Source organism: Oryctolagus cuniculus, chromosome 1 (genome assembly GCF_051225735.1).
Source record: "Oryctolagus cuniculus isolate XC-2025 breed Fujian yellow rabbit chromosome 1, ASM5122573v1, whole genome shotgun sequence".
NCBI lineage: Eukaryota > Metazoa > Chordata > Mammalia > Lagomorpha > Leporidae > Oryctolagus > Oryctolagus cuniculus.
The window spans coordinates 92158536-92230624 of record NC_142867.1 but is presented as its reverse complement, the minus strand read 5'-3'; the positions used below and the strand labels follow the sequence as shown (position 1 = coordinate 92230624).

At 40.9% G+C, this 72089-nt stretch overlaps 2 pseudogenes; one reads left to right on the top strand and one right to left on the bottom strand.

Moving 5' to 3' along the window:
• Positions 1-14223: 14223 nt before the first annotated feature.
• On the bottom strand, positions 14224-15285 carry LOC149128517 (kynurenine/alpha-aminoadipate aminotransferase, mitochondrial pseudogene; annotated as a pseudogene).
• A 10042-nt stretch (positions 15286-25327) lies between these two features.
• On the top strand, positions 25328-46070 carry LOC103350694 (protein kintoun pseudogene; annotated as a pseudogene).
• The last annotated feature ends 26019 nt before the right edge of the window (positions 46071-72089 follow it).

Here is a 72089-nt window from a genome sequence, read left to right as displayed (position 1 = left end):
CTGTGATGTTCTGAGGACAAAATTCACACCGTATCGGATATTTTCATGTCCTGACTCATTTGTCTCAACTCTCTCACAGCGTATTCCCCCACTGTCCAGATAGACTCTACCCGTGATCGTCTTCAGTAGTATGCTTTTTCTCACGTAGTTGCTTCTCTGTCATGGCTTTTCTTCATTCTGTTTTCCTTGTAACCACCTGCCTGTCTGCACAACCGCAGTAATTTCTTCTTTGGAAGGCACATTGTTCACTTCATTTGAGATTGTTGAGCGATCTGCTCCTGCATCTGTTATTTACCACTTGTTATATTCTACTTATCTCTCCGGAAGATTGTGATCCCCTCAAGAGCAGGTAGCAGTGTTTGGTACACAGGAAATGCTTGCTAGATGTTTCTTTCTTGGAGAAATGAAGATATCTATCTATAGGTAATTGTAATTGTAGCTACATTTTAAAGATAACTGAGCATTTTTCAAAGATGTCTTCTGTCTGCATTGTGTTTGATGAGAAATCAGCAGTACTTTTTACACTTGTTCCTCTTAACCCAATGCTTCTTTTCCCCCAGGGTACTCTTAGGATTTTCTCTTTATGGCTGACTTTAATATACCTTGTTAGGATATTCCTTTGAGTAGTTTTCATTGTGTTGCTTAGGACCATTCAGTTTCTTGGATATATGGATCCTTTGTTTTGTTATTTATTTATTTATTTAGTTTGAAAGGCAGAGTTACACAGAGAAGGAGAAGGACAGGCAGAGACAGATCTTCCATCTGCTGGTTAACTCTCCAGATGGCTGCAGCTGCCAGGGCTGGGCCAGGCTGAAGCCAGGAGCCAGGAGCCAGGAGCTTCTTCCAGGTCTCCCATGTGGAGGCAGGGGCTCCAGGACTTGGGCCATCATCTGCTGATTGCCCAGTCATGTTAGCAGGGAGCAGGAGCCCAAGTGAAGTGGCCAGACTCAAACCAGTACCCATACAGGATGCTGGCACCGCAGGTGGAGGCTTTAGCTCATTGAGTCACAGTGCCAGGCCCAGATACATGGATTCTTGGTTTTCATCAAATTAGGAAAAATTTCAGCCATTATTTCTTCACTTATTTTTTTCCTCCTCCTTTTTTTTTTTTTTTTTTTGCTCTCCTTATGAGTCTCCAAGCAAATACATGGTAGACTCACTGGTCACTGAAGGGTTTTTTCAGTGTTTATTATCTGTGCTTCAGCTCAGATAAATTCTGCTATTAGAACCTGATTTTTTCCCCTTTCAATGTCTGTACTGCTATTAATCACATCCCATGAATTTTAAATTGCAGACACTGAATATTTTCAGCCTTAGAAATTCTATTTGAATCTTTTTTCCATCTTTAATTTTTCTTTTTATTATGTTTACTTCTGTTTATAATCACTATTTAGAATTCTTACATGATAATTCCATCATTCCTATCATTTCTAGATAAATTATAGTTTCTTTTTTGAATATCTGGTAAGTTTTTATTGAATGGATACGTGTTAGATATGTGATTTTAGAATTAGATTTGGATTTTGGAATCTCTTTAAGGAGTGTTGGGATTTATTATGAAGGTAGTTAAATTACTTGATGATCAGATAGATGATTTTGAGGTTTGTTTGGAAGATTTGTAAAGGCAGGTGTATGGTGGTCTTTATTCTAGACTTTGGTTTTGCCCTAAAAATATTACCCTTATATCTCAAAAGAATATTACAATATTTCAGTGAAATATCTGTACTGTGACTAGTTGTGGCTTAACAATTATTGTTCCTTCGTAAACTCTAGAAATTGCTCAGCTTTCCCTATCTTGATCTTTCCCAGGCCTTGCGGATGGTAGTATGCCAGGCCTTGCTAATACTATGCATGCAAATCTCATTCAATAGTAGACTCAAGGAGGACCAATGAAGGTTTTTAGCACTCATTTTCTGTGTGGTGCCTTTAGTTCTGATGCAAAACTCTACAAATTTCATCCATTTCAGTTCCCTCAGTGTTCCCACCTTTTTTTGTTGTTTCTTCAACTCAGAAAAGCTATTGTTCTCTGTTTAGGTCCTCCTTGCTGGTGCTAAAGTTGCCTGCAGGTGGACAGTTGGATTGATCACAATTCACATTATTTACTTCCATTCTGTTAGCAATCTCATTCTTGTGCTGTTATCCATGACCTGGAAACATTTTTTTCCTCTCTAAATTTTATCAAGTTTTCTAGTTGAATATGGTGAGAGGATACATCTACATTTTTCACTCCATTATGGTTTAAGGAAGGTACTAACTTTTTTATTGCATTAACACAATTCCTTTTTTGTTTAACTGCTTTGATTTTGTAAATAGGTATAAAAATTTCTGACCATTACTGTTTAAAAATTCATGAAAATACTATAAAAATGTAGGCAGAATTAACTGAAGATCAATTAGATTTTTAAAAATAATTTGAAATAATTTTTAACTTAAAGTTTCAAAAAGGGAAAACTTATTTATTTTTTAAGCCATTGTAAATCAATGCTGACAGGATGGTCCAACATCCTTGAGTGCTCCAGTGTATATTTTCTACAAACAAGGTTATTTTCCTACATAATTAAATTGCAATCATCAAATTAACTTTAGTACATTACTGGCATCTAAACCTCACATCCCATTCAAATTCCACTAATTGTTCCAATAATGCTCTTTGTGGCAAAACAATCCAGTTCATTGCACCATGCTTCCTTGCTCTTTGCCTGGAAGTTCCTCAGTCTTTTCTTCACTCTCTTGATTTGATAATTTTGAGGATAATGAGCCATTCAGTTATTTTGGAGAATGTCCTGCAATTTCAATTTATGTTTCCTTATAATTGTATTTGATTATGTAGTTTTGGCAGGAATATGACAAAAATGATGCTGAGCAATTACTATGTTGGGTGGTACATAATTTCAATTTGTCCCATTTATGGTTTTGTTAACTTTGATAATTTAATTAAATGTTTTTCCTGCTATAAAGTTACTTTTTGATTTATTGATTGAATTTTAAATATATATTTTAAATATTTATTTGAAATGCAGAGTTACAGAGAGAAAGGGAGAGAGACAGAGAGAGAGAGAGAGAGAGAGAACACTTCTACCAGCTGGTTCACTCCCCAAATGGTCACAATGGCCAGGGCTGGGCTCAGCTGCAGTTAGGAGCCAGGACCTTCATCTGGGTCTCCCACATGGGTACAGGGGCCCAAGTTCTTGGGCTATCTTCCGCTCTTTTCCAGGTGCATTAGCAGGTAGCTGGATCAGAAGTGGAGCAGCTAAGTTTGGAACCAGTACCCAAATGAGATGCCAGCATCATAGTAGGTGGCTTTACCCTCCATACCACAATATTGGACCCTGATCTTATGGGGAATTATTCTGTAAGTCTTTTGCTTGTATGTATCTCATTACTCATCAATTGTTCATTCATATGCTAATTTATTAAGTTGTTATTATGATACCAAATAATTTCCTCATCTCATAATTTCTTCTATCCTTCTTAGTTAGCTTTTTATTACAAGAAAAAAACTTTCTCTTTTTCAGACTCATTTATTCTTTTGTATATATAGGTACTCAAGATGCTTGTTTTAATTCATAGGTGGTATCTGTTTCTATAATTATTTATTTGGTATAAAAATTGTCCCCAATTTGACTTATTCCTAGTAGGTTATTAATTTCTCTTAATCAATTGCACTTTAGGGGTATAGAAACTGAGATATAGAAAAATTAAGTAATTTTCCTAATTGCACACAACTATCATCTTAATAGAGTTTCGTTAGAATCGGATCCTGAGACACAGATTCAAAACAAAACAACTCAATAGGAAGTGTAGAAAATTCTGTGCATTTCTGGTCAGGAAGTGAGATAAATATTAGAAGGAAACTAGCAAAGAGTGAATTATTAAATTAGTCCCATTGTAGATAATTAGAATTTAATGTTTCTGGGGAAACTCAGTGAACCAACATAGAAACAGACCTGAGGGGAATGGAGTTAGAGTATTCATATACCAACACTTGTCAGTCGTATATTGAGGGATAATATCTTGGGGAATTATTTTTCTGGGATTTGTAGCATCTGGATGAGTAGTTAAAGTAGAGTTTGACAAGAGAAAACCCTCAGGCAAAGAAATGAAATGGCAACAGGGAACATTGCTCCTAATAATGATTAGGAACTGTATAGATGTCTCTTATCCAATGCCTTAGCTTTGAGCCAATCTTGTGTTGTGTCCAAATGCTTATGGCTCTATAGATTTTGCCACTATTATAGCTGGTATTCCTAAGCCAACACAACCAATGAAGATTACACATGATATCTATAAAAAAGAAAGCAGGGATTTTATTTTCACAGCTAACATTGTGAAGAAACAGACTATTTAAACAAACAAATCAAGTTTCTATCTTTCTGTATTCTAAGTTCACTGTAGGAAAAACTAAATTGAAACACACCTCTTGAATTTTGCAGAAGTAAACATCCATTCTTCGTCACACAGAACAATTCAGCTCAACAAATATTTGTTGCACAACAATCATTTTAAGCACATCTTAATCCCGAGAGAATACATTGAAAGGTAGCTGTTCTTCTAGTTTATGAAAATCCCAAATAAGAAGAGAATAAATTATACCAATGGAAAACTTTTAAAGTGTTTTCTTTGAAAATGTAGGGAAGGAATGTGTATTTGTTAAAATGCAGAGAGTTTGGAGCCAAGTGTTTGGTTGCCAATTCCTGGCTGCCTCACCTCCCGTGGAGTCATGTGTTTAACTGTGTTCCTCAAAATATGTTAAAATCAGACCAGCATTCCCACTTCTGCAAATTTACCCTGGAGACAGGCATAGACATATTTTATTTTTGTGTAGCATTTTATTTCAACTTCATTTCATTAGTTTTAGATTTATAAAACAAACCATGACAGCACCCTGATCTTGAACTTTTGCCACTAGAACTGTGAGACAATAAATTTCTATTTAAGATGCCCCGTTTGGTACTTTGTTATGGAAACTCCTAGCAAATTAATAAACAGGCTTTTTTGTAACCCCTTTGTGCTACAGTTTCTTCATATACAAAGTGACAGCAACACTAATATTTACCTTCTAGGTTATTGTGAAGGTTAAATGAGTTAATACATATCAAATGCATAAAATTATGCTTGTTACTTAGAGACATAATGCAGACATTTCTGATTGCCTGATTCAATGACTATTTCCAATTCCTTCTGTTTTACTACACATTAGGTAGCATTGAGTTTTCTGTTTCTTTGCAGGTCAATAGTTGCCTACCAATACAAGGGAACAAAAAGTAGACATTTTGGCTTTGCATGGTGGAAATCACTAGTTATAAGAAAGAAGATTAGGTAAATCAAAGTAGCTGTATCAGAAGGCTTGAGTTTTTGTTTTATCCCAGGAGGTTAGTGTTTTAAAAGAAAGAAAAATGGTTCTAAAGATCTGAGTCCTATGTCAATGTTTTTAGAAAAACAGAGATGATTTGTTAGGTACATATGTTGTGTGATAAAATACTTTAAGTCATTCTCCTGGATCAAGATGTTGGTCTTCATAAAGTTGTTTTAAATGAAAATGTTATGCAACTGGGTGTTAGCTATTTATGCATTAGCATATCAGTTTATCTTATTAAAAGTAAATTGAGAAGAGCTTGGAAGTGAAGTACTACTTAGTTTCATTTGATAGGGTGGGAATTAGTGGTTGAGATCACAGATTATAGGGGTCTGGTATGGATTACACAACCTAAGGAAGATTGGATAGTTGGTGATTGGAGGTTGAGTTGGGTATAAGGGTTGGAGGAAATTAAAAAGATAAAACATTATGTAACATTGTCTATGTTACTTACACATTCTGTTATTTAGTACACGTTGTTTATCTGTAGACTTCCTAAATCTGCTGAAACAAATCACCACAAACTGGGTGACTTACAACAGCAGAGTTTTTTCTGTCAAAGTTTTCGAGGCGAGAAGTCCAAATTCAAGGTGTTGGCAGAAAAATGCTCTCTCTGAATGTGCTGGGGAGGATACTTCATTGCCTTTTCCTGGGTTCTGGTGCTTGCTTGGTAGGCACTTGATTCCAGTCCTTGCCTTGGTTTTCTACATGGCATATCTCTCTGTGTCCAAATTTCCCTCTTAAGTGGATCCCATTAATTAAATTAGGGCCTGCTCTGATCCAAGATGGTCTTATTTTCAGTCTACTTAATATGCAAAAAGCTTGTTCCCCAAATAAGGTCACATTCACAAGTTGTAGGTGGGTATAAAATTTGGAGTGGGGGGACAGTGTTCAATCTGGTACTTTTTTTTTTTGTGCTTCAATTTCTCATTATAAAATGGGGACAATAATCGTTTCAACACCAAAGGTAACCATGGAAGGTGTTGATTATTCTTTGACTTCCCATTTTATGTTCCTTGCAATATGCTATTTTTTTTTCAGGGGAATCAATCCATCAGTGGATTTATGACCCTTCCCATTCCTTAGGTGATGTGTATATATGTGACTCCATGAATAGAGAGGGCCCTTAGAGCTTTGCTTTTGATCGCAGGAATAGAGGGTTTGAGGGAGTATATTGTAGACATGGGCCTTATCTTTTTGAATCTTGACTGCACCAACTGTGTAGTGTTGGGAATTGTTTAGCCTACCTTTGCTTTAGTTTCCTCACTTGTAAAAGGGGAGTGATAATGGTACTCACCTCTACCTATTCACCAGCTACTATAAATGGTCTTCTTTTGGGCATAAAGGACTACAAAAGGAACACGAATAAAGAAAGACAGAGTCATTTATTTGACACCATTCCATGTATACTCATTATTCTGAGGTACAAATGTACACTTTAAATCCAAGAGGAAAGGTAATATTGTGCTGATGGATGTAATATAATAAATATACACGTGCATATTCATGTATTGCCAAATGTCTTTTGAAGCTGTGTAAATTATTGATTTGAAAACTAAGAACTGAAAACAAGATACGTATGAAACCCTTCAGCATCCTGAGATGAAAATGGAGTGAAAAAGATCATGACTAGAAAAGTTCTTGTCTTGTTAAATTTCCTCTGTTTAGTTGCTAATCACAGAATCCTGCTCAGTCCCTTTAACAGCTCCCATAACCCCATTATCCTTTAAGAATCAAGAAGCAGAAAGTACTCCAACCTTTATTTGGTCTGAGTGACAAATCTAAGCTCGGTTTTTGAAGATGAGCTCCTGTTCTGATTGAAGCACTGAACTTTAGTGTCGTCCAACACTTTTCACCATGCCATCAGATAATCCACATTATTGATGAAATCTATGGTAGTTTTATTAGATACAAATCTTGACATTGGGGATTTCTAGTGAATGCATTAAATTGTTGTGATATGGAGTTCTCAAACAGGGAGGAAGACTGACCATAAAAAGGGAGCAGAGGGATGTGTGTGTGTGTGTATATATATATATATATATACACACATTTTTTTAAAGATTTATTTTATTTATTTGAAAGAGTTACAGAGAGAGGTAGAGATAGAGAGAGAGGTCTTCCATCCACTGGTTCACTCCCCAGATGGCCGCAACAGCCAGAGCTATGCCCATCCGAAGCCAGGAGCTTCTTCTGGGTCTCCCACATGGGTGCAGGGGCCCAAGGACTTAGGCCATCTTCCACTGCTATCCAAGGCCATGGCAGAGCGCAGCCGGGACTAGAACCGGCGCCCATGTGGGATGCCAGCGCCTCAGGCCAGGGCTTTAACCCACTGCGCCACAGCACCGGACCCAGAAGGATGTATATTTTTAAGTTGTGGTGGATGCCATGAAGAAAATGCACAGGAGATGAGTGCCAAGGGCTGGAGTGGTCTGAGGATGGGGGGCTGACTCAGACAGGATCTAGCAGGTGATGAGGCCTTCTCTGAAAGACAGGGATGCATACGTGGATTAAAACGGGCCCAAGACCTCAGGGAGGTTGTTCTGCAGAGTCAAAAAGGCGGTTAGGATGCCTGTGGCTCCTGCTCTGAGGTCAGAGTATCTGTTTGTGTGTGGCTATCCTTTGAAAAACAATTTTTATTTATTTAATTTATTTGGAAGGCATAGAGAGGTGGCAGGAGGAGAGAGAGAGGAGAAGAGAAAGAGAAAAAGAAAAAGAGACACAGAGTAGATCTCCCATTTGCTAGTTCACTTCCCAAAGGCCTGCAAAGGCTGGAGCTGGGCCCAGGTTGAATCCAGACACCAGGAACTCAACTTGTGTCTCCAACGTGAGTGAAAGAGACCCAATTACCATGTGTTATCACCTGCTGCCTCCAAGGGTGTACATTAACAGGAAGCTGGGATGGAGAGCAGAGCTAAGACTGGACTCAGAGACTGCAACATTGTACTCAGGTATACTAAGTGGCAGCTTAAAAGCTGCACCAAATGCCCCCTTGTGTGTGTGCTTTTTCTCTTATAAAGATTTATTCATTTATTTGATAGGCAGAGTGACAGAGAGTTGGAATGACAGAAAGAGAAATTGACCATCTGCTGGTTTACTCTCCTAAATGCCTGCAATAGCCATGGCTGGGCCAAGTTGAAGGTAAGAGCTGGGAATTCCATCTGGATGTCCCACTTGGGTGACAGGGGCCCAAGTACTTGGGCCAACATCTGCTGCTTCTCTGTGCGCATTAGCAGGAAGTTGGATCAGAAGTGGAGATGCCAGGACTCATAGGGCACTCCAACATGAGATGCAGGAATTCCAAGCAGCAGCTTAACCCATTGTGCCATAACACCTGTCTCTGAGTGGCTGCTTTTGTGGTTGGCAGCTCCAGGGCATTTTTTTTAACTTCTCTAGTCCTCTTGTTTTTGTGAGGGGATGGCTTTAGGCTTTCAAAGTCAGGAGAACCTTGGGTCTTAGTGTGTGACCCAAAGACCACGTTTCTTTAGGGGCCCTGCCCTGACTTGGAATCCTGTGTTCAACCTCTGGGTTTTCCAAGGCTTTTGGCCGCTTTCCTCTATTCTTTCTAGCTGGAGTCATTTTTCTTCTGACTCCTCTTTGCTCTCTTCTGGGCTTCAGAGAAAACAAAGTGTGGCTTTTTGTAGGCGTTCCAACCTTGTGGTCAATGAATTTTCTCATACACTGAGTCCCTCCTACCTACCGCTGCTCTGCCAGTACTTACTATTCTCCTCATCTAAAAACATAAACTAAGAAAATAACAGGTGGAAAGTGCAGTTAGTTAATAAAAATGGTGGCATAAGACACAAAGAGAACCTCAGAGACTTCAGATTTCTGGGGGCAAGAATTACGAAGTCTCCTCTCAGACATATCTGTGCCTTCTCGTATCGCACAGAGGCATGATAAATGATAGGCTTCTTATGCTTGATCTTTTGGCTCTGTGTTCCCAGAGTTAGCAGAGATCTTACTAGGGCAAGGAGCAATCCACCTGGGAAGCTGGAGAAGTTTAGGATGAAGGGAAAGGGGCATGTGTACTTGAGCTTTCTTAGGTGGGGTGCCATAGAAGCATAGCCTGTGAAAGAGATTCAGGTGTTGGATTTATTGCTGGAGTACTTTTTAGGAAGGACCCAAAAGGAGACAGCAAAGGAAGAAAGACAAAAGTGTAGAGTAAGGCCGCAATCTAAGGTTAAATGAAGCTTGTTAAATCCAGGGTTAAGTATTGGGACTGTAGCACATAAATTTGATTACCTTAGGTTAAGGAGCTAGCTTTTTACCCTAACATAGGAAAGTCATTGGTTATGGGGTAACCCCATAAACCATGTGGTTGGGGTATGTTTAAATCAATGTGGCAGCTCTTTCAGCAGGGGGCTGCTCTGTAATACTTCTGGTGGTAACTGAGCATGGGAGTACAATTCTGGTAAAGAGACTTGAGAAGGACATCCCACTCAACAGTGACCTCACCGAGGTTTACAATTGGTCACAATATTTAAAAATAGTTGTAACTTCTTAAATTGTGGTACAATGAAAAGGCAATTTCGGTAATTCTCCTATACTCCCCTTTCCTTTTAGGGCTCTGATAAAAATTAACATTAGATAAAATTGGATTAAATAGAGGCACAGGGAACTTGAAGTCTACATATTAAATCTGTCCCTCTGCCATTTTCAAGTTCAAGGTCTGATAGCTAAAACTGCTGTGAAGAGGAAGGGCCCACTAGAAAATGGATAGATGGGTAGCAACGGAACATAAACAAAAGGCAAGTACTCCCCGGGGAAGGGTGCCCTATACCAAGAGCTTGATTTGTCCTCTTCTTTGGAGGATAAATCTGTAATGTGAGAAGGCTCCATAAGCTCTACTGGTCTGATTGTACCCATAAATATTGGCTTCACTTAGCCAACTCCCTTGGCTCTGATTCCATGCTCACCAAGCAATTGTGCGACTGTAATTTGGTTTCCCAAATAGATCTATCTGCCTGTGGGTGAAAGAATGTTTTGTCATACTGACAGATACATTTCAGATGAACATAACAGTTATATTTCTCACTGAGAATGAACAAATTGTGTTTCTGTTTGTACTTAAGTCAATTGTGAGTTTGGTTTGCTGGAGTCATTTTCCCTGTACCTAATCAACCCTGTGACAACGGTGTAATAAATATACGACACTTTCAAAGTCAGGCATTAGAACTGGAGCTATGATAAACTCTCCTAGTAGCACCCCTCCATTGTAGCGCACTTCCTTTTATTTTCAACACCTAGATATGGAGGTGATGATAGAGAGGTCTTTGGAATTTTGGCTGTTTGTGGAGAAGATAGAATTTTACTTTGGTCTTTGTGAATGTGCATGTCAGAGAAGAATGCCAAGTTCATGGAGGATGGTAAGGTATGAGCCTACTCCACAGGTTCTGAATGTAGGTGATGAGACAATGGATAAGGGCAAGAATCTAAGTCTCACAGCACAGGAAAGGTATGTGAATTATCCTTTCCCTGTGGGGAGCAACTCGGACTAGACTAAGTTACTGGAATTAAGACTTATTCTATGCATCTGCTTTCCCACAATATGGCGCTGAGAAGGGAAACAGCTTCTACACAGCTGCCTCCAGTTCAACCAATAAACTGTGGGACCTGCTCCTGATTGGAGGAGAGCAGCGTACTCGGCGTGTGGGTAGCAGAGATGGGATTGGTGGAAGAGGACTATAAAGGAGGAGAGAGACGGCATGCACCAGGAACATCTAAGGGGAACATCTACCTGAAGGAACACCTGTGCAGCCCCCGAGAGAGCCGGCCGGTGGTGTGCCGCTCCCCCGCGGAAGTGGGGAATGTGGCTAGGGGGAACCGCCCTTCCACGGAGGTGGAAGGGTCGGTAGCCAACCCGGGAAGAACCAGCAGCAAACCCGGGGAGGGCCGAGCAGACGAAAGAACAGCGCAGGGTCCTATGTCGTTCCTCCACGAAGACGGGGAGCGACATAATGGTGCCGTGACTCGGATATGAAGCCTAGGCAAGGTTTAGTGTTGTTCCTCCACGAAGAGGGGGAGCGAAATAATGGTTCTGTGAATCGGATAGGAAACCTAGGAGGGAAGAAACGGGAAGAAGTGGAAAATATTGGAGAGAGAGACTAGCAAACAGCCTAGGGAAAGCCGGAAGAGAAAGGTGCCGGAAGAAGCTATTGAAAGCCTAGGCATAGACTTGGATACGGACTGTGGGAAAGAAGTTAGGATTTAAAGTGAAAGCAAGAAGAAACTTAGATACGGACTGCAGGTTGAAAGTGAAAGTGAAACCTATAAGAAACTTAGACTTGGATACGGACTGTGGGGAGAGGCCAGGAGAAATGAGGGAGGAATATTGTTGGAAGAAAACTTAGGGAAACATACCGGGTAGAGAAAAATGTTAGGGAGGATGAAGCCGCGAGTGCAGGCCGAGGCGGAGACGTAAGCCATCTTGGAATTCTTCAAGTCAGCCCGGGGAGCAAGAGGCGAAGATCTGGAACCAGAGGCAGAGACGTGGGCCGCCAGGTTGGAATTCGCCAGGTTAGTCCGGGGAACTTGGATTGAATGCTAGTGGCGGAGACGTAAGCTACGCTGTGTGACTCGCGGAAGCCGCCGCGTGCAGAGAGAGCACGGGGCGTGAATAGATAGGGAACGCGGGGCTGGCGCGAGGCCGTGGTGCAGACGCGAAGGGGCGTGGAGACCGCGGAGTATGTGCGCGAAGCCGAGCTGCGCAGAGCCGGGAGCCCGCTGGCGGGGCAAGGCGCCGGGAAGCCGCGCAGAGCCGTGAAGCTGCCACGGGGCGAGGTGCCGAGAAGCAGCCTCGGGGCGGGTGCCGGGAAGCCGCAGGGATAAGAGAAACAGAAGTTTAGAAGTAAAATGAGAGAAATAGGAATGCCCGGAGATAGAGAAATAGAGAAATAGAAAGGCCTCCCCACAACATGGCAATGAGAGAGCTTGGATTCGGTCTGCCTGATTAGTGAGGCAATGAGCACCTGCGGGCGGCTAGCAGCTTATGCGCCGCAGGTCACCGAAGACAGGCACGTTATCAACACCAATAAGTCTCCCCACAATACGGCAATGAGAAGGCTTGGATTCGGTTTGCCTGATTGCTAGGGCTTGTAAGCACCTGCAGGCAGAGCAGAGCATGTGCTGCAGGGCACCGAACACAGGCACGCATCAGCGCCTAAAAACCTCCTCACAACATGGCGAAGAGAGGACCTGGATTCAGTTTGCCTGATTGATAGGACTTGTAAGAACCTGTGGGCAACTCTAGCAAGCAGAGCAGAGTGTGTGCCACGGGGCACCGAAGACAGGCGCGTATCAACGCCAAAAATAAAAAGAAAGGGGGATCTGTGGGGAGCAACTCGGACTAGACTAAGTTACTGGAATTAAGACTTATTCTATGCATCTGCTTTCCCACAATATGGCGCTGAGAAGGGAAACAGCTTCTACACAGCTGCCTCCAGTTCAACCAATAAACTGTGGGACCTGCTCCTGATTGGAGGAGAGCAGCGTACTCGGCATGTGGGTAGCAGAGATGGGATTGGTGGAAGAGGACTATAAAGGAGGAGAGAGACGGCATGCACCAGGAACATCTAAGGGGAACATCTACCTGAAGGAACACCTGTGCAGCCCCCGAGAGAGCCGGCCGGCGGTGTGCCGCTCCCCCGCAGAAGTGGGGAATGTGGCTAGGGGGAACCGCCCTTCCACGGAGGTGGAAGGGTCGGTAGCCAACCCGGGAAGAACCAGTAGCAAACCCGGGGAGGGCCGAGCAGACGAAAGAACAGCGCAGGGTCCTATGTCGTTCCTCCACGAAGATGGGGAGCGACATTCCCCTCTCTCCACATCCAGAAGGGTGATGGAAAAATAAACCCAGATGGATGCTATGCCTGTGGTAGGTTGAATTGTCCTTTGAGTTTGGCATACTCCTCAGTAATCTGTGTGGCCCGCCAGGGCCCTGGAGAACAGACATGGCTTTCCCAACAGTGCAGACTTCAGAGCAATAGGATGAAGGAAGGAATTCCAAGAATTCACATTTGCAGCTCATGTGAAGTACATCTGCAAGTCTGGCTGCGCTGGGAGTTCAGAGGAGTCAGAAACACATAACTGGAGAGGAAGCTTGAGGCCAGATGGTAAAGGACCACACTCAGCTAAAGAGTTCTGCTTTTCCAAAGAGTGCTAGAACTCTACCCTATCGCATCTTAAAAGGAGATTTTGAGGCCTTTCACAATAACTCCCTTATTATAAATATAAAGTTAATGGGCACAAGATCGTCCATAATATTGCTATGATCATATTTAAGGGGACTTATAAATCTCATGGAAAATTTACATTATTTTTCATTGCATATGTGCATGAACATTTTTTGAATATTTACTTTCAGAATTTTATTTTAAAGGGATTTCTGTGGCATAACCTGATGGCTATGGTACTCTGACTAAAAATCATTTATAATGGTCAAATTGTAAGAACTTTTATAACAGCTCTATTAAATTCTCTTGAAAATAGAGAAGTACATATTATATATACACCTTAGAACTAATCATTTCATTACATTTTCAAAATGACTTGTATAATTAGTTTCAAATAAAATTTATGAAAAATGACAGAGCAACTACAGAATTCTGTACAATAAAATCCAAGATAAAAATAGTTTTATTCAGGTTAAAAATTTATCAAAGGGCGTGAGTGATTTATAAATATATTTTGGTGATCTAACATATGTAAAGGTACTTTAAAAGCAGTCTAGTTAAATTAGTACAGATAAATAGTTACAGCTCATTTTAAAAAATCCAACCTGTACGATTTCTTCCAGTTAAATAGAAATAATTTCTCTGAAAACATTTTATAAGTAGTCTGATTATTTTAGTTTCTTCATAAAGATTCTTTTATAAGTGGGCTAATCTCTGGAAAGCTGTATCAATCTGTCTGGAGAAACTATGGAGGATATTTTCAAGTAAGGGCTAGGAGTGGAGCTGTTGACATAGAAAACATCTTCTGGAAACAATAGTGCTTGTCTATGTGAGACAAAAAAAAAAGCTCCTCTCCCCATTGGTGTAGAAGCTGTTATATATTAAACTGTGTGAAAGTGTCTGGGTGCGTTGATAATACTTGTGTGTGTAATGCAATTCTGTCTCTCAAGGATTTGGGGTAGTCAGAAACCCTACTCTCAACCAGAGAAGAGGCTCTTGAGAAAGAATTGGCTTGCTGACAGATCTGTCAACCTCCACGGAAAGCAACGTTTGTGTCCAGGACTTGCTGAACTGTTGAACATGTCAGGATCATCTGTTATGAGAAAAGCATACTTTCTTGCAAGCTCATAGATTTCCTTTTTTGCAGTCTCTTGTCCAGGAGACTCCAGGAGGTTGTTGCCATTTGGGACAGTGTGAAGAAATTTGGGAGTGTTTTCCCTCGGGTTCTCTGAGTCTTCTGGTTGCCATCTGGACAGGATTTCTTTGAGGGAGTCTGCCATAACCCCATCTTCATCACTGGCTGCATTCGGGACGTGGCTGCAGACCTTGAAGTGCTCCTGCATAAACCTGTTCGTTCAGCAGGATATCATCTCCAGGATTAATGATCACTTCAAATGCCTTACAAAGCCGATCTTGGCTGCCAGATGTGGAACAGACATCCATTTATCGTTGATCGGTGGATAATGGATGGTGGGAGGACAATTTAACTTGTAACTGTTTTAGCCAAGAGAAAAGCTCTGGAATTCCAGCACTTTAACACTGAAGTACTTTCTTCATTATCTCTTCTCCCAGTTGGGTGGTGTTTCCATTTTCTACAGTGATAATAGCACTCTTATAGGGGAATGTATTTGGATTTGGATATACGGGAACCGAGGAGATGAGCAGTTTTGATGCCCTGCCCAATATATCAGCCGTGGTTCAGATGGGAGAAGGCTTTCTGGCTGGGCTCATGGCCGTGAGGTACCATGGGTAATTCATGTGTGTGACAGCCAAGCAGGGAGCTCTGGCTTCAGGTGTGAATAACTCTGTCCCGGGTCATTGCCCTTGGTGCACAAGATGTGGGGATGAGGGTTGGCTCAAGGCACCTACAACCCTGATGTAGTGCCTGAATCAATTTTAAGCCAGCATGACTTGCCCTTGCTGCTGAGAGTCACTGTAACACAGTGTCCCTGTCTGTGAACTTTTGGAAGTACTCTCATACTCAATTAAGTGGTGGTAGGACTGAAAGAAATTATGTCAAATTATTTTCAATAATATGATTTTTTCCAAAGTTAATGACTTACATCTACATGGTCAAAAACTTAGAATTTAAGAACCTGTAGGTGTTGTGGGAAATGGAGATTTTTCATTTCCATTCTCTTCAACTCTACTCCTAAGTCCCAAGATCAGCTACTTGTCTTTCCTGGGACAGGCAGCACTCAGATTTCCAGTGGCTTTGTATGGATAAATTTTGAGGCTATCTGGAAGTCTTTGAAAAGACAACTGGATAGGCTTCCCCAAACCTGGGCTTCCATGGACTGGCAGGCCACATACAAGCAGTGATGGGGTCTAGGGATGACAGCTGGATAGGCAGAGGATGAGGAGGCTGCATCTCTGAATCCCAAGGGGCAGTTGACAATCTGTCCTTGCATTACTGGGTCATTGCAGAAGACACCGCTGCAGCTGGTCTCATTACCTATGAGATTCTAACACCCAATACCAGACCCGAGTCCTACTGAGAAAAATGACTGCCCATGAGTGGCCTCCCAACCAGAGATGGCAGATTTAGAGGAAACCTGTCAGAACCTGTGCCACTTAATTGGACTCCTGCAAAATTAAAATGACAGAGAATAAATAAGAAACAGAGTAAGATACAAATCTCTTGTAGTATTCTATTTATATTCCCTAGAAAATAAGGAATCTGATTATAAGGAATGCTCCATCTACAAAGAAACTAATTTCTCACCTATATGTCCTAGGAGAGCGTAGCCACCATTAGAACAGGGATGATGTGTTCCTCATGTATTAAGCATAATACTGGCACAGAGTAGGTAGTAACTAGAAGCTACAGAGTACATAAACAAAAGAATAGGCCACCTCTTTCTCTTGGCTACTTTCTCTTTCTCACTACTGTCTCCTATCTTCCTGTATTTCAAAACATCCACACCCCATACTAGTGGATAGCCTGTTCACCTGCTTATAGTGATCTTTTTTCCTCACAAAAGGATTCTAATACTTTAGAGCCACTGCTATATTTCATGACTCCTTAAACAAATTCTAAGAAACAATGATAAAATTTGTAGCAACTTCACATGTCAACCCGAGTGCCCCAAGGTTATCTTTCTTACAGAGGGGATTGGCAAACTTGGGAAATTTGTGACAAAGTTCCATTACAAACGAAAATTCTATGGCCAGAGGAACCTGAAAAGCCCAGGAGGAACCTATAAGAATTTTTAAAAGGTTTAGCTGTCATGTCTATCTTCTTAGCAGACAAGACATATAGACATTGAGCCATTCTCTGTGTTAGGGCGGAATGTAACCCAGTTTAATCAGATTGATAATCACATTTAAAATTATATAGAAAGTGAACATTGGGTTTCAAGGCAAAACTTTAATAAAATATTAAATATTAGCTTTTAAGAAAGATTTAAGAAACAAATAGAGATAGCGTCTTTGGCAATCAGAGCTTTGGGTATTCAAGTAGTGACATGCATCTGAGTATGTTAGACCCTTAAAATATTTTTATCTTTTTACCATGATTTTAGTCTTTCAGGGGACCTGGGTTTGCACTATTAGTTATTTTATTTGAGCACAGTTTCTATTAAAGGCCTTTTATGACCTATAATTTACAGGAGTCATTTCAGCTTGAGACTTAGATTCATCTAATATCTATTGGGTGTTTCTATTTATGTCAAAGATCTGTTTAGAATAAAAGTGAGAATAAGACAGACACTATTTACCTCCCTCCCAGAATGTACAACTTAGTAAGAATACGACACACAAAGTCACATAATGTGATATGGTTTGTGATGGTGAAGTATGAGGTTCTCTGAGAACACCATGGAAGAGTGGGGAAGATTGCCTAGAAAACGTGCTAATGAATTGAAGGTGAAGAGGATTTAGATGAAATAGAAATGAGATAGGAACACAAAGAAAGATAGTCCACACTAAAGTAGAGAGGAAAAGTAGTACGTTTGAGGAATGGGCCAGGAAGTTGGGCGGATGGACAACCACAGCCACCATAGGAAGTTATGGCAGTTATGCTCTTCACACAACCACGGGAGGAGAGGGTGTGGATCCAGATGACCCGCTCCTCGTCGGATCTTTCCCCCTGGCAGGAGGCTGCATCTGCTTGGAGAAGAGGGTATCTTTTCCAAGGAGTACAGAGTTGTCTTTTGGGCTCACTGGGTCCTGTTAAGACTTTTAAGTCAGGGCAGAATATGAAGGGCCTAGGACATTTTGGACTCCAGTCCTGGGAGCACTGGGAACCTCTCCTGTACTTTAAGCCTGCGAATGGCAGATCAGACATACATTTTACAAAGTTTACTAATGGTAAGTGGACAGGGGACAGGGAGAAGGTTGGAGGGAGGACAGAAGTTCAGAGGAGAGGTAAGAGGGGCCTAAACTAGGGAAGGGTGTGGAGAAGAGTGATTGTGGTGGTTCACTGAGGTTTGGGGTCTAACGGAAGTGGAAGAAGTAAGGGCTATGCCTGCGATATAGTCTTGAGCAGCTGACCTGACTGTGCTGTCTCCAGAGCCGGGAAGCAAATTGAATGCGTAAACATTAATTTCAGTGTTGGATATGCTCAGATTTTTATTAGGTGGGGATGTGAGATAGCTGCTTACATTAAATAAATTGGAAACTCCAGAGCTGAGACATTATTTGGTGACAGCTGTATAACCATGAAGTAAACATGAAATAACAGAGGAGTGCCTAGAACTCTTATTGGTGAAATGAATGGAAAATATGAGGAGTCTTCAATGAGTTCATGGAAAATGTGTATTGTGAAAAACTATGCATGGGTTTCAAAATGTTTTGCACTAAAATAAACTTCGCTTTAAGTTCATTTTTCCCACAAAGTTCTCAAGGTACCCTCATTTGGATTAGAGATAGAAAGGAAGAACACAGCATGAGAGATGACAAGATATGAGCTGAGGAAGACTTCTAGAACTCCTAGTTCCTATCCTTTGTTATTAGAAAAAGTATTTTATAAACGTTATTCCTGGAATGTTCTCTCTGTGCATTGCTTTTTGGAGGTAGGTGTTCAAGGCCAAAGAAGTTGGGGCTTCCTTGGAATCCAGGTATTTTCGGCATCCTTATTATTTAGAAGGGGAAAAAAAACTTCTAGGTAGCCTTTGTACTTAACATTCGCCCTTGCTTTCTTTCCCAGATCAATTGCTTCTGAAAATAGATGAGCACAGACTTGCATCCTTAAATACTTTCCGGTTAATAGTGATTGGGTACCTGCTGGCACAAGGGGGACCAGGTTTTCAAATCCCAATGGTCATGCAACAACCCACACTTTAAAGGGGCTTCCTCCACAGGCTTCAACTCAAACCCCAGCTCTGCCATTTTATTGGATTGAGGCTTTGGCAAACTACTCAATGTCTCTAACACTCTGTGTCCTCATTTGTAAATAAGATGGTTGGAAAGATTGAATATTAAATGTGTATAAGGTGTTTGGCACCCTTCCTGGCTTATGGCAAACGTTTAGTGAATACCAGTTGTTATTAATCATGGAGCTGCTAAAGTTAATATTTAGTTTTTATAAATGGTTTAATCTAACCCTAAATCCATGGTGCCAGTACTTGGTTTGGAATTTCCCTTTTATTTTCTCAAGTTATTTTTTTAAATTAAAACTATTTTCTTTTTAATTGAATGCTTAACAATTTTTATCAGGCATTTATTATATATTAAAACTAGTGCTGAGGCATATTTTAGAATTCTGTATATAATTTATAAATCTAATTAAAACCTCCAAATACTCTTTGTATTATTACTGGAATTTTCTGGATAATTATGAATCTTAGAAAAATTAAGTGACTTGACCAAAATATCTGATGATTAGTGGCAGAGGTGTTATTCAATACCACTTTTTGATTTCCTTTCTCACTATACCAGTTGACTTTCCTATATTAGTGCAAAAGATAATTAAGGCTGGCGCCGTGGCTCACTAGGCTAATCCTCCGCCTTGGGGCGCCAGCACACCGGGTTCTAGTCCCGGTCGGGGCACCGGATTCTGTCCGGGTTGCCCCTCTTCCAGGCCAGCTCTCTGCTGTGGCCCGGGAGTGCAGTGGAGGATGGCCCAAGTGCTTGGGCCCTGCACTCCCATGGGAGACCAGGAGAAGCACCTGGCTCCTGGCTTCGGATCAGCGCAATGCGCCGGCCGCAGTGCGCTGGCCGCAACGGCCATTGGAGGGTGAACCAACAGCAAAGGAAGACCTTTCTCTCTGTCTCTCTCTCTCACTGTCCACTCTGCCTGTCAAAAAATTAAAAAAAAAAAGATAATTAAGGAGACATATAGTTGTTTTGGGTAATAAAATAATGATTTGAGTAATGTAAAATAATCTAAGATTTTTTAAAAGATTTATTTATTTATTTGAAAGGCAGAAATATAGAGAGGAGAGAGAGACAGAGACAGAGAAAGAGAGGGAGACAGAGAGGTATCTTCCATCTGCTGGTTCACTCCCCAAATTTCTGCAACAACCAGGGCTGGGCCAGGCCAAAGCCAGGAGATAGGAACCAAGAGCTTCCCACATAGGTGCAGGGACCCAAGGACTTTGGGGATTTGCTGCTGCTTTCCCCAGGCCATTAATAAGGAGCTGCATTGGAAGTGAGGTAGCTGGGACTTGATTTGGTGCCCATATGGGATGCCAGCACCACAGGTGGAGGCTTAACCTTCTACACCACAGAGCTAGCCCCGAAAGAATCTAAGTTATTTTGACATTGTATGGTTATAGGCTAAGTTACAAGTAGTCATATTTTGAAAACATGGTTTTTAAATGTGACTTTGGTTCTTTCAACTATATTACTTTATAAGAATGAAGTTTTGTTCATTTCTGTTGCCCTTTTCTTATGGATACTCAGTTTTGTTCAGGTCTATCCTTGTTCCACAAAGCCATAAACTTTGCAGGTAGCTTACTGTGTTCCAGGTCCAAAGGTTTGCTTAACTGGTGGTCTAGGGTGGAAAGTCCCACTTTGTTTACTAGTGAATAGGAATGTAACCCAAGTCAGGCTTATGAGATTTGGTTCTCTAAGACCCAGGAAGGAAATAAAAAAAATGAATGCATCATGAAGAAAAGAGTGTTTAGAGAAAAAACTTGACAAAAATTGTAAATGGCAAGATAGAAAAATGTTTCTTTTTAAGGACACTTTTTTGAGGATATTTTAATCTAATCTTTTTAATAGAATCATTGGTGTCATTTGTAAATTAAAATATCATCGACATGTAAAATATGAATCTATTACAAAAAGTAATTCCACACTTTCCCATCAACTTGGAAGTTGTTCCCTATTTTTCTGCTTGGAGTGGGAATTTGTCAAAAGACTGTTGTAAGTTCTTGCCTCCCCATCCTGTCTAGGCTGTTTTCTCAGCTTGTGAGTAAATCATGACCATTGCTTGGGCTCACAGGCAAAAGTGAATATCCTTTCATCTGGTGTTGACTGTCCTCTGGTCCAGACTGTAACATCAGGGAGGACTCTGTTAATGAGTCTCTAGCTTAGCCTGTTGTTGCTGAATGATTTTTTTCATGGCGTCCCTATTCTCAGCATTCAAGAAATCCATAACATTGACCTGTTAATAGCGTCTTTGTGTGGCAGATGCCATGAGCACATTTCTTCCCCTTTCGGCACACTACATAGTATGCAGAGACAACTCTAACCAAGCAAAGTTGTAATAGGTGTAAATAAATAATTTACCATTTCCCTCATAGGACAAATGACTTCATGCTAATTTGGAACCTGGCAAACTTGGCTTGCTTGTTAGAAAATTTTAGAATAGTGTGTCCCCTTACTGCAATTCCTGCCCTATATCCTATGTTATATGGCAAAGTTCCAAATGAATAAATGCGTTGTGCTTCTCCTAACACTATTTTCTGGAAGACAGGAAACGTATGAGTGGCAGAGGCAGAAATTTAATGTTGCTTCTGCTGACTGATCCCTATTTTTCATTTATATATTCCTACCATCCCAGATTGAAATTGTGTTATTTCTACAAGTCTGTCTATATGAGGACCCAAGATATCACCTCTGAGGTTTCATGAGCCACTTTATTCCCTGGGATTCAAAGTTTCTCTATTTTTAGCAAGCACAGATAGACATGGGTATCTCTTGGTGCTGAGGATTCTGGACATCCTAGGATGCCTACATTAAACCCAATGTCTTTTCAATGTTAGTAGAATTATGTTATTTTCTGATTAATTTAACATCATTTCAAATATTGAAGGACTACTTGGTATTCAAAAGCATAGTAGTATAACTTGGACATCTTGCATTTATGTCTGTGAAAGCTTCGACTTTGGGTACAAAGTTATTTTCCAATATATACTTGTTGAGTCCCAGCTTTGTGCTGGGTACTGATGTAGGCACTGGAAATACACCCATGGAAGAGGAAAACCAATATCTCAAGTAGATTATTTTCATGGTAAAAAAGAAAGATAATGTGTAGTAACCTCATAAATGTGTTACATGTTATGTATGCTTCAGAGAAACCAAAAAACTGGAAGGTGGCAATTGTGGGGCAGGTGCTGTCAATTTTGACTGGCTTTCTGATAAGGGCATGTAGAAAATGGGGACCAAGAGTTGCATTAGACAGTTGAGAGACTGGATGACTGGAAAAACCATCTATATGCCAGACTGATAATCAGGTACTATGCAGTCATTTACCCTGTCCCATGACCTGTCCCTGTGCCATACTAGTTATTTTGAAAATACTCCTTGTTCACAATGGCAAAGAATTTTGACAGAAATATTTCTGTCGAAGAACCCAGTGAGACAAGTGCTGCATTCTTCAAGTTACAAGGAGGAATGACCTGGAGGCGCCGTTACAGATGCAGCATGGAGGGACAGGTGCTGGTCCTGTCTAATGTCCTGAGCCTCCAATCAGCCGATGTTCTAGGGAGAAGGTTGAGATAATGATCCTCAAGTGCCAAAGGGGAATCAAATGAGCAGCCTTACCACCTCCAGAGTCAGTGAAATAAGTGTCGTTGGAGGGAAAAGACAGCTTGAGTTGGTTATCTGCAAAACAGCGATGTCAGAAGACAGCCCAGATTTCAGTTAGACAAGAGTGGAGGGAATATCAGAGAAGTTCAGCATGAAGGATGTTTTATCGATGACAGGTAGGGAGCCTCAGAGGCTAAAGTGGCAGTTCAGAGAGAGGCCAGCTAGTGGTGAGCTAAGGGAGTGTATGGACCTACGTAGTGATCAAAGCCCAGGAAACAGGGGACTGTATTAGTCAGAGTTCAGTGGAGAGACACAATCAATAGGAAATTTATATAGGAATATGAATGGCAGCGAATTAAGGTAGTTGGTCCACATGACTGTGGCACCAGAGAAGTCCAAGGACAAGCAGGCTGGATACCCCAGGATTCTGGTAGCATGGCTCAGTGCAAATCCAAAGGCCTCAGGAGCAGGAAAGCTGGCTGAGAGTATATAACTCTTACAAGGAGCCCGAGTGCTAGCCGAGGGGCTGCGGATGTAAGTTCAGCTGTGGAGCATGTCTCAGCTCTCAGGGTGAGAGACAGATTGATTGACTTTCTGCATTTATTCTCTCTGGACCGTGGCCAATGAATGGTATCCACCTATATTGAGGGCAGGTCTTCCTCATCTAGGCCACTCCCACTCCTATGTTAATCTTGTTTGGAAAGACCCCTGGCACACCCCGAAATAATGCTTTCCCATGTTTCTAGGTATTCCTTAGTGCGGTCAGTTTGCACCTAGAATGGACCATCACAAGGAACAAAGGCATGCTCAGTTAGGGCAGGGAGTGATGTGTCCTAAAGGCTACCCAGTGAGTGTGGGGAAGACAGCAAGAGGCAGCTTTCTGGGAATACGCAGCAGCGGAAGGACTGTGTGATCTGTGTGATATGTGACTGTGGGTGCCCTCTGCCATGTGGTGGGCATCTCATAACCAGATACTCAGATAAGTGCCACAGCTCTGTTTCTATCACCCACCTAAGGTCAAAACACCTGAGCCAAAATGGAAAACTTCATGTAATTGTTCAAATGGTTTTGAAATATCCAAATGATTTCATTATTTGGACAAAACTTTTGTATGGCTGTCTGAAAGTTCAGCTTTTGGTTTGTTGAAGTTGCAATTTTTAAAGACCTTTGTTTATTTTGGCCAAAATTACAGAGACTCTCTAAATGTAAGGTCACCACTTTACAGAGGAAAGGCAGGTACTACATGAATGTAATTCCTGGGTGTGACTCACAGCCTGTGTGTGTGTGTGTGTGTGTTGTAGTTTTTCCAGATTGTATACACACACACACACCCATACACAAACACGAGTTGATAGTCAGGAACCAGATTTTCTGATCACATGAAATTTCACATCCAGGAGCTTTATTTAGATATCAGGTTCAAGAACATTTGGCAAATCTAAGAAAGGGAACCACAGAATAGACACCATTGGATTGTAAGTGGACACTGTGTCAAAATGGGCAGTGGCTTCTCTGGCTAATCAGTCTCTGCACAAATGAGGAAACAGAAATAGCCACTGACACAAAACACATGCATGACACGTGTGGGATCGGACCCAAGGTTTTGAGTCTCGAATTTTGTGTTTCCTGGACATCTGAAGCAGCAAACGCTCTGTAACTTTGTCAAATCAATGTCTTCTTTTCTTTACTCTGCACTTCCCATGAACTTGTTGAAGACCACTAGGATACATGGACTTCAAAATTTTTTTTGCATTAAAATAAACTAATCTTTCTTCAATGTCCTTGAGAATTTTTAAGCGTCCTTATAATGCCCATATGAATTGAATCTACTTTTGCTGCCACAGGAGAATAAAACCATTAAGATTGAAAAGCTTAACATCAGGGTGCTCAATGAGCCTGTCAATATAATGGGGTCTGCCGGAATGGGGGATGGGGGTGGAGGGGGTCTGCTGGCTGGGCTCGGGCCACTTGCCCTGGGACCTGGCTGTGGATGGTAGCTGCCTGGAGACAAGGGGACCTGCGCGTCTTCCCTTGTGGTGTAACCAGGATGAGGAAACTCTGACCCTGCCAGTTCCTGTGCCGTGCAGCCAGCTGCAGTCGTGGAGAGGATTTGAGCCCCCTCCAGTACCACCTGGGCTTCACCACACACGACTCTTTAGCTGTTTGCTCCGGAGAATAAGAAAGGTTGTCAACTAAGAGGTCCTGAGCCGTCCAGTGAGACAGACAATGTCACCAGCCCCACCATCAATCGAAGTCCTTCAGGTTAATGATAAATGACTCAAATTCATGGGAAGGTGCAAGAGTGTAGTTACTTTGGGCTGGCGCCGTGGCTCAATAGGCTAATCCTCCGCCTTGCGGCACCGGCACACCGGGTTCTAGTTCCGGTCGGGGCGCCGGATTCTGTCCCGGTTGCCCCTCTTCCAGGCCAGCCCTCTGCTGTGGCCTGGGAGTGCAGTGGAGGATGGCCCAAGTGCTTGGGCCCTGCACCCCATGGGAGACCAGGAGAAGCATCTGGCTCCTGCCTTCTGATCAGCGCAGTGCACTGGCTGCAGCGCACCAGCTGCAGTGCACCAGCCGCGGCGGCCATTGGAGGGTGAACCAACAGCAAAGGAAGACCTTTCTCTCTGTCTCTCTCTCTCACTGTCCACTCTGCCTGTCCAAAAAAAAAAAAAAAAAAAAAAAAAAAAAAAAAAAAAGATTGTAGTCACTCTGATCAGCTGCAAGGAAAGGAAGACAGCATCAGTGAAGGAAGTCATCTAACTGAAAGGGAAAATATAGACCATCTCATCCCTTGTACGACAGATTCTGACTCATCAACAGCCTGGAAAGCACTTAGAAACAGATAGTTGTGGTTCAGCGGCCACTGAACAAGAGTCTCTCGATGTTTCTCACGTGCTATTTGGGAACATCTCAGCAACCTGAGTCAAAAATGGAACCTGAAATTTTAAAAGAAGTAAGTGCTGCTTACTCGGCTGAGGAAAAAGATGCTGTGACAGAATCGGTAATAAATGAAGAGAAAGAATTCCGTGGAGCTCAAGCGTCTTCACTACTGACCACAGCTACTGATCACAATATTCCAGATTTTGACAGTGTAAAAGAAACTAATTTGCAGGATGGTAGTGTGTGGAAAAGATTATGTGACTCACTGTGCATTCAGTTTTCAGAATTCCTTGCTCTATGTCTTGGATGAATTATATATAATTTGGGGATTTGAATGCTTAAAGAATTCTGGTGATCTTTTAAAAGTTTTTGTTCATATTTAAAAACCAAAGATATTCAACAAAATATAAAATTAAAATTTTAACTCTGATGGGGAAATTGGATTTTTTTTTTTGCATCTTGAGTTTGTTTCCTTAATTATGGAGAAAAATTATATGATTTGTCTGATAGATGTGTATTTTTTAAAGATTTTTTTTTTTATTTGAAAGAGTTACAGAGAGAGGTAGAGCCAGGGAGAGAGGGAGAGAGAGAGAGAGAGGCCTTCCATCTGCTGGTTCACTCCCCAAATGCCTACAATGGCTGGAGCTGGGCTGATCCGAAGCCAGGAGCCAAGAGCTTCTTCTGGGTCTCCCATGTCGGTGCAGGGGCCCAAGGACTTGGGCCATCTTCCACTGTTTTCCCAGCCAATAGCAGAGAGCTGGATTGGAAGTGGAGCAGCCAGGAGTCAAATGAGCACCCACATGGGATGCCGGCCCATTAGGCTGGGGCTTTAACCCACTGCACACAGCGCTGGCCCCTAGATGTGTATTTTTTCTAATGGAGAGTTAAACATTTAGTTTTCATACAACGTGTATATATATATATATATTTACCTCTGTGTTGAATTTTGTGTTAGTTTTCCATTATTTTTAAAAAGTTTCAAAATACTCACTAACTTGTCTCATGTAGTAGTTCTCAAGAATGCAATTATCTAGAAATATTAGTATCTTTGCGGGGGGTAGAATCTCTAATTATTTTTAAGTCTCACAAGGATTTTTTCATGCTTAGAATAGAGCTGCTTTTTTCTTCACTTGAATGAGCAACAGAAAAAGAGACCTTCTATGCACAACGGCCCCAACAGCAGGTCTCAGGTGGACCTGGCCAGAGCCAGGAGCTAAGAACTCCATCCTGGCCTCCCACGTGGGTTGCAGGGGGTTCCTCTGCTGCCTTCCATGGCACATTAGCGGGAAGCTGGGTGGGCAGCAGGGCTGCCTGGACTGGAACCAGCACTCCACTGTGGGGCATTCGCCTAGCAAGCAGCGGCATTAACTCACTGTGCCACAGTGCTGGCCCTTTAGAGCGGAAAGAACTTCACTAATCAATATGAACAATGTAACAATTAGAAATACATTGAATGAAATTCAGGTTTTTGTGCCTCAGTTATATTTTACTATTCCCATCCATCTGCCACAAAAACTGAGTTTTACTATTCTCATTTATCTGTCACAAAACCATATATGGTTAAGTAATAAAAACTGGATTTTTAAAAATTTCTTGGAAGTTACTACTGAAGTATTAAAATCTGTCTTGATTGACTTATTAAAATAAGAGCATTTTCTAATAATGAAAAACAGCATGCGGTCTGTTACCTCTCAGCAAGTTCTCCTGTGAGCACTGGAATAAGAGCTCATAGAGGAACAAGTTGGCAATTGCTCAGTTGATACCAGGTTTCTTTCCTCCTTAGTGTCCTCAAGTATAAAATGAAAGAGTAGGAGTAGATAATCCTCTAGGCTTCTTTTAACCCAAGCTGTAGATAACTCTATGAAAATCTTAGGAATCTAGAAAAGTTCTAAGTTTTCTGAATGATGGATCAATAAGCATTCTGAAACATTTTACTGAAAATCAGTCTTTAGCTGCAGCTTGTGGAAAAAACAATTGTCAAACTGTTGGGCACATTGGTTGGAGTTTTGTTAACACAGAGGAATGAACACTAGTTCGTACGTACCTCAGGAATAAGAAATAACACATCCTTTGTGGGTTTAACTTTTTAAGTTTTATTTCCACAAAGGAGACAAAAGCCGTTTACTTATTCTGCAATTACAGTAGGTGGAAAGCTATCAATAAAATCCCATGCTTTCCCCAGTGGTTATGCAATCCTAATAATTAAATCTACACATCTGCTAAATAACAGCAGATTCAAAGTCTAGCAATTTACATGGAAGAAAACAGATGTCATTCTGCTATAATCTCTTCACTTTCACCATGAGCGCTGTGAATGCTGCGCACCCCGCAGTGATTAATCTATCAAAATACTCTACTCCATTTACTCCGTTTTATTACATCCTGTGTCACAGGAGATGGAGCAGCTGTTTCTGGGTAGCGAGCAAAGAACTTGTACCAAATAAAGCCTTCTCTGACTAGGTGCAGCAAACCAATGTTCCTCAATTATTAGAAAAGAGAGATCAAGTGTCTACAATGGGGTGATTTTCAGACTCCAGTGGAACTGTCAAAATCCACAGCAAAACTGGAAAATGACCTGAAACTTTCGCTGAATAGATGGACTCTCCCTTCACAGAAAAATGCTTTGCAATTCTACTCCTTCCTTCTGAGTGGAAAACTCAAGTTCATTTCCCTTTTTAAACACAGCAGGTTCTTTCTAATTAAGTTGCTATTAAGTAAAACTCCACTTGCAGGGGGGAAATGTAACATGTAAGATAATCCCAAATCTGGGATTTATCTTCAGAAGTTTATATGGAAAAAAAGTAGAGTTTATCATTTTAGGGAACTTTATTTAGTTCTGAAAATTGTTATCAAAGAGAACATTGAAAAATTGCTGGCAAGTTACCAAATAGATTTTTATTGATGCAAATGAGATCTAGAAGGGAAAGAATGTGAAGAAACTAAAATATATATATTTCATATATAGAGGGGTCTTCCATGTGCTGGTTCAGTTCCTACATGGCCACGAAGGCTGGAGCTGAGCCAATCTTAAGCCAGGAGTCTAGAGCTTCTTCCAGGTCTCCCATGTGAGTGCAGGGGTTCAAGGACTTGGGCCATCTTCTGCTTTCCCAGGTGCATTAGCAGGGAGCTGGATTGGAAGTGGAGCACCTGGGACTAGAACCAGAACCCATATTGCATGTGGGTGCTGCAGACCAGGGATTTAACTTGCTCTGCCATAGCACCAGCCCCCAAACTCCTATATTTAATGTGTTCTTGGGAGGAAACACAGATTTTCTTAGATGAGTGACTCAAACACTTGCGTATACAAGAATAATCTGTAATGCTAGAACATCTGGGGATTTTGATTCAGCAAATCTGCAATGAAGTTCAGGAATCTGGATTTTTAAGGTGCTTGTGGATTAATTCTGATTCAGGTTGTCCTTGGATGATTCTGAGAAATGCCGCCTGGATAATAGTGCAGGTGAACATTTATTGGAACTATGTTTCACGCAGTATATATACGTAGTAGGCACTCAACATACGTTTGCCAAAAACCTGGATTAAATTAAAGGCTCATATCTTTGAAATCAGACACGTGACTAGGTCAGAGTCCTTCCTTTCATTAGTATTTCCATTTCAGGCTAACAGTTCTTTCTCAGTGTCAGTTTCTAATCTATAAAATGAATATAGACATACCTACATTCCAAGTTTTTAAAGATTTGCTCCTGGAAGGATTTGTCTATCATCACTGCCTTCCTTTCAGCTGATTTCCTCCTAAACTCACTCATATCAGGATTTTGCCCCACTAAACAGCCACAACTGCTCTGGTAGTGGTAAAAAATGGTTTCCATGTTGCTGAATCCAGTGGTTATCTTGGGTCTTCATCTTTGTCCATTAGTAGAATTTACAGAGTGGTTCGTATCTTCTTCAGTAGGACTTCTTCACGTGTATTTTAGGTTTAAAATTTCCATTTATTTCTTCCACCTCACTTGCTGCTCCCCAGTCTCCTCTGTGACTTCTTCCTCTTCTTGCTCACCCATTAGCACTGTTGTGCCCTGGGACTTAGTCCCCGCTCCTGTTCTTTATCTACATTCACCGGCTGCTTTTGGAAACCACATCTGGTGGCTACCAAATTTATATCTTCATTCTAGACTTTTCCCCCGAACATACCAGAATCAAATGTTGAACTGTCTCCTTGACAACCTCAATTCAAATTTAGTGTTGCCAAACATGAGTAGCTCATTATTTCTCTGCTTCCCCAAACCTGCTGTACCTATGGCCTTCTTTTTTTTTTTTTAAGATTTATGTATTTATTTGAGAGTCAGAGTTACACACGGAGAGAGAAGGAGAGGCAGAGACAGAGAGAGGTCTTCCATCTGTTGGTTCACTCCCCATTTGGCCTCAACAGCCAGAGCTGCGCCAATCTGAAGCCAGGAGCCAGGAGCCAGAAGCCAGGAGCTTCTTCTGGGTCTCCCAAGTGGGTGCAGGGACCCAAGGACTTGGGTCATCTTCTACTATTTTTTTCCCAGGCCATAGCAGAGAGCTTGATTGGAAGTGGAGCAGCCAGAAAGTGAACCGGCACACATATGGGATGCTGACACTGCAGGCAGCAGCTTTACCGGCTATGCCATAGCACTGGCCCCAACATATGGCATTGTTCACCTCGGCCGATGGACAATTATTTCAGCTGTGTAGTTGCTCAGAATAAAGACCTTGCAGTCATCTTGATGCTGCTCTTTACATTGGACTTCAACTTTAAGCCATCAGGAAATGTCTTTGGCCCTCATTTTCCACCACCTCCAGTGCTAACATTCTGATGTGAACGACCATGATCCATAGCCTCAAATACAACAAAAGCTCAACTTCCCTGCTTCTACATTTGCCTCCCTAAAGATTATTCATCACGAGGCAACCAGAAGAATGCTTTGAAGGTATAAGTCATATCATACTACTCCTTTTCTTAGAACTGGTCAATAGCTTCTTATCTTATCCAGGGAAAATGCCAGGTTCTCACTATGACCTACTAGGCCCTCTAATACAATGTTAACCTTATCTCCAGTATTCTCTTACTAAACTGACATCTTTGCTGTTCCTGAAACTGATGTGACTGCATTAGCTGTTCCATCTACATGAAACATATTCACTGCAGGGATCCTCATGACTTTTACTCTTACCTTTTTCAAGTATTTGCTTAAGTTACTTTTTAGTGAGATATCTCCTGACCATTATACTTAAAAGTAACATGCCAACACTCTCTCTGACTCTCCACATCTTCCTGTCTACTTATTATAATATATAACATCTATCATTTCCTATCTTGTATGATTTACTATGGTTTCCATTTTTGGTTTATTGTAAACTCTAAAATAATATTTCTCTTTTACTTTTTAGTTCCTTGTTATATCCTAGCACCTAAAACATTGCTTGACACTTGGCAGTTGCTCAATAAATATTTGTTACATTAAAGAATGAACGAACACTCCCAATTTTGTTAATACAACACATTACTGCATTAAATAATTATTGAATCAGAATCAGCCCTTAAAGCATTCAGATCTGGCTAAAAAGCCCATGAGAGTTTTGCAGGCACGGAAAGCCAAGACACTGTGGTAAAAAAAATGACTTAAATGAAAGATCTCTGTGAGTAAGATCCCAGTGGAAAGAACGGGCCATCAGAGAAGGAGGTACCTTTCTCTGAAGGGAGGAGAGAACTTCCACTTTGACTATGGCCTTGTCTAAATAAGATCGGAGTTGGTGAACTCAAAAGGCTTCCATTGCCTTTGCAGCTCATGACAAGAGCCTTGGGTGATTACTGACATCATAAATAAGAGTGTCAATTGTTAAATCAACAACAGGAGTCACTACTCCCCATGTAGGATCTCTGTCCTTAATGTGTTGTACTATGCAAATTAATGGTAAAACTACTACCCAAACAGCACTCTATACTTTGTGTGTCTGTGTGGGTGCAGTCTGTTGAAATCTTTACTTAGTATGTACTAACTTGATCTTCTGTCTATAAAGATAATTGAAAATGAATCTTGATGTGAATGGGATGGGAGAGGGAGTAGGAGAAGGGATGGTTGTGGGTGTGAGGGAGGTTATGGGGGGAAAAGTCGCTATAATTCAAAAGTTGTACTTTTGAAATTTATATTTATTAAATAAAAGTTGAAAGTATTGAATTAAGATAGTCTCTATAAAATAAAAAGTTTGAAAGTAATTTAACTGGATGCTTAACTAATATACTTTTTAAAGAAAACAAGTGTAGTTTATTACCATCATAACATAAGAAAAGGCTGTATTCTTGTAGAAGGTGTATAATTTGTGAAAACAACATTTAAACTATATACTAGATAATATGGCATCTTTCATTAAGTTGATCAGAACAGATGGCACTTTGAAGTGTTTACAATGTGTTAAATGACCTCCAGCTTTACATATAATACCTTGTTAACACTTAAAAACAGCCATGAAGATAGCATTATCATTATTTTTATCCCTTTTTTCCGGATGAGGAAAGTTATGAATAGAGAGGCCAAGTGATTTTCTCAATGTTGCACAGCTATTGAGCTTCAGAACTGGAATTCAAGGGCAGGTGGCATGTTCTGAGTAAACAACCATATGGAGTCACACAGCCACTCAATGTCTGCTTTTATTCAAAATCCTTGTTCAGTGGCCGAAGATTTCCTCTCAACAGATGTGTCAGAAGTAGTTGGCTTTTATACTTTGCTGATACTCCATGTTGCTCTATGGTTAAGACTTAGCTCTGTAATTGCTAAGTATTTATCTCTATTTCATACATTTTTGACAGCTAGAGGCTAATCAAGTGCATGCCCTGAGAAAAATTTTTATATGTATATGTTATAGGCCTATTGGGTTCTTTCATCTTGGTCCATTTTCTTTTTTTTCTCCAGATATAACAGCTTGGCCTCAAACCAGCTTTCAAGGAGACCCAGATGGTGAATAATAATTTTAATAGATCCATTGTTCAGTTTTAAAAAGATATCAGTCTGGTCATTAATGAAAGCCAGGAAATTGCTTTACTATAGTGAAGTACTGTCAAAAGACCATTTATAAATTGTAAGGATATTACTTTTTCAATTAAATTTAAATATGATAATGAATGAAGAGAAAGGTGTACCAACTCATATTCAGAGGAACTTGTATAAACATAAAGGTGAGGAAAAAATGAAAATCATCAAAGTACTTATAATTTCTACGAGCAGGTACCTCATGAGCTCAGTTGAAGGGGTCAGTGCTAAATGAGTGCCGTTATATTTTAACCCAGTTTTCCTGGGTTACTTTTAATCTTTTGACTTATATTGTGGAGGTGTGTTATCTCCTAGAGACAAAATCTTTTATGGAGTTCAAATCCTGATTGAGGTCATCAGTGATTATGGGAGGATGCATAAATCATATTCCCTGTATTCTGGGTTAAGATTGGGATTTCAAGAGCCCATTAATAATGGTTACACTTTACTGTTCTCTATAGTTGGAAAGAAGCAAGGTTAGACTGCCCTGAAGTAGACAGAAAATGAAAGTTCACGCACTGACTTTCTGATAACCTGGAGAAAGTTACCTGGAAAATTATGATCAAAGTGGTAAAAATAGCCAACAATTTACTTTAAAAGCTCTAAGCTCCTTTTAGCTTTCAGCTTGAAACTGTGACAATGTTTTGAGCTTTGGAAATATATTTTGTAACTTGAAGTTATTTTTACAAGTGTAAGTTATACTATGAGATATGACAGGAAATTTGATGTCTCTTATCGAAGCATTAATAAATGTAAACATTTGTATGCAGTTCTTGTTTTCACAGGGTGTCCAGTGCTTTCTGCAAAATGGGGATCTTAGTGAATCCTAGAACATGAGCTCATAGATAAAACTAGAGCCTAGGGGGTGTTAGATATCCACTGTACAGTAAATAATGTTGTTGCCTACCCGGTATTTATTCCCCTTCTCCTCTTTTCCTAATGGAACGTTGGGGCGAGAAACCACCTACTCTTCTAGTTCAGGGAAAGCTACCCCTACTGTAGGGGAGATGGATTCTGATTGGTCTAAGCTATTTAATGTAATGAACTATCTTTGAAGACTGCTATTGAATCAGAAGTTGAAACATGACATTTTAAACAGATTGTAAGAAAGGACATATATTCCACAAGTGTGGGTGGGGTTTTTCTTTCTGTTTCCTGCTCAATATGAACAAGTGAGTGTGGAATTCTCATGGCCAAAGATAACTTGAAATCATGAGATCACTTATAGGTTGGAGCTGATACTGAGGAAAGCTGGGTGGAGAGAAACCAGAAACTCAGTCCTTGATAACAAAGTTGCACTGTCTCAGTGACCCACACTCAGAGCACCATACCATTGGGCTTCTAGTACTGGTAGATCATCCACAAACTAACTGGTTAAATCAGTTTGAGATTATACTTCACACTATTTGCACTTTGTGTTAGCTTGACCTGTAACCAAATATTATAGTCTGGTATGAAACCATGAGAATTTATTTCTGACAGTTCTGGAGGCTTGAAAAAGTACAAGATGAAAGTGCTAGCAGATTTGGTTCTTGGTGAGAAGCCTCTTTCCTGGTCTATAGCTGTCTGTCCTCTTGCGATGCCCTCACATGATAGAGAGAGAAAGCTTTGATGTCTCTTTCTCTTATAAGAACACTAATTCTAGCACACCCATTTATCTAAAATGAATTACCTCCCAGATACCCCACCTAATAGTATCACATTGGGGTGAAGACTTCCACACGGGAATTTTGGAAGCACACATTCAGTCTGTAACATTCTACCTGGAGTGCTACAAAATTCATGTACTTCTCACGTCTAAAATACATTCTTTTCATGCAAATGTTCTTGTTGCAGTGTCAGCTCTGAAGTCTAAAGAACCAAGTCTCATCTAAATTAAATATGAGTGAAATTTGAGGTATGATTCATGCCAAAGGAAAAATCCTCTCTTGTTTTTTTTTTTTAACTTTTATTTAATGAATATACGTTTCCAAAGTACGAATAATGGATTACTATGGCTTCCCCCCATACCGTCCCTCCCACCCACAACCCTCCCCTTTCCCACTCCCTCTCCCCTTCCATTCACATCAAGATTCATTTTCGATTATCTTAATATACAGAAGATCAGCTTAGTATACATTAAGTAAGGATTTCAACAGTTTGCTCCCACACAGAAACATAAAGTGAAAAATAATAGATGATTTTTTTAATGATGATGAAATCAGATCAGACCTATTGTCATGTTTAATCCCAGTGAGAGTCAAGTTGGGAGTTGATAGTTTCTTTTCTTTTCTTTTCTTTTCTTTTCTTTTCTTTTCTTTTTTTTTTTTTTTTACAGAGGATCAGTTTAGTATGCATTAAGTAAAGATTTCAACAGTTTGCACCCCCATAGAAACACAAAGTGAAATATATTATTTGAGTACTCGTTATAGCATTAAATCTCAATGCACAGCACATTAAGGACAGAGATCCTACATGAGGAGTAAGTGCACAGTGACTCCTGTTGTTGACTTTACCAATTGACACTCCTGTCTATGGCATCAGTAATCTCCCTATGCTCCAGTCATGAGTTTCCAAGGCTATGGAAGCCCCTTGAGTTCTCCGACTCTTATCTTGTTTAGACAAGGTCATAGTCAAAGTGGAGGTTCTCTCCTCCCTTCAGAGAAAGGTACCTCCTTCTTTGATGACCTGTTCTTTCCACTGGGATCTCACTCGCAGAGATCTTTTGCCAGAGTGTCTTGGCTTTCCATGCCTGAAATACTCTCATGGGCTTTTCAGCCAGATCTGAATGCCTTTAGGGCTGATTCTGAGGCCAGAGTGCTATTTAGGGCATCTGCCATTCTATGAGTCTGCTGAGTATCTCACTTCCCATGTTGGATCACTCTCCCCTTTATTTATTCTATCGGTTAGTGTTAGCAGGTACTAGACTTGCTTATGTGCTCCCTTTGACTCTTAGTCCTTTCATTATGATCAATTGCGAACTGAAATTGATCACTTGGACTAGTGAGATGGCATTGGTACATGCCACCTTGATGGGATTAAATTGGAGTCCCCTGGTATGTTTCTAACTCTACCATTTGGGGCAAGTCAGCTTGAGCATGTCCCAAATTATATATCTCTTCCCTCTCTTATTCCTACTCTTATGTTTAACAGGGATCACATTTCAGTTAAATTTCAACACTTAAGAATAACTGTGTATTAATTACAGAATTAAATCAGTCATATTAAGTAGAACAGACAAAAAAACTACTAAGAGGGATAATGTATTAAGTTGTTCATTAACAGTCAGGGCTATGCTGATCAAGTCACCGTTTCCCATAGTGTCCCTTTCACTTCAACAAGTTTCCTTTTTGGTGTTCAGTCAGTTGTCACCGATCAGGGAGAACATATGGTATTTGTCCCTTTGGGACTGGCTTATTTCACTCAGCATGATGTGTTCCAGATTCCTCCATTTTGTTGCAAATGACTGGATTTTGTTGTTTCTTACTGCAGTATAGTATTCTAAAGAGTACATATCCCATAATTTCTTTATCCAGTCTACCGTTGATGGGCATTTAGGTTGGTTCCAGGTCTTAGCTATTGTGAATTGTGCTGCAATAAACATTAGGCTGCAGACCGCTTTTTTGTTTGCTAATGTAAATTCCTTTGGGTAAATTCCAAGGAGTGGGATGGCTGGGTCGAACGGTAGGGTTATCTTCAGGTTTCTGAGGAATCTCCAGACTGACTTCCATAGTGGCTTGACCAGTTTGCATTCCCACCAACAGTGGGTTAGTGTCCCTTTTTCCCCACATCCTCGCCAGCATCTGTTGTTGGTAGATTTCTGAATGTGAGCCATTCTAACCGGGGTGAGGTGGAACCTCATTGTGGTTTTGATTTGCATTTCTCTATTTGCTAATGACCTTGAACATTTTTTCATGTGCCTGTTGGCCATTTGGATTTCCTCTTTTGAAAAATGTCTATTGAGGTCCTTGGCCCATCTCTTAATTGGGTTGTTGGTTTTGTTTTTGTGGAGTTTCTTGATCTCTTTGTAGATTCTGGTTATTAACCCTTTATCTGTTGCATAGTTTGCAAATATTTTTTCCCATTCTGACGGTTGTCTCTTCACTCTCCTGACTGTTTCTTTTGCAGTACAGAAACTTCTCAATTTGATGCAATCCCAATAGTTAATTTTGGCTTTGACTGCCTGTGCCTCCCGGGTCTTTTCCAGAAACTCTTTGCCTGTGCCAATATCTTGAAGGGTTTCTCCAATGTTCTCTAGTAACTTGATGGTGTCAGGTCGTAGATTTAGGTCTTTAATCCATGTTGAGTGGATTTTTGTGTAAGGTGTAAGGTAGGGGTCTTGCTTCATGATTCTGCACGTGGAAATCCAATTTTCCCAGCACCATTTATTGAATAGACTGTCCTTGCTCAAGGAATTAGTTTTAGATCCTTGATCAAATATAAGTTGGCTGTAGATGTTTGGGTTGATTTCTGGTGTTTCAATTATGTTCCATTGGTCTATCCTTCTGTTTCTGTACCAGTACCATGCTGTTTTGATTACAACTGCCCTGTAGTATGTCCTGAAATCTGGTATTGTGATGCCCCCAGCTTCGTTTTTGTTGTACAAGATTGCTTTAGCTATTCGAGGTCTCTTGTGCCTCCATATAAATTTCAGCACCAATTTTTCCAGATCTGAGAAGAAGGTCTTCGGTATCTTGATTGGTATTGCATTGAATCTATAAATTGCTTTTGGGAGAATGGACATTTTGATGATATTGATTCTTCCAATCCATGAGCATGGAAGATTTTTCCATTTCTTGGTATCCTCTTCTATTTCTTTCTTTAAGGTTTTGTAATTTTCATCGTAGAGATCTTTAACGTCCTTGGTTAAGTTTATTCCAAGGTATTTGATTGCTTTTGTAGCTATTGTGAATGGGATTGATCTTAGAATTTCTTCCTCAGCCATGGCATTGTCTGTGTATACAAAGGCTGTTGATTTTTGTGCATTGATTTTATACCCTGCTACTTTGCCAAACTCTTCTATGAGTTCCAATAGTCTCTTGGTAGAGTTCTTTGGGTCCCCTAAATAAAGAATCATGTCATCTGCAAAGAGGGATAGTTTGAGTTCTTCCTTCCCAATTTGTATCCCTTTAATTTCTTTTTCTTGCCTAATAGCTCTGGCTAGAACCTCCAGAACTATATTGAATAGCAGTGGTGAGAGTGGGCATCCCTGTCTGGTCCCAGATCTCAGTGGAAATGCTTCCAACTTTTCCCCATTCAATAGGATGTTGGCTGTGGGTTTTTCAGAGATTGCTTTGATTGTATTGAGGAATGTTCCTTCCAAACCCAGTTTGCTTAGAGTTTTCATCATGAATGGGTGTTGTATTTTATCAAATGCTTTCTCGGCATCTATTGAGAGAATCATATGGTTTTCCTTCTGCAGTCTGTTAATGTGGTGTATCACATTGATTGTCTTGCGCACATTAAACCATCCCTGCATACCAGGGATAAATCCCACTTGGTCTGGGTGGATGATCTTTCTGATGTGTTGTTGCATTCTATTGGCGAGAATTTTATTGAGGATTTTTGCATCTATGTTCATCAGGGATATTGGTCTGTAATTCTCTTTCAGTGCTGCATCTTTTCCCGGCTTAGGAATTAAGGTGATGCTGGCTTCATAGAAAGAATTTGGGAGGATTCCCTCTTCTTCAATTGTTCTGAATAGTTTGAGAAGAATTGGAGTTAGTTCTTCTTTAAATGTCTGGTAGAATTCAGCAGTGAATCCATCTGGTCCTGGGCTTTTCTTTGTTGGGAGGGCCTTTATTACTGTTTCAATTTCTGTCTCAGTTATGGGTCTGTTTAGGTTTTCGATGTCTTCCTGGTTCAATTTAGGTAGGTTGCATGTGTCCAGGAATCTATCCATTTCTGATAGGTTTCCCTGTTTGCTGGCATACAAGTCCTTGTAGTAATTTCTGATGATTCTTTTTATTTCTGTGGTGTCTGTTGTTACATTTCCTTTTTCATCTCTGATTTTATTGATTTGGGTCTTTTCTCTTCTTTTTTTAGTTAGTTGGGCCAATGGGGTGTCAATTTTGTTTATTTTTTCAAAAAACCAGCTCCTCGTTTGGCTGATTTTTTGTAATGTTTTTCTTGATTCAATCCTGTTGATTTCTTCTCTGATTTTAATTATTTCTCTTCTCCTACTAGATTTGGGTCTGGTTTGCTGTAGGTTTTCTAGATCCTTGAGGTGAATAGAAAGCTCATCTATTTGGTGCCTTTCCAATTTCTTGATGTAGGCACCTATTGATATAAACTTTCCTCTTAACACTGCTTTTGCTGCATCCCATAAGTTTTGGTATGTTGTGCTGTTATCCTCATTTACTTCCAGAAAGTTTTTGATTTCTCTTTTGATTTCTTCTATGACCCATTGTTCATTCAGGAGCATGTTGTTCAATCTCCATGTGTTTGCGTATGCTCTAGGGATTCCTGAGTTGTTCATTTCCAACTTCATTCCTTTATGGTCTGAGAAGCTGCATGGTATGATTCTAATTCTTTTGAATTTGCTGAGACTTGCTTTATGGCCTAGTATGTGGTCAATCCTAGAGAAGGTTCCATGTACTGCTGAGAAGAATGTATAATCTTTAGCTGTAGGATTGAAAGTTCTGTATATATCTGTTAGATCCATTTGGGCTATAGTGTCGTTTAAATCTACTGTATCCTTGTTGATCTTCTGTCCTATTGATCTGTCTATTTCTGAGAGTGGAGTATTGAAGTCCCCCAGTACTATTGTATTGGGGTCTAAGTCTCCCTTTAAGTCCGTTAACAAATCTTTTAGATAAACCGGTGCCCTGTAGTTAGGTGCATATACATTGATAATTGTTATATCTTCCTGTTGAATTGATCCCTTAATCATTATGTAGTGTCCCTCTTTGTCTCTCTAACGGTTTTTGTGGTAAAGTTTATGGTGTCTGATATTAAGATGGCTACGCCTGCTCTTTTTTCATTTCTGTTGGCATGGTATATCTTTTTCCAGCCTTTCACTTTCAGTCTGTATGCATCTTTGTTGGAAAGATGTGTTTCTTGTAAGCAGCAAATAGATGGGTTTTGTTTTTTAACCCAATCAGCCAAACGGTGTCTTTTAACTGGACAGTTCAGGCCATTCACGTTCAATGTGACTAATGATAAGTGGTAACTTTGCCCTGCCATTTGCCAAAGATAAGTTCTAATATATGCTTTGAATTCCCTGTGATCTTTTGCTGTGAGCTTTCCTTCCTTGGTTTCCTTCCTTTACCTTCTTTCATATTGATGACCGTGTTTCTTTGTTTCTGTGTGTAACACATCTTTAAGCATCTTTTGCAGGGCTGGACGAGTGGCAACAAATTCTTTCAATTTCTGTTTGTTATGAAAAGTCTTTATTTCACCTTCATTCACAAATGATAGCTTTGCAGGATATAATATTCTGGGCTGGCAGTTGTTCTCTCTTAGTACCTGGGCTATATCTCGCCATTCCCTCCTAGCTTGTAGAGTTTCTGATGAGAAGTCAGCTGTGAGTCTGATTGGAGATCCTCTGAGAGTAATCTGACGTTTCTCTCTTGAACATTTTAGGATCTTTTCTTTATGTTTCACTGTGGAGAGTTTAATTACAACGTGCCGTGGTGAGGGTCTCTTTTGGTCGTGTTTATTAGGGGTTCTGTGAGCTTCATGTACTAGGATTTCTCTGTCCTTCTCCAAACCTGGGAAATTTTCTGCTAATATCTCACTAAAAAGGCCTTCTAATCCTTTCTCCCTCTCCATGCCTTCAGGAACTCCTAGAACCCGAATGTTGGGTTTTTTAATAGTATCCTGAAGATTCCCGACAATATGTTTTAGATTTCTAATTTCCTCGTCTTTTCTTTGGTCTGACTGTATCCTTTCCTGTTCTCTGTCTTCTAAGTCCGATATTCTCTCTTCTGCTTCACCCATTCTGTTTGTAAGGCTCTCTATTGTGTTTTTCATTTGATCTATTGAATTCTTCACTTCAGTCACTATCCCAGTTTCCTGTTGTACTAGTTGTTTCGTTTCATTTTGATTCCTCCTTAATATTTCATTTTCACGAGAGAGATTTTCTATCTTGTCCATTAAGGATTTCTGTAGTTCAAGAATTTGTTTTTGAGAACTTCTTAATGTTCTTATCAATTTTTTGAGATCTGCTTCTTGCATTTCTTCTATGTCATCATCCTCATAATCTTGAATTGGGGTGTCTTTTTCATTTGAGGGCTTCATGGTGACTTCCTTGTTTTTATTACCTTGGTTTTTGCGTTTGTTATTTGTCATATTGGAGATATTTGGTTTCTTCACTGTGGTGCTTTTTCTTGTTATACTATGACTCTAGATTAAGTGGACTATCTGTTTTTGATGGAGCCTTAGGGCTTGAGATGGGTGTGGCCTGAGAGCTCTGTTTGGTGTGCCAAAGGTGACACTCCCAGGTTAGGCGTGGTAAACCTCTCTCTCTCTCTCTCTCTCTCTCTCTCTTTTTTTTTTGATTCAAAAGGGAAGTTATTCTGCACAGCTGAACAAAGTTGGAGGTAGTTAGCAGGCAAATAATATACCCACAGGAGCCAGAGATCAGAAGCTCTTTCCCAAGGACCACACAGGGAATCTGTTCGGCCCTTAGAGTGGGCTCAAATTCTCCTTCAGTCTCCCACTGGGTTGCCAAAGTTACGGAATTGTAGCGTCTCTGGAGAGTGCTCACGTGAATTCCGTGAGTTCTCTCCCCCACCGTCTCTTTTTTCACAGTCTCAGTTCAGTAGCACCATAAATTTACTAAGTCCTAATCTCCTGTTAATTCGCCCCACCCAGAGTCAGGTTTTACTGCTAGGCTCAGGGCCGGTGCAGACCTGAGGTCGCTCTGCTTATGACATATGTCCAAGATGGCACCTGCTCTTTGTCTTGCTCGCCCTTGAGAGGTGAGCGGAGAGAGAGAAACCCGTGTCCGTACCAGTCACCTTTTTTTTTTTTCCCTCTCTCTCTCTTCCAGTTAGCTTGGTGAAGTCCCCCCCGCCCCGGGGGTCGTTCCCTCTAGTCTCCTCTCTCCGCTTGCCTGCCGGTGTCTCGGGTTATTGAGGTTCGGCTCACCTCGCGTTCCAGCGCTGGTGTGTTGAGTCTGCCGCTGATGTCCCGAACTGTGGGCTCCCACGCTCTCCACGCAGGTCTGCTCCCCTTCCAGCGCCGATGTGTGGACTCGGAGCCCTGGACGTCCCAAGTCTCTCCGCTGTTGCACTCCCCTTCGAGCACTTGCGCGCAGACCCTGCAGCTTGCGCAGCTCAGTCCCGCGGCTCGGCTTCCGCGGCTCAGTCCCGTGGCTCGGTCCTGCGGCTCGGCTTTCGCGCGCGGTGGGCGACCTTGTTCTCCCAGTAGGTCCTCCGATTCACGCCCACTGGATCCAGAAGAGTTTTGTCTGCAATATTTTCCTGGTTCTTTTTTCTGAGGCTACCGTAACTCCCCTTTTATTAAACTAAATTTTCCCGGACTATCGGTGCGCGCCCTCACTATTCCGCCATCTTGGCTCTGCCTCCGAAAAATCCTCTCTTGTAGTGAACCTGTAAAATTAGAAATCTCCTTGCAAAATGCAGTTGTGGGGCAGGCATAGGATGGATGTTCCCCTCCAAAAGGAAGAAATTTGAAGGAAGAAGGTGGTGATGGATCCTAAGCAAGTCCAAAACCTAGCAATACAGATACAGCTAGGTCTTTTTTGAAATGATTTATTTGAAAGGCAGTTAGAGGGAGTGAGATCGAGAGTGAGAAAGAAAAAGAGAAACATCTTCCATCTGTTGGTTTACTCTCCAAATGGTTGCAATGTCCTGGGTTGGTCTGGACCAAGTCAAAGACGTGAGCCCAGAATACCATTTGGGTCTCCAATGTGGGTGACAAGGACCCAAGCAGTTTGGTCATCTGCAGCTGCCTTCCCAAGCAAATTAGCAGGGAGCTGGATTAGAAGCAGAGCAGCTGGGATTCAAATCAGCACTCTGATATAGGATTCCAGTGTTGTAGGTGATGGCTTAATTTGATGTGCTGTAATGACAGCCCCACTATTAGATTTTAAGGCTCCCGTACAGTGTTGTTTATTTCTGTGCTTTGCTTTCTGTACCCACTGGGCAAGCAGTCATGCATCCATGGCTTCACTGGGTGCTGGTGGCTTCCTCATACTCTGCTTGGCATAGCTAGAACAATCAATGCTCCAGGGCACCCTGACTTCACAGTTCTGGGTGCTTGCCATCTTATCTGTTGAAACTGTGGCAAGAGCTGTGCTCTTTGAAACCAAGGAGGGAGCCCTAATGATCTCAAAATCGCCTTCAGGTCATTTCTCCCTTGTCTGAGAGAATAGTGCATTTTTGCATCCATACACCTTTGATCCAGTACTATGGGCTCTAAGATATCCTTCATTTCATCCCGTCATTGACCCCTTTAGTTTAAACTGGCAGTGTTTCCACGTAGGTGATTGGTTAGGTTTGTGGTTCATACTCCCACTTAGTATCCTTATCAGATTGTTGTTAGCTGCATTCTTTGTATTCTTTTTATTATGGATAGGGAGAGACTTTCCCAAATCTTTGAATTCTGGTTCCTTGTTTGCTTAACAATTTCTTCTTCAATTCATTTCCCTCTTATCAGATTTTATAATAAGCCATCAGGAGGAATCAAGCCATCCCTTCAACATGTTGCTTAGAAATGTCTAGCTCAATATCTAGTTTCATTTCTCACAAGTTCTACCATCCACAAAACTCCAGAACATAAAAACAATTCAGCCAGGTCCTGGTCACTTTGCACCAAGGATCATCTCTTCCACTGTCCAGTAACATGTTCCTCCCTTCTATCTGAGGCCTCCCAGGATGCCCTTTATCCTACCCGGTTCTACAAACATTGTGTTGGTGATCATTTATACATTCTCTAAGAAGATGGAATCTCTCCCAGTTGTTTTCCCTTTCTTCTGGAGTCCTCATCAGAATCACCTGTGATATTCTCTTCACAGCAGCTTTGGCATGCACCTCAAAACTCATCAGCCCCAATCCATTCCCTAGTGTCAAACCTGCTTTCACATTTTTTAGTATTTCTTCTCAGTACTAGATTCTGTCTTTGTCAGCTTGGAATGCTCAATAAAACACAAGAGACTGAGTGACTGGGATAACAGACATTTCTTTTTCCCTCTTCTTGTAGGGGCACTCATCCCATCATGGGGCCTTCCCCCTCATGACCTCACCTAAACCTACTTCTTCCACAGGCCCCACCTCCTAGTACTATCACATTGGCCTTTAGGGATTCAACATAGGGATTTGGTGGCTGGGTGAATGGGCATGATTTCTGTTCATGGCAAAGTGCTTGTGATTTGATAGGAGATTTGGAGCCCCACAGCCACACACAATTGGAGATGACAGGGCCATAATCAATTGTCCTGTTAGAATCTTAGGTGAAGATTGCATTTAGCAGATGTTGGGAAGAGTTCTTGGGAAGGGAGAAGGAAGCAGGAAACAACCCTAGAGCAGAATTATTTTTTATTTGCAGGGAGTGAAGTTTCATGGAAGGAGAAGAAGAGCTGGGTGAGGAAATACTTGACTTGTGTCTTGTTGGGCACTGACCTCTTTGCAGCACTTTTGGAGAGGGGGTGGCTTAGAGTCTAACGGTTGCAGTGAGCAGGGCTTCAGGCAGAGCTGGGAGGAAGTGTTCCTCAGGAGGGCCTCCTCAGCAGACAACAGAAAACTCAAGACAACTTGGCTAATCCTCCACCTGAGGTGCCAGCACTCCGGGTTCTAGTCCCGGTCGGGGCAACGAATTCTGTCCCGGTTGCCCCTCTTCCAGGCCAGCTCTCTGCTGTGGCCTGGGAGTGCAGTGGAGGATGGCCCAAGTGCTTGGGCCCTGCACCCCATGGGAGACCAGGAGAAGCACCTGGCTCCTGCCATCGGATCAGTGCGGTGCGCCGGCCGCAGAGCACCAGCCATGGCGGCCACTGGAGGGTGAACCAACGGCAAAGGAAGACCTTTCTCTCTGTCTCTCTCTCTCACTGTCCACTCTGCCTGTCCAAAAAAAAATATATATATATATATACCAGAGTACATTGGAGGAAGCTGACCCTGGAAATGGAGGAGGCTTGTGTGCATTTTTTTATGTAAATTGGTTCCTTTCCATTTTTACTTTGGTAGGAAAGATTTTTGCCAATCTGGGGGGAGGGGGTATTTTTATTGTGATCAATGCTCAGTCTTAATTGCACCCTTCAAGGAAAGGAGTGGGTGCTTCGAGCAGCTGCATTCTGTGACATTAGGAAATCCCAGTTCTCCCTGGAGGTGCTGCAAACCTGGGCGCCACCTGAGCTTTGTGAGAAGCACACTGAGTTTTCTCCATAAGACCCAGATTTGGCAAACTTTTTTTGAAAAAGGCCAGGTAGTAAATATTTTAAGTTTAGGGGGCTGAGCACTTATTATGGCAGAGAGTAACCTGTGTTAGTTGTCAGTTGCTATAATTGAATATCTGAAATGGAGTAATTGATAAGGAAAAGAAATGGATTTCTTAGAGTTTGGACACTGGAAGTCCACGGTCAAGGGGCTGCCTCTGGTGTGAGCCTCTTTGCTGATGGGAAGTCTTCAGAGTCCTGAGGCGGTGCAGGGTATCACATGGTGTAGGGCACATACCAGACACAATGCTAGACTGGCTTCTATAACAGCCTCATTCTTGAGATAACCCACTCATCGGCAATGGATTAATACATTCAGGAGGGCTCTGCCCTCATAACCTAATTATCTGTTACAGGGCCCACCTCTTTCACCTCACAGTGGGGAGTCAGCTTTAACATAAGTTTGGTGGGGACATTCAATCTATGACCCAACCATAGACCACACATAAAAAAATGAGTGTGTCTGGGTTCCAATACAGTTATATTTAATGGATACTGAAAATACAATTTTCAGTTGTCACAGAACATTATTTAAAAACAAATTTCAAACCGCTTAAAAATGTGAAAATCACTTTACATATTTGGACTACATAAAAGTCGGTAGTGTTTGTTGACTCCTGCGTTAGACAGTAGCAGGCACTAGGGGGCAATGAGCCTCTCTTCCACGAAGAGTGAATGCCGATCTCCTAATGCCCTTCAGTCTCCTCATCGTTGAGGGCGAGTTCCCTTAACTGAATCACCTGGGAAGCACATCCTTCGCACAAAGGCAGGCATTCATTTTCCTCTGAGCGAATGCAGGCTGCTCTGGTAATGAGGAAAGGCCATTTTCCCCTGTAAGCCTGGGTTTTTGTGTTTCGTCCTTTGTGAACAACAGACCACCCTATTACTATGCTGAGAAACGTTTGGCTCTTCCTCACCAGTCCGGAAACTTGGCCAAATCACAGAACAACCATGCTGGTTGTCAATGGCTGTACTTTCTAGTGCTGGGAGGAATGATGCCAACTATGATTAAATTCTTTTGATTTCTGGCCTCCAGCTGATGGGAACAATGAGGGGTGGTCTTGCCAATTTCTCCTAACACATACTTAAAATTGGTTTTAAACACAAATAACGTTATATTGCCCATATTGTTTTCTTGTTAAGAAAAAAATCACTCAACAATGTAGCCAACATTTTTCCTTATTATCTATAACATTATTTTAAGTACATTATTTCACTGTAAATTATAAAACAATTTGGTCAAATGCTCTAATTTTGGCTTTCAAGTAGTTTTCAATTTTTTTTAATATGATAAAACTTGTATGGTGAAATTCCTTTTAGGTGGATCTTTGAATGGATTCATTTTGGCTGTTTTAGGATGAGTTCCCAGAAATGCAATTGCTGGAGTAAGCACATATTGAAGTGTTTTTGATCAGCATCACAAAAATGCAATCTAGAGTTCCCTTGATCAATTTATATCTCATTAGCAATAAATGAAAGTATGATTTTTCTCTGATTTGTAGCATAAAAAATGTAATTTGCTAAGGAAGTTCAAAGTTTTAAGTACAACTTTCTATTATATATATCGTTCCCAGTGTTGTGAATAGTTAATGGGACAGGCCACTGTCTTCGTGATTGCTTATTCTCAGTTTCCAGCGTGATGCCTAGCATATTGTAGATATTCAATAATTTGATTTAAAAAGAGAGCAAGAGCGAAAACAGACAATATTGCCAATATCCAAATGTGTACTTCACATACTTTCATCAATTATTCAGTTACTTTGTTAGAGAATATGATCTGATTACATTTATGAGCTCTGTTTTTTCAAATCTATGGTTAGTAATATACTGTTTTTTTCCAAATATGATTTAAAATGTAGAAGAAAAGACAGAATGATTATAGTGGAAGATTATTTGAAATTTTATTTTGATATTTCCTATCCCTTTTATACTACTGGAGATATTTCTGTTTTGGTTTCTTTCTCTGAAATCCAATTATGTAATTCATTTGGTTAGGGCCATATATCTTTTATTTGGGATGTGTGTAAATCCAAAGATTTGGAAATATTTTCATGTTTTGGATGCTTATACAAGTTGGATAGCAGCAAAAATAAATTGTCTTGGACAAATCATAAATGGAAATCTCCTTGTCGTCAACAGTGCAATTAAGATTTTGCTGTCACACAGTAGTTGCAGCTGTGAGTTCAAATGAAGAAATGCCTGCAAGGGCAAGATTGTCTCTTTAGATTGATACCCTACTGCTACATGATTGTCTTAGTTGACTTAGAGACCCTGCAGTGTTGAGTAAAATAATTGTCTATTTACACAAAGTAATTTCTGACTCTGAGGTCACTTGCAGTTTATAGAAAAGAGAACTTTTGGTTTTACAGAAGTAACACTTGTGTGAGAGCAGTGGGGAAGAATAACAGGTACTCTGGGTAGCACGTTTTTAGGGGAGCCTCCTCTTCCGATAAGAGTGTTGTAGATTTAAAATACTGACATACTAGGGGAAGCATCATTGTCTGTTTTGTGCAAGCATCGATCAGTGCCTGGCACATTTCAAAGTCTCAATAAATGTTTGTTGACTGGAGTCATCCTATATTTGCCTTCTTTAATCTGGAAATCACATATTTTCTGAGTGCTTACAAGATGCTTGGTGTTTCTTATCTTTTTGTTTGTTTTAAAGATTTATTTATTTGAAAAAGTTACAGAGAGAGAGAAAAGGCATAAAAATCTTTCATCTGTTATTTCACTCCCAAAAGGGCCAAGGTGGGGCCAGGCCGAAGCCAGGAGCCAGGATCTTCTTCCAGGTCTCCCATGTGGGTGCTGGGCCCAAGGACCTGGGCCATCCTCCTCTGCTTTTTCCAGGCACATTATCAGGGAGCTGGATTGGTCGTGGAATAGCTGGGACTTGAGCAGGCGCCCATATGGGATGTCAGCTTTGCACACAGTAGCTTTAACTACTGTGCCAGCGTGTAGGCCCCATGCTTGCTGTTTCTTTCCTTTCTTCTCTCTTTCTTTTCTTTCTTTCTTTTTGGTGTTTTAAAGTTACATAATTTCTGTCTCAAGGGGCTTATAGTATAATTGGAGAGACAGAAACCCAATGCACATGAAAGCCTACTGGTTGAGATTAGATCCAGATCTTAACAGCCACAAGTTGAAACTGATCTGCTTATCAATATTTCAAATATCAATAAGTGTGTGGGCTCTTGCCACGAATTCAGAGAAGAATTCTGAATACTGGCTCAAATAGACCAGGCAGCATGGTAAGTTTTTTTAAGCTTTTTATTTAGTGAGGGAAATGCCTAGGAGAGTGAGAGCTCTGTCTAAGGGAGAAAGGGAAGTCCGGAGATTAGGTTGGGGCCATACCGAGCAGAGAGCAGGCCAGCAGCCATGTGCAGCATTTCATTATGAGAGCTACAAGCAGCTTAGCAGGGTTGCAAAGCAAAGGCAGAGAGAGCAGGCGGCCCGAACGCCTCGCACCCCAAAGGTGCTGGCCAAAGGGGATCCAGGGCAGCCAGGGAAAATAAGGGAAGGGCCCACTGTGCTCCAGGCTTTTTATCCACTTCCAAAGGGGAGTGGTTAATTAGTGTGTTTGGCAGGTGGGTGTACAGGCGTGCTCAGGTAGGGGCATGAGATCACACAGGGATGTGGTGAAGGCGTGGTCTTCCAGCTCACAAATGTAATTAATTTTATCCCATCTGCCTGCCTACATCATAAAGATCATCCTTACAACCAACACAATCATGTGTGCTTCAACCTGCTTTGAAAGAAGCCGCTTAAAAGTACAAAGAAAAATTCTGTGATAATGAGTGACTGGACTTCCTTCTTCTAATTTTCTTCCCCCGAATCCCAGTTTTATATTTCTGCTAATTTTAATGTCTTTTGCTAGATTAAATTATTTCAGCAGCTCTCATTTGGTGCAGGCTGAAATTAAAATTTTATTGGATAGCCCTGATAGATCAATGAGGTCCACATTGGCTTTGATGTTTATCTCGTTGAGAGGTGGTGTCTGTATTTGCTCCTTTCAAACGTGGGCAGGATCCATGATTGCTTTGACTAGTCAACATGGCAGCAGGGATACTTTCCCAGATTTCAGACTTTAAGGGATTAATAGCTTCTCCTTCTTGTATCTTAAAACACCCACTCTTGTAAACTGAATTTCCAGATAAGAAGTTAGATTACCCTGCTGCAAACACAATGTGGAGCAACTCTGAAACAACCAAGGGTGGGAGAATGACCCTGCTTTCCAGCCTCTTCCATAAGATACCAAATGGAAGACAGAAGATGCCTTGGATCCTCTATTGCAATCCAGCCACCAGCTGAATACCAGCAAGTGACATTCAGCACCATGTGCAGGAAAAGAATCAACCAGCTGAGCCTTGCCTATTTTGCAACTCACATACTGTGAGATGACTGGTTTCAGACCATCAGCTTAGAGTGATTGGTTACATAGAAATACATAAATGGGCATAACAACAGTTTATGAAACAGCAGGAAGCTGGAATAAGGAGTGGAGCTGTCCCTGTACCCAGTCAATCTGATATGTGGATGTCCCAAGGTGCTAGGTAAATGCCTGCCCTAAACATTTTTTTTTAAAATGGGTTTCGATGTGATTATGCTTTCCATAATGTTTAATAGCAGTAATTTTCATTTAGTCATCTTTATTGGTCAGAGTGGGCTTAGAACGGGCCATCAAAGAAGGCGGTATCTTTCTCTGAAGGGAGGAGAGAACTTCCACTTTGATTATGACCTTGTCTAAATAAGATCAGAGTTGGTGAACTCAAGAGGCTTCCATAGCCTTGGCAGCTCATGACAAGAGCCTCAGGTGATTACTAACGCCATAAATAAGAGTGTCAATTGTTAAATCAACAATGGGAGTCACTATGCACCTGCTCCCCATGTAGGAGCTCTGTCCTTAATGTGTTGAATATGCGAATTAGCGGTAAAACTACTACCCAAACAGCACTCTATACTTTGTGTATCTTTGTGGGTGCAGTCTGTTGAAATCTTTACTTGGTATATACTAACTTGATCTTCTGTATATAAAGATGATTGAAAATGAATCTTGATGAAGAATGGGATGGGAGAGGGAGTAGGAGATGGGGTGGTTGTGGGTGTGAGGGAGGTTATGGGGGGAAAAGCCGCTATAATTCAAAAGTTGTACTTTTGAAATTTATATTTATTAAATAAAAGTTGAAAAAAAGAGAAAAAAATAAATGCATTGATCAAAGAGAAGGGAAGGGTTCCTGGCTAGAAGTTCCATGTGGTATAGGTTAGTTCCTGATACGCTGTATTCTCAGCTCACCAGAGGCTGCTCTTAGCCAGTCACACTTAGAAAATCCTACATCCTAATATTGGTCTCCTGGAGGTCATAACTATCCATGAGAAACTAGCATGGGTTTATGCCCCAGGAATAAGAGACAGGTACACAACTGAAATACAGAAACCGAAGTCTTTTCTCAAGTGGGTGGCATATACATCTTACATAAAAATTATTCCATTTTGATTTTAGTCTATTTGTAGTCTTTGTTTATTCCACTTGGCTTGAGTTTTCACATGCTTTCTTGCAGAATTATTAATGTGGTTAATTAGGGGTTCACCAGACATTGCTGGGGATATTGCATAATGATAAGAAAAGCACCACATTATGTTTTCAATGTGTTAAAAATAGAAATGCTGACAAACATCTTGCCCTACAATTTTGGACACTGAATTATGGACCTTTAGTGGCTTTCCCGAGATATTATTTCATGGCAGTAATGCCACTCTGACAATTAGGAGCACAAGAAGATAGAAAGATCCAGCTTCCAGTAGTAGAAAGACATATTTGCACTCCCACACAAATGTATCACTCCCTCACCCCAAACATGGACATACCCAATTGCCCAGGATGGTAATGGGACTTTCAAACATATGGCATTGGCATTGGCTCCTTCTGAACCAAAGCTGTGCTTGGCATCAGGTGGAGCTGGAGGAGGGAGGTAAGGTTTACAGCCTCATGCAGAAACAATTCTCAGTTATTGGAACACAACACTGCATTCCTGGAGCCTGCCCAAGACTCATTATATGTGGTCTTTTTCTCTTCTTCCTATTTCTAGAAGCAGGGGCTGGTTCATTGTCTCTAAGGTTAATTCATTACAGAGCAGAGAAAATTCTTTGCTTTTAGTTACTCATATAATGGACCAGATATTGGAATTGTTGTGTCACTCCTGAGTAGCTGAGTTATTAATCTAGTTCATGAAACATTTTATCTTAAATTAACATCTGAGAAAACTTTGTTTAATGACTCAAAATCAAATAGGAGAAACATTAACAATTTAAAAAGCTGGTATTTCAAAGGGATCATGACAACACTTATTAAAAACTTATTTTAGCTTTTGCACCTTAGTTTGCTCATCTGTAAAATGGTATAAATATTAATAAACCTCCTTTAAGATGTTGAAAAGGTTAAATGAATTAATATATGTAAGGCACTTGAAATAATGCCTGGTATTTGAGCAATGATGAATTTCCTTTCCTACCTTTCCATAATTTTCAAATTTGTCCTTATTTTAAATTTACTTCTATCTTCTTTTTATTCCATGAGATGACCCTCTATCCTTGCCATTATATATAATTTATTTTAATGTTAAGTTCTTTGTTAAAATAAATAAGTTCTTTTTCCACCGGAATTTTTTTCTTGTGTAAATGAATTTTTTCTTGTCTTGTTTCAATTGTTATTAGTTTAGTGCTTCTTATATTTAAATGCATTTATCTTATCTTTTCCAGGTTGTTCTAGATTAAATTTTATTACCAAAAATGTTTTTATTCTGACTCTTACCTCTAATTACTTAATTAATAAAAGCTCACACCTTAAAGTAAATGACTTTATAAAATTAGTAAGCAGAATTTTTAATAATATTTTGTGAGTAAAAGGATATTTTTATGTGCTCAAACTCAAATTTTTTGTGACAATGGGTATGCTTAGCTCTGACCAGGGAATTTTAGATTATTTATAGTTGTAGCTATTGCTCCTAATATTCATGTGCTGGTAGTTGGTTTATAGAGTTTTAAAAATTTATTTATTTGAAAGGCAGAGTCTCAAAGAAAAAGGGAAAGAGAGAGAGAGAGAGAGATCTTCTATCTAATGGTTCACTCCCCAAATAGCAGCAATGGCTGGGACTGGGTCTCTCTCTCTCTCTCTCTCTCTTTGTCTCTCTGTCTCTCTCAAATAAATAAAATAAACAAATGGAAAATGAAGTAAGTCATGGGATGATGGGAGGAGAGGAGCTGTTTCTGTGATGAAATGTGAAACTCTCCAAGGCAGGGTGAAGCAAGTTGGTGAAACACACACATGATAGTTCTATTGATCAATCCTAGTCTTTGGTAAATTTCTTTGATTTTGAAGGAAAGAAGAGTTTTATTTTTCTCAAAGAACTATTTTTGGGGTCTGTGTTATTGACTTGTCATCTAGTCATAAAATGTATCAGAGAAGCAGGACATAAAACACAATGTATATATATTTAGATATATGCTAAGGAGCCTCCCCTCCTGGCCTGTGCTTGGAGGAAAGGTATCTTTAAATCGTTGACAAGAATTTGCAGGCATCCTGTCCTACAACACTGCAGCAGACGAGTCCAGCCTAACCAGGCACTGCCCTGGTGAAATCAGGCAGCTGATCAATGGAGCGTTTCACATGACAACCAGCTAGCGTTTCCCTGAGGACGGCTCAGAGAGAGAGAAACGGAGTGCTTTGCCTGTTACAGTGCTGTGCGTGTAAAGTCTCCACTGAAGGAAACTCCAAATTTAATTTGGTTTGTAGTTTGGAAACAGGATTCATATTTTTACCAGTGTAAGGAGACTTGAAAAAGTGAATGTGATAGTGAAATGAGCTGACTAAAATATACAAAATGCACATGTTATTTGGAGTAACTCTGCTGTATTAATTCTTACTAAGCCATCTCATTAGCTCAATTACTAAGTCTTTGAGGATGACAGTTGAATAAGAGGGCTGTGGTACAACCTCCTTATGAGCTTGGAACATTGAGTGGATAGAATCTAGTAATGAAAACCCTCCAAGACCTGGTAAAAGATTTTCTTTTATGATTATTTTACTACCAGGAATAAAAAAGATTATATTACTTCTTCATACAGAACAGAATGCAGGTCTGTGGAGGGCAAGGCAAGAGACAGAGATATTGATCCAAGGTATATACAGGGACCTGTTGAGTCAGAGAGAAGTGTTTAACCTAACTTAGGCAGAAAGGTGTGTCTGCTTTGTCCACTGAAGGAAGTGATACCTGAGTTGTTTTGAAGGATATAGAGGCATCAGCTGGGGATAGAGGTTAAAAGATGTTTCCCTTGGTAGGAACAGCAAAATCACAGAGCACTGATATGGCACATGGATGGAGAGCTCCCATCTCTGCTGTCCATGGATGGAGAGCCCTCATCTCTGTCCATGGATGGAGAGCTCCCGTCTCTGTCCATGGATGGAGAGCCCTCATCTCTGTCCATGGATGGAGAGCTCCCGTCTCTGTCCATGGATGGAGAGCCCTCATCTCTGTCCATGGATGGAGAGCTCCCACCTCTGTCCATGGATGGAGAGCTCCTGTCTCTGTCCACGGATGGAGAGCCCTCATCTCTGTCCATGGATGGAGAGCTCCTGTCTCTGTCCATGGAGGGAGAGCTCCCGTCTCTGTCCATGGATGGAGAGCCCTCATCTCTGCCATGGATGGAGAGCCCTCATCTCTGTCCATGGATGGAGAGCTCCCGTCTCTGTCCATGGATGGAGAGCCCTCATCTCTGTCCATGGATGGAGAGCTCCCATCTCTGTCCATGGATGGAGAGCTCCTGTCTCTGTCCACGGATGGAGAGCCCTCATCTCTGTCCATGGATGGAGAGGTCCTGTCTCTGTCCATGGAGGGAGAGCTCCCGTCTCTGTCCATGGAGGGAGAGCTCCCGTCTCTGTCCATGGAGGGAGAGCTCCCGTCTCTGTCCATGGAGGGAGAGCCCCCGTCTCTGTCCATGGATGGAGAGCTCCCGTCTCTGTCCATGGATGGAGAGCTCCCATCTCTGTCCGTGGATGGAGAGCTCCCGTCTCTGTCCATGGATGGAGAGCCCTCATCTCTGTCCATGGATGGAGAGCTCCCGTCTCTGTCCATGGATGGAGAGCCCTCATCTCTGTCCATGGATGGAGAGCTCCCACCTCTGTCCACGGATGGAGAGCCCTCATCTCTGACAATGGAGGGAAAGCTCCCGTCTCTGTCCATGGAGGGAGAGCTCCCGTCTCTGTCCATGGATGGAGAGCTCCTGTCTCTGTCCATGGATGGAGAGCTCCCGTCTCTGTCCATGGATGGAGAGCCCCCGTCTCTGTCCATGGATGGAGAGCTCCTGTCTCTGTCCATGGATGGAGAGCTCCCGTCTCTGTCCATGGATGGAGAGCTCCCATCTCTGTCCGTGGATGGAGAGCTCCCGTCTCTGTCCATGGATGGAGAGCTCCTGTCTGTCCGTGGATGGAGAGCCCTCATCTCTGTCCATGGAGGGAGAGCCCCCGTCTCTGTCCATGGAGGGAGAGCTCCCATCTCTTTCCATGGAGGGAGAGCCCCCGTCTCTGTCCGTAGATGGAGAGCCCCTGTCTCTGTCCGTGGATGGAGAGCTCCCATCTCTGTCCGTGGATGGAGAGCTCCCATCTCTGTCCATGGATGGAGAGCTCCTGTCTCTGTCTATGGATGGAGAGCTCCTGTCTGTCCATGGATGGAGAGCTCCCGTCTCTGTCCATGCTTTCTGTGGGTTCTCTCCCCCTTTTTATAATATTTCTCTTTTGTTAATCTAATCCTCATTTTTTGTATGTCTTTCATCTCAAACATTCTTGCAATCGTCTTTGTTCTAATTGTGTTGCTTTGATGACAATTTCTATTTTAAAATCCTATCCCATGTCTTACATGTTGCTATTTATCTTAGAAATTTTAGCTTTTGACAGTAACGTTTTATGTTCTTTACCTTTATGGTTTTTGATGTATTCATCTTGTTGACCTTCTCTGATTTTACCTTATTACTTAAAATCATTTAAGTAATAAATGTAAATTTAAGGATTTTTTGTTTTGTTTTGTTTTTTCCCTGTCTCTGGTCTATTTGTACCATGAGTACAGGAGCACAATAAGCCCATGCAGACAGCAGCCCAGGGGTCACACCAATCCTTCTTTCCTTGCATTGGCACACAGAGGCTCTTACTATGAAGCTTTGTTGGAGGCTGGGTGCCTTTTGGAGGGGCCTCAGCTGGAACTGGATCTGCATGTGCAGATACAGTTTGGACCTGGGCCTGGAACTTGGTTTGGGTCTGGGCCTGGGACTTGGTTTGGACCAGAGTCTTGAACTTGATTTGGATCTGGGCCTTAGGCTTGCTTCAAGCTTAAGCCTGAGCCTGAACCTTGATTTGAGCCTTAGCCTTGTCTTTGATTTAAAGCTTAGTGTTGGCATTTACCTTGGTCTTTTGCCAGAACAGCATAAGCCCCTTGGCAATGTGGGCATGAGTATGCTTCCAAGCTTTGGGTGGGCAATGTAAAGAAGTCGATAGAGCTTATGTCTGACACCTTTTGGCATTGTGGACTTAGTTTCCCTAGGCTTCATGAGGGCTTTAATAGCTTCAGCGTGAGCACTCATAGCCTTGACCTTGGTGGCCTGCATTTTCTTTGGGCCCTGCTTGTGCTTCTCGGCAAAGTACATGTTCCTCAGGAAATTGGGGTCCGTACCATTAAGAGATATATTTTTGATCATGATTTCTTGATGTCATTTTTGTGCCACTTATGGTTCTGATTGTGTGTGGTGTGATTCTTGGTCTTGGCCCTGTGTGCACTGCCTCCCATGAGTTGTGGTTGGTTTTACTGATTTTGTTTCTTGTTTAAGAATCCATGACTAATCATCCTTGTTTTCTTTTAGAAGTTAAAAATTTGTAATGTGGAAGAACTTTAGCGAAAGCGCTTATGCCAAAACCGGCACCCTGAAAGGGAAGAAGAGGAATATCGGAGTAGATGCTCTTGATAACTTCGTACCTCTACAGTCTCCTGGATCTTGCAGAAGTGGCCCCTACATTCCTGCTGAAGGTATGACTCTCTGTCCCTTGCTTGAACACTGTGCTTCAAAGGAGGTCAGTTCCTTAGAAGACAGCTGCTAGCAGCCTCAGAAAGTGACTTCATTTCGCCTCCTGGCCAGTAGACTATAGACAATGCCAAATCTTAGTGTAAACTAAGTACAGAAGTGTTGGAGCTGCTAAGGGAGAGGGAAATCATACACTGAAGGAGCTACAAGACCTGGGTAACACAAACTGGCAAGAATGAGGAGCTAATTTTGAGAGTGCTGGGTCACTGGCTGCAGGTTATAAAGCTGGCAAAGACAGAGTGACAACAGATTTGACAATTCTGGCCTGAGGCTTGAGTGATTGACTCTTCAGTGTTTGGAAGAAGGGGTAATTATCATAAATGAAGTGGCAATGCCGAAACTTCCATGGATAATTGTGAAGGAAGCATTGAAAAGTCTTTTAACATGCAATGGGCGTACTTAATGTGGTCCATTCGCTGACAGTTTTCCCAAGAGCCCCCAGTGATCACTCTAATCTCCAACTTGATAAGGAATGTTCAAGTGAGGGGAGCAACAGGTTTTTGAGAGGCTCAAGAGTGGTTCTTATGGAAGTAGATGTTGTTATAGTAGTGGGCTCTGTAAGATCAAGGAGGGTGATAAGACACTGGACTAGCAGACGTCAGGTGGTAGCAATTTAGTTCATAATCAAGGTATGTCTAATTACCATTATGAGCATTGAGGTTTGAAGACAATATCTGTGACTCACAGGGATATATGTAGAAGACTCATAAGAAAATTTTCTTAAAGGCGAGATAGATGGGCAAGCAACAAGGGTACTGTTTAATATCTATAGTCAAAAGAGGTCAAGAAAAGAGAAGTTACCAAACACTTTGACCAGTTTTCAGACAAGAATGGGTTCTCTAAGACCCCCAGAGTGAATGAGTGGTTGAATTCCATGAAGAAGGGCCCTGCAACACCACAGCAAGTGTGTACAGTTGTTATTCTTCCAGCCCTTCTCAAGGGAGCCAGTCATCTTTTTTTTTTTTTAATTTTTAATTTTTTTATTTTTTGGACAGGCAGAGTGGACAGGGAGAGAGAGAGACAGAGAGAAAGGTCTTCCTTTTCCATTGGTTCACCCCTCCAATGGCTGCTACGGCTGGAGCACCGTGCTGATCCGAAGCCAGGAGCCAGGTGCTTCCTCCTGGTCTCCCATGCGGGTGCAGGGCCCAAGGACGTGGGCCATCCTCCAATGCACTCCTGGGCCACAGCAGAGAGCTGGACTGGAAGAGGGGCAACTGGGACAGAATCTGGCGCCCAAATGGGACTAGAACCCGGTGTGCCGGCGCCGCAGGCGGAGTATTAGCCTATTGAGCCGCGGCACAGGCCCAGTCATCTTCTTAGTTAACTTGTGCAAAGGGAAAGGAAAATGACATTGAAAGCTAGCTGATACAAGATCTTAGTTGGGCTAAGACTTAGGGATCCAAATCATGTTCATAGCATTCTTGTTAGAGTAGGATCAAAATGTTTTGTTCCTCATAAATAAATGCCTACTAGTATATTAATATTTGTGATTATTATGATACAATTGTATTCATTTTCACTATTTTATTTAATTCATTTTTACTACTATATTTACTATTTTATTTATTTAGTATTCTACATTCTGTTCTGCTTTCCCTTCCCTGGTATTCTGGAATTTTTTTCTTTCTTATCCTTATTTTTTTCTTAGTTTGTTTTGTATATATTGTTTCAGCAGTTAGTTTGGCTATGTATGTTCTAAAATGGCTGAATATTTTGACCTTAAAAAGTGCAGAAAGTTTTAACTTGCATTCCTCTTCCAAATCTTTTATGACAGCTCTTCAAAAAGTTCATGGAAAATGGAATTGAAAGATAAGTTTATTTTGATTCAAAAAATTTGAAGTACATGTTCATGAGGGGTTTTCACAAAATTCATAAAAAGTTATATGTAATTGCTATAAAAAACTACACATGTATTTTCAAACATTTTATACTAAAATAAACATCTTTTAATTCCATTTTCCATAAATTTTTGAAGTACATTCATTTTTTACATATATTTAAAGCCCAGTATCAATAATTTAGATTTATCCATGTTTTTTATCTTTTTGATTCCCAACTGTTTTGTTTTTTATTTTAGGCCTTGTTTATGAAATTAGTTTTTTTCTTTTTTTTTTTTTCAAAGTTAAAATTCTGTATTTATTTCTTTTATTTATTTATTTTTTTTTCAAATTTATTTAATGAGCATAAATTTCCAAAGTACAGCTTATGGACCACAATAGCCTCCCCCCCCTCCCCGTGTCTTCCCTCCCATCCACAACGCTCCCCTCTTCCACTCCCTCTCCCCTTCCCCTTCACATCACGATTAATTTTCAATTATCTTTATATACAGAAGATCAATTTAGTGTATGTTAAGTAAAGATTACCACATTTTGCTCCCACACAGAAACACAAAGTGTAAAATACTATTTGAGTACTAGTTATAGCATTGATTAAACACCTAAGAGTAATTGTGTATTAATTACAGAGCTCAACCAATAGTTTTAAGTAGAATATAAAATGCATCTTTTGTATTGTGTGGCTTCCCCCCGACCTCCCTCCCTCCCGTGGCCCTCCCCTCACCCACTCCCTCTCCCATCCCGCCCTTCATCACGTTTCATTTTTGGTTACCTTCATATAACGAAGAACAATTTAGTATATACTAAGCAGGGATTTCAACAGGTTGCACTCACACAACCGAACCAGGTATAGGGTATTGTTCAACTAGTAGTGTTGTTTTTGAGTTTCATAGATAAACATATTAAGGACAGAGATCCTGCGTGGGGAGCATGAACCCAGTGACTCCCGTTGTTGATTTAACAATTGGCACTCTTATTTATGACGTCAGCAATCACCCGAGACTCTTGCTATGAGCTGTCTAGGCTATGGAAGCCCCTTGAGTTCACCAACTCTGAATTTGTTTAGTCAAGGCCATATCACAGTGGAGGTTCCTTCCTCCCTTCAGAGAAAGGCGCCTCTCTCCTTGATGGCCTGATCCTTCTGCTGGAGTGTTGTTCACCAGGATCCTTCATTTAGATTGTTTTTTTGCCACCGTGTCATGGCTTTCCATGCCTGCGAGACTCTCATGGACCTTTCAGTCAGATCCGAATGTCCCAAGCGTTGATTCTGAGGCAGGAGTGCTGTTTTGGGCATTTGCCATTCTATGAGTCTGCTGTGTGACCTGCTTCCCCCGCAGGATCATTCTCAACACTTTTGATTCTATCTTTCATTATTTGCTTACACTGGTCTTATTTGTGTAATCTCTTCGATACTTACCCTATCATTTGGATCAGTTGTGTATTTATATTTGTCACTTTACCAAGTGTGCTGGCATTGGTACCTGCCTCCTTGGTAAGATTGAGTTGAAATCCCCTGGCACATTTCCAGTTCCACCATTGGAGGTAGGTCTGAGTGAGTATGTGCTGTCCTATATTTCTCCTCCCTCTCTTATTCCCACTCCCATGTTCCACAGAGATAAATTTCCTATTAATTTTTAAACGCTTAAGAATGGTTGTGCATTGATTGCAGAGTTCAACCAGTGGTCTTGTGTAGAGCATACCGAGCAACAACAACAACAACAAAAATACTAAAGGAACAAAATAGTAAGTTGTTCCTCAATAGTCTAGACAAGGGCTGCTCATGTCATTGTCTCTCATAGTGTCCATTTCACTTCAATGGGTATCATTTTAAGTGCTCGTTTAATTGCCATCAATCAGGGAGAACATGTGATATTTATCCCTTTTGGACTGGCTTATTTCACTCAGCATGATGTTTTCCAGCTTCCTCCATTTTGTTGTGAATGCCCGGATTTCATTGTTTTTTACTGCTGTATAGTGTTCCATAGAGTACATATCCCATAGTTTCTTTATCCAGTCATCCGTTGATGGACATTTAGGTTGATTCCATGTCTTAGCTATTGTGAATTGAGCTGCAACAAATATTGAGGTGCAAATGGCTTTTTTCACCCCTTTAATTCCATTTGGGTATATTCCAAGGAGTGGGATGGCTGGGTCCTGTGGTAGTGCTATATTCAGGTTTCTGAGGACTCTCCAGACTGTCTTCCATAGTGGCTTTACCAGCTTGCATTCCCACCAACAGTGGATTAGTGTCCCCTTTTCTCCACATCCTCGCCAGCATCTGTTGTTGGTTGATTTCTGTATGTAAGCCAATCTAACCGGAGTGAGGTGGTATCTCATTGTGGTTTTGATCTGCATTTCCCTGATGGCTAGGGATCCTGAGCATTTTTTCATGTGCCTGTTGGCCATTTGGATTTCCTCTTTTGAAAAATGTCTGTTAAGGTCCTTGGCCCATTTTTTTATTGGGTTGTTTGTTTTGATTCTGTGGTGTTTTTTGATCATTGTGTAGATTCTAGTTGTTAATCCTTTATCTGTTGTGTGGTTTGCGAATAACGTCTCCCATTCTGTTGGTTGCCTCTTCGCTTTCCTGACTGTTTCCTTTGCTGTTAAGAAACTCTTCAATTTGAGGTAATCCCATTTGTTTATTTTATCTTTGATTACCCTTGCCTGTGGGGTCTTCTCTAGGAATTCTTCACCTATTCCGATATCTTGAAGGGTTTCCTCTATGCTCTCAATTAGTTTCATGGTGTCGTGGCGCATCTCTAGTTCTTTGATCCATGTTGAGTGGATTTTTGTATAAGGTGTAAGGTAGGGGTCTTGCTTCATACTGTGGCATGTGGACATCCAGTTTTCCCAGCACCATTTGTTGAAGAGGCTGTCCTTGTTCCAGGGGTTGGTTTTAGGTCCTTTGTCAAATATGAGTTGGTTATAGATGTTTGGATTGATCTCCGGTGTTTCTATTCTGTTCCATTGGTCTATCCATCTGTTTTTGTACCAGTACCAGGCTGTTTTGATTATAACTGCCCTGTAGTATGCTTTGAAGTCTGGAATTGTGATACCTCTGGCCTTGTTTTTATTGTAAAGGATTGCTTTAGCTATTCTGGGTCTCCTGTTTCTCCATATGAATTTCAGCATCGTTTTTTCTAGGTCTTTGAAGAATGACTTTGGTATTTTGATTGGTATTGCACTGAACTTGTAAATTGCTTTTGGGAGAATGGACATTTTGATGATATTGATTCTTCCAATCCATGAGCATGGCAGGTTTTTCCATTTTTTTGTGTCGTCTTCTATTTCTTTCTTTAGTGTTTTGTAATTTTCATCATAGAGGTCTTTGACCTCCTTGGTTAAATTTATTCCAAGGTACTTTATTGTTTTTGTGGCTATCGTGAATGGGATTGATCTTAGTAGTTCTTCCTCGGCCCTGGCATTGTCTGTGTATGCAAAGGCTGTTGATTTCTGAGCGTTGACTTTGTATCCTGCTACTTTACCAAACTCTTCTATGAGTTTCAGTAGCCTCTTATAGGAGTTTATTGGGTCCTCTATATATAGTATCATGTCATCTGCAAATAGGGATAGTTTAACTTCCTCCTTTCCCATTTATATCCCTTTAATTTCTTTTTCTTGCCTGATGGCTCTGGCTAACACTTCTAGGACTATATTGAATAGCAATGGTGAGAGTGGGCATCCCTGTCTGGTGCCAGTTCTCAATGGAAATGCCTCCAACTTTTCCCCATTCAATATGATGCTGGCCTTTGTTTTATCATAGATTGCCTTAATTGTGTTGAGGAATGTTCCTTCTAACCCCAATTTGCTTAGGGTTTTCATCATGAAGGGGTGTTGTATTTTGTCAAATGCGTTCTCTGCATCTATTGAGATAACCATATGATTTTTGTTTCTCAATTTGTTAATGTGCTGGATTACGTTGATTGACTTTCGAATATTGAACCATCCCTGCATACCAGGGATAAATCCCACTTGGTCTGGGTGAATGATCTTTCTGATGTGTAGTTGGATTCGGTTTGCCAGAATTTTATTGAGTATTTTTGCATCTATGTTCATCAGGGAGATAGGTCTGTAGTTTTCTTTCTCTGCTGTGTCTTTTCCGGGCTTAGGAATTAAGGTGATATTGGCTTCGTAGAAGGAATTTGGGAGGATTCCCTCTCTTTCAATCGTTTGGAATAATTTGAGAAGAACTGGGGTTAGTTGTTCTCTAAATGCCTGGTAAAATTCGGCAGTGAAGCCATCCGGTCCTGGGCTCTTCTTTTTCAGTAGTGCGTTTATTACTGATTCAATTTCTTCCATGGTTATGGGTCTGTTTAGATTTTCTGTATCTTCACGGCTCAGTTTAGGAAGGTTGTATTTGTCCAGGAATCTATCCATTTTGTCCAGGTTCCCCAATTTGTTAGCATACATCTCTTTGTAGTAGTTTCTGATGATTCTTTTTATTTCTATTGTGTCTGCTGTTACATTTCCATTACTATCTTTGATTTTACAGATTTGGGTCTTCTCTCTCCTTTTTTTGGTTAGTTGGGCCAATGGTGTGTCGATTTTGTTTATTGTTTCAAAGAACGAACTCCTGGATTTGTTGATCTTTTGTACTTTTTTTTTTTTTGGCTTCAATTCTGTTTCTTTCTTCTCTGATCTTTAGTATTTCTTTCCTCCTTCTGGATTTGGGCTTGATTTGCTGCTGTTTTTCTAGTTCCTTGAGGTGCATGGAGAGTTCATTTGTTTGGTTCCTTTCCAGCTTCTTGATGTAGGCACTAATTGCTATAAACTTTCCTCTTAGCACTGCTTTTGCTGTGTCCCACAGGTTTTGATAGATTGTGTTATCATTTTCATTTGTTTCTAGAAATCTTTTGATTTCTCTTTTAATTTCTTCGATGACCCACTGTTCATTTAGGATCATGTTGTCCATTCTCCATATATTTGCATATGGTGTAGAGATTCTTGGGTTGTTGATTTCAAGTTTCGCTGCACTATGGTCTGAGAAGCTGCATGGTATAGTTTCAATTTTTTTGAACTTGTTGAGGCTCCCTTTACGGCCTAGTATATGGTCAATCCTAGAGAATGTTCCATGTACTGGGGAGAAATACGTGAACTCTGTGTCTGTGGGGTGGAGGGTTCTGAAGATATCTATTAGGTCTATTTGGTCTATGGCATCAATTAGCTCAGTTGTTTCCTTGTTGAATTTCTGTCTGGTTGATCTGTCCATTGGTGAGAGTGGGGTGTTGAAGTCCCCTGTTACTATTGTATTTGAGTCTATATCTCCCTTTAAATCCTTTAGTAATTCTTTCAGGTAGCCAGGCGCCCTGTAATTAGGTGCGTATACATTTATAATAGTAATGTCTTCCTGTTGGATAGATCCTTTAATCATTATATAGTGCCCTTCTCTGTCTCTTTTAATAGTTTTTATGTTAAAGTCTATTTTGTCTGATATTAGGATGGCCACACCAGCTCTTTTTTGATTTCCATTAGCTTGGAGAATCTTTTTCCATCCTTTCACTTTCAGTCTGCGTGCATCTGTGCTGATGAGGTGTGTCTCCTGAAGGCAGCATATAGTTGGATCCTCTTTTTTTATCCAATCAGCTAGTCTGTGTCTCTTTGTCGTGGAATTAAGACCATTCACATTCAATGTGATTACTGTTAAGTACTGTCTTTTCCCATTCATGTTTCCTAAACGAGCTGTTTATGTATTTTGAACTTTGTGGGTTACTCTACATTCGTTTTTTTTTGCAGTGAAGTTCTTGTTTTTGTATTTCTGTGTGCAGCACATCTTTGAGCAAGTGTTGTAGGGTTGGACGCGTGGATACAAATTCTTTCAGTTTCTGTTTGTCGTGGAAGATCTTCATTTCCCCTTCATTCATAAATGATAGCTTTGCAGGAGATGGTATTCTAGGTTGGCATTGTTTCTTTTAAAACTTGAAATATATCATGCCATTGTCTCCTTGCCTGTATTGTTTGCGATGAGAAGTCTGGGGTGAGTCTGATTGACTTACCCCTGAATGTGATTTGTCGCTTTTCTCTGGCACATTTTATGATTTGTTCTTTGTGTGTCACTGAACTGAGTGTTGCCACAATGTGTCGTGGTGAATTTCTCTTCTGGTCTACTCTGTTCAGAGTCCTGGCTATCTGTTGTATTTGTGTGTTGTTATCCAGCTGCCTTTGTTTAAAGTTTTCTGATATTATTTCGTTGAAGACACCTTCTAATCCATTCTCTCTTTCCACCCCCTCAGGGACTCCTATTATCCGAACATTACACCGTTTGATTGAATCTTGTAGGTCTCTGACCGTGTTTTTTAATTTTTTAATTTCTTCTTCCTGCAATTGAACTGACTGTATTATTTCTGGAAGTTTGTCTTCGAATTCTGATATTCGGTCTTCTATTTCATCTGTTCGATTTCCGACGGATTCCACGGTGTTTTTTTATATGGTCAATTGAGTTTTTCAGTTCTAGTATCTCATTCTGGCTTCTCTTTAAGATCTCTAATCCTTGGGCTTGTTTTTCATTCAGCTCTTGACATTGTTTCTCATTATTTCTAAGTATTCTGATTATTAATTTTCTGAATTCTTTTTCTGGCATGTTTTCAACTTCTTGTTCTTCTGCCTCTGTTATGGTTGGTTTAGCCTGCTCCATTGGCAAATTTATATTATCTTCTATATTTTTTTGCTTTTTGGTTTTGTTTTTTGGCATTCAGTCTGGGTGATTTTTCGGGTTGATTTCCCTCTACTATAGGCTGCTGTGAGTCTCTACCAATATCCTGTGTAACTGGGCTGCTCTACACAGCCCGCAGGTAAACAGACAGGATAGCTGCTCTCTGCCCACTGCAGCTCTGGATCCTGTGCTTTTTCCCCACCAGGAGGCGCTATTCAGTAACTTGAGTAGTCGGGTCTCAGGGCTTTGGACTACCCTCCCTCGAGCACCCTCAGCTCCACCTTTGGGCTCTGCCTCCGAAGGTTAGTGTGGAGGCAAAGATAGTTCTCCTTTAAGCCCAAATGTAAACAAACAAAATGGCTGCTTCCCGCCCGCTGGAGTTCCGGGGAGGCGCCAAGAGATACTGGCTTACTCAGTCTCTCAATTAGTATCCCTGAATCATGCACTCTCTCCACCGGCACCACTCACTCTGTTCCATTTTCTATTTCCTCCCCCACTCAGTCGTGCATGTCTCAGTGTCCGTCCCAGGGTGTGTTGGGGGGAGGAGCGGCAGCAGTTGTGCTGCAGTGCTGGGCGAGCGCCCCGTCTCACCTCGGCTTCCAGCGCTGGTGCGTACACGCTCCTGCTGGTGTCCTGAGTCTCAGGTGTCCGCGTCCTCCTCGCGTGTCCACCCTATCACCCCAGTTTCAGGAAGGGCTTAAAAACTATAAATTTTCATCCCTCTTTGAACCTTCCCTTAGTGGAGCTTCGCTGTGCTCCCACCCTCTCTATTCCGCCATCTTCCGCTCCAAAACAGTCGTATTTATTTCCATGTGGATCTGTATAATGAAATTTTATACCAAGAGTTGGTGCATTTCTTTTTTTTATTTTTTTAAACTTTTATTTAATGAATATAAATTTCCAAAGTACAGCTTATGGATTACAATGGCTTCCCCCCCGTAACGTCCCTCCAACCCACAAACCTCCCCTTTCCCACTCCCTCTCCCCTTCCATTCACATCAAGATTCATTTTTGATTCTCTTTATATACAGAAGATCAGTTTAGCATACATTAAGTAAAGATTTCAACAGTTTGCTCCCACACAGAAACATAAAGTGAAAAATACTGTTTGAGTACTAGTTATAGCATTAAATCTCAATGTACAGCACACTAAGGACAAAGATCCTACATGAGGAGTAAGTGCACAGTGACTCCTGTTGTTGACTTAACAAATTGACACTCTTGTTTATGGCCTCAGTAATCACCCTAGGCTCTTGTCATGAGCTGCCAAGGCTATGGAAGCCCCCTGAGTTCACTGACTCTGATCATTTTTAGACAAGGTCATAGTCAAAGTGGAAGTTCTCTCCTCCCTTCAGAGAAAGGTACCTCCTCTCCTTCTTTGATGACCCATTCTTTCCACTTTTCCACTGGGATCTCACTCGCGGAGATCTTTCATTTAGGGTTTTTTTTTTTTTTTTTTTTTTTTTTTTTCCAGAGTGTCTTGGCTTTCCATGCCTGAAATACTCTCATGGGCTTTTCAGCTGGATCCACATGCGTTAAGGGCTGATTCTTAGGCCAGAGTGCTGTTTAGGACATTTGCCATTTTATGGGTCTGCTGTGTATCTCACTTCCCATGTTGGATTGTGGGGAGCAACCCGGACTAGACTGAGTTACTGGAATTAAGACTTATTCTATGCATCTGCTCCCCCACAGAATGGCGCTGGGAGAGGAGGAAAACAGCTTCTACACAGCTGCCTCCAGTTCAACCAATAAACTGTAGGACCTGCTCCTGATTGCAGGAGAGCAGCGCGCTCAGTGTGTGGGTAGCAGAGTTGGGATTGGAGGAAGAGGACTATAAAGGAGGAGAGAGACAACATGCACCAGGAACATCTAAGGGGAACACCTGTGCAGCCCCCGAGAGAGCCGGCCGGTGGTGTGCCGCTCCCCTGTGGAAGTGGGGAATGTGGCAGGGGGAACCGCCCTTCCACGGAGGTGTCGTTCCTCCTGTGTCGTTCCTCCTGTGTCGTTCCTCCACGAAGACGGGGAGCGACATAATGGTGCCATGACTCGGATATGAAGCCTAGGCAGGGTTCAGTGTCGCTCCTCCACGAAGAGGGGGAGCAACATTGGATCATTCTCTCCCTTTTTGATTCTATCAGCTAGTATTTGCAGACACTATTCTTGTTTATGTGATCCCTTTGGTTCTTAGTCCTATCATTATGATCAATTGTGAACAGAAATTGATCACTGGGACTAGTGAGATGGCATTGGTACATGCCACCTTGATGGGATTGAATTGGAATCCCCTGGTCTGTTTCTAACTCTACTGTTTGAGGTAAGTCAGCTTGAGCATGTCCCGAATTGCACATCTCTTCCCTCTCTTATTCCCACTCTTATATTTAACAGTGATCACTTTACAGTTAAGTTTCAGCACTTAAGAAGAATTGTGTATTGATTACAGTATTCAACCAAAAGTATTAAGTAGAACAAACAAAAAAAATACTAAGAGGGATAACATATCAAGTTGTTCATCAACAGTCAGGGTGAGGGCTGATCAAGTCACCATTTCTCATAGTGTTCATTTCACTCTAACAGGTTTCCTTTTTGGTGCTCAGTTAGTTGTCACCTATCAAGGAGAACAAGTGGTATTTGTCCCTTTGGGATTGGCTTATTACACTCAGCATAATGTTTTCGAAATTCCTAACAGGGATCAATTTTCAGTTAAAATTTAAACACCTAAGAATAATTGTGTGTTAATTACAGAGTTCAACCAATGGTACTAGAACAAAAAAAAATACTAAAATGGATAAAGTATTACATTGTACATCAACCGTCAGGACAGAGCTGATCAAGTCACTGTTTCTCATAGTGTCCATTTCACTTCAACAAGTTTCCCCTTTGGTGCTCAGTTAGTTGTCGCCAATCAGGGAGAACATATGATATTTGTCCTTTTGGGACTGGCTTAATTCACTCAGCATGATGTTTTCCAAATTCCTCCATCTTGTTGCAAATGACTGGGTTTCGTTGTTTTTGACTGCTGTATAGTATTCTATAGAGTACATGTCCCATAATTTCTTTATCCAGTCTACTGTTGATGGGCATTTGGGTTGGTTCCAGGTCTTAGCTATTGTGAATTGAGCTACAATAAACATTAATGTGCAGACTGCTTTTTTGTTTGCCAATTTAATTTCCTTTGGGTAAATTCCAAGGTGTGGGATGGCTGGGTTGAATGGTAGGGTTATATTCAGGTTTCTGGGGAATCTCCAGACTGACTTCCATAGTGGCTTAACCAGTTTGCATTCCCACCAACAGAGGGTTAGTGTCCCTTTTTCCCCACATCTTCGCCAGCATCTGTTGTTGGTAGATTTCTGAAAGTGAGCCATGCTAACTGGGGTGAGGTGGAACCTCATTGTGGTTTTGATTTGCATTTCCCTGATTGCTAGTGATCTTGAACATTTTTTCATGTGTCTGTTGGCCATTTGGATTTCCTCTTTTGTAAAATGTCTATTGAGGTCCTTGGTCCATCTCTTAAGTGGGTTGTTTGTTTTGATGTTGTGGAGTTTCTTGATTTCTTTGTAGATTCTGGTTATCAACCCTTTATCAGTTGCATAGTTTGCAAATATATTTTCCCATTCTGTTGGTTGTCTCTTCACTTTCCTGACTGTTTCTTTTGCAGTACAGAAACTTCTCAATTTGATGCAATCCCAAATGTTAATTTTGGCTTTGACTGCCTGTGCCTCCCGGGTCTTTTCCAAGAAGTCATTGCCGGTACCTATATCTTGCAGGGTTTTCCCAATGCTCTCTAATAATTTGATGGTGTCAGGTCGTAGATTTAAGTCTTTAATCCATGTTGAGTGAATTTTTGTGTAAGGTGAAAGGTAGGGGTCTTGCTTCATGATTCTGCATGTGGAAATCCAATTTTCCCAGCACCATTTATTGAATAGACTGTCCTTACCCCAGGGATGGGTTTTGGATCCTTGATCAAATATGAGTTGGCTGTAGATGTTTGAATTGATTTCTGGTGTTTCAATTCTGTTCCATTGGTCTATCCATCTGTTTCTGTACCAGTACCATGCTGTTTTGATTACAACTGCCCTGTAGTATGTCCTGAAATCTGGTATTGTGATGCCTCCAGCTTTGTTTTTGTTGTACAAGATTGCTTTAGCTATTCGAGGTCTCCTGTGTCTCCATATAAATTTCAGCATCATTTTTTCTAGATCTGAGAAGAAGGTCTTCGGTATCTTGATTGGTATTACATTGAATCTGTAAATTGCTTTTGGGAGAATGGACATTTTGATGATATTGATTCTTCCAATCCATGAGCATGAAAGATTTTTCCATTTCTTGGTATCCTCTTCTGTTTATTTCTTTAAGGTTTTGTAATTTTCATCATAGAGATCTTTAAAGTCCTTGGTTAAGTTTATTCCAATGTATTTGATTGTTTTTGTGGCTATTGTGAATGGAATTGATCCTAGAAGTTCTTCCTCAGCCATGACATTGCCTGTGTATACAAAGGCTGTTGATTTTTGTGCATTGATTTTATATCCTGCTACTTTGCCAAAATCTTCTATGAGTTCCTATAGTCTCTTAGTAGAGTTCTTTGGGTCCCCTAAATAAAGAATCATATCATCTGCAAAGAGGGATAGTTTGAGTTCTTCCTTCCCAATTTGTATCCCTTTAATTTCTTTTTCTTGCCTAATAGCTCTGGCTAGAACTTCCAGAACTATATTGAATAGCAGTGGTGAGAGTGGGCATCCCTGTCTGGTGCCAGATCTCAGTGGAAATGCTTCCAACTTTTCCCCATTCAATAGGATGTTGGCCGTGGGTTTTTCATAGATTGCTTTGATTGTATTAAGGAATGTTCCCTCCAAACTCAGTTAGCTTAGAGTTTTCATCATGAACGGGTGTTGTATTTTATCAAATGCTTTCTCGGCATCTATTGAGATAATCATTTGGTTTTCTTCTGCAGTGTGTTAATGTGGTGTATCACATTGATTGTTTTGCGCACATTAAACCATCCCTGCATACTAGGGATAAATCCCACTTGGTCTGGGTGGATGATCTTTCTGATGTGTTGTTGCATTCTATTGGCAAGAAGTTTATTGAGGATTTTTGCACCTATGTTCATCAGGGATATTGGTCTGTAATTCTCTTTCAATGCTGCATCATTTCCCAGTTTAGGAATTAAGGTGATGCTGGCTTCATAGAAAGAATTTGGGAGGATTCCCTCTTTTTCAATTGTTCTGAATAGTTTGAGAAGAATTGGAGATCGGTTCTTCTTTAAATGTCTGGTAGAATTCAGCAGTGAATCCATCTGGTCCTGGGCTTTTCTTTGTTGGGAGGGCCTTTATTACTGTTTCAATTTCTGTCTCAGTTATGGGTCTGTTTAGGTTTTCTATGTCTTCCTGGTTCAATTTAGGTAGGTTGCATGTGTCCAGGAATCTATCCATTTCTGATAGGTTTCCCTGTTTGCTGGCATACAAGTCCTTGTAGTAATTTCTGATGATTCTTTTGATTTCTGTGGTGTCTGTTGTTACATTTCCTTTTTCATCTCTGATTTTATTGATTGGGTCTTTTCTCTTCTTTTTTAAGTTAGTTGGGCCAATGGGGTGTTAATTTTGTTTATTTTTTCAAAAAACCAGCTTCTCGTTTGGCTGATTTTTTGTAATTTTTTTTTTTGATTCAATCCTGTTTATTTCTTCTCTGATTTTAATTATTTCTCTTCTCCTACTAGATTTGGGTCCGGTTTGCTGTAGGTTTTCTAAATCCTTGAGGTGAATTGAAAGCTCATCTATTTGGTGCCTTTCCAATTTCTTCATGTAGGCACCTATTGATATAAACTTTCCTCTTAACACTGCTTTTGCTGCGTCCCATAAGTTTTGGTATGTTGTGCTGTTATCCTCATTTACTTCCAGAAAATTTTTGATTTCTCTTTTAATTTCTTCTATGACCCATTGTTCATTCAGGAACATGTTGTTCAATCTCCATGTGTTTGCGTATGCTCTAGGGATTCCTGAGTTGCTAATTTCCAACTTCATTCCTTTATGGTCTGAGAAAATGCATGGTATGATTCTAATTCTTTTGAATTTGCTGAGACTTGCTTTATGGCCTAGTATGTGGTCAATCCTAGAGAAGGTTCCATGTACTGCTGAGAAGAATGTAAAATCTTTAGCTGTAGGATTGAGAGTTCTGTATATATCTGTTAGATCCATTTGGGCTATAGTGTCATTTAAATCTACTGTCTCCTTGTTGATCTTCTGTCCTGTTGATCTGTCTATTTCTGAGAGTGGAATATTGAAGTCCCCCAGTACTATTGTATTGGGGTCTAAGTCTCCTTTTAAGTCCCTTAACAAATCTTTTAGATAAACCGGTGCTCTGTAGTTAGGTGCATATACATTGATAATTGTTATATCTTCCTGTTGAATTCATCCCTTAATCATTATATAGCATCCCTCTTTGTCTCTCTTAACAGTTTTTGTGGTAAAGTTTATGTTGTCTGATATTAAGATGGCTACGCCCGCTCTTTTTTCATTTCTGTTGGCATGGTATATCTTTTTCCAGCCTTTCACTTTCAGTCTGTATGCATCTTTGTTGGAAAGATGTGTTTCTTGTAAGCAGCCAATAGATGGGTTTTGTTCCTTAACCCAATCAGCCAATCGGTGTCTTTTAACTGGACAGTTCAGGCCATTCACGTTCAATGTGACTAATGATAAGTGGTAACTTTGCCCTGCCATTTGCCAAAGATAAGTTCTAATATATGCTTTGAATTCCCTGTGATCTTTTGCTGGGAGGTTTCCTTCCTTTACCTTCTTTCATATTGATGACCGTGTTTCTGAGTTTCTGTGTGCAACACATCTTTAAGCATCTTTTGCAGGGCTGGACGAGTGGTGACAAATTCTTTCAATTTCTGTTTGCTATGAAAAGTCTTTATTTCACCTTCATTCACAAATGATAGCTTTGCAGGATATAATATTCTGGGCTGGCAGTTTTTCTCTCTTAGTACCTTGGCTATATCTCGCCATTCCCTCCTAGCTTGTAGGGTTTCTGATGAGAATTCTGCTGTGAGTCTAATTGGAGATCCTCTGAGAGTAGTTTGGTGTTTCTCTCTTGCACATTTTAGGATCTTTTCTTTATGTTTCACTGTGGAGAGTTTAATTACAATGTGTCGTGGTGAGGATCTCTTTTGGTCATGTTTATTAGGGGTTCTGTGAGCTTCATGTACTAGGATTTCTCTGTCCTCCAAACCTGGGAAATTTTCTGCTAATATCTCACTTAAAAAGCCTTCTAATCCTTTCTCCCTCTCCATGCCTTCAGGAACTCCTAGAACCCGAATGTTGGGTTTTTTAATAGTACCTTGAAGATTTCCGACAATATGTTTTAGATTTCTAATTTCCTCTTCTTTTCTTTGGTCTGACTGTATCCTTTCCTGTTCTCTGTCTTGTAAGTCCGATATTCTCTCTTCTGCTTCACCCATTCTGTTTGTAAGGCTCTCCATTGTGTTTTTCATTTGATCTATTGAATTCTTCACTTCATTATGATTTCTCGTCACTATCACAGTTTCCTGTTGTACTAGTTGTTTCGTTTCATTTTGATTCCTCCTTAATATTTCATTTTCACGAGAGAGATTTTCTATCTTGTCCATTAAGGATTTCTGTAGTTCAACAATTTGTTTTTGAGAACTTTTTAATGTTCTTATCAATTTTTTGAGATCTGCTTCTTGCATTTCTTCCATCTCATCATCTTCATAATCTTGAATTGGGGTGTCTTTTTCATTTGGGGGCGTCATGGTGACTTCCTTGTTT